This window comes from Perna viridis, chromosome 7 (genome assembly GCF_037379345.1).
Source record: "Perna viridis isolate PV_CMFRI_1.1 ecotype Kerala chromosome 7, ASM3737934v1, whole genome shotgun sequence".
In the NCBI taxonomy this organism is placed as follows: domain Eukaryota; kingdom Metazoa; phylum Mollusca; class Bivalvia; order Mytilida; family Mytilidae; genus Perna; species Perna viridis.
The window spans coordinates 35052334-35113281 of NC_142451.1; the positions used below are offsets into that span (position 1 = coordinate 35052334).

Below are 60948 nucleotides of genomic sequence, written 5' to 3' on the forward strand. Positions count from 1 at the left end.
TATCCTGCATAGAACACATGTGGGGATTTTTGATTCGTCGAAAAACATGGCCGCCGTCTGTCGATACTCAATAGAGAACGTAGGGGTCAGACAGTACTTTTTCACACATATCTCCAAAACCGTTAGGTTTAGCTTAATTCTGACATTGTGTAAAAGTATTCAGCCTGATGAGATCTATCTCTGGTCAAAATATGGTTATAATCCATTAAGCCATGTTAGAGTTATTGTCCCTTTTCAACGATTTTATGGCTATTTTTAATGTTATTTCTTTCAAAAATCTAAACATGATTTAAAATTTCTTTTTTTTTTCAAAATAATTTCTCCTGCATGATTAAATTGTGTTCACAGTTTGTTCAAGATTGATTTAACTAGACTTGAAATATTGCACTTTCTTTTTGCAGTCCACTCCACAATGATACAAGAAGAAACTGAAGAGTACATTTTGTATATGTGATTCATCTGTGGAAAGCCTTCATATTTTTATGTTTCAAATGTTATTGCTTCAAATGACCAGACAGTGACTATGCTGAGGTGATTCATGGTGAAGAAACACCACTGAAAAAAACTATTTATTTGATAAATGGTTACTGTTCTTATAACTATATATATTTTGAAGACATTTTTCTTTTCTTGTAGCGATCGGAACTACTCGGCCATTTCCGCTACACTAAAAATAAGCTTGGATGAGAATTTCGTCTTGAAAAATTCGCCAAAATAATTGCAGTCATACGCGAATCAAAGTAGTTCTATCCACCAGGTGGCGCTAAAAAAAGTTGTTAGATAGCTCTAGAAATAAAAGGACAACTCTTCAGAAAATTTCGGCCCGAAGTAAGGAGCTAAGAAAAAAAGCAATGGTAAATAATTCAACCAGTTTCACTATAATTTTTAAATTGGATCGGTCAAATTCCGGACAGATCCTTCCGCATAGTGCCTCAATTTTTTTTTTCTTTTGTGGAACTAGAAAGGCTGAGGTGTTCTGATTGTGCTTGTAGACCAAAAGTTTACCCACAGAAAATATCAATGATACAGAATACATGATGAATGAGACCATAACAAACAACAGACCATGACAATATCGGTCCATGGCGGAATCGGACCAATATATTACATTTTTATGCTTGCTCATACTTTAAGGATACACGATTAAAAAAGGATTTTTGGTTTGAAATTATAAAATGAAAATAGATTTTTGTGAGTGATTTTCTACTTGAAGTGTATGTATGGGTAATATAAAGTTTCTGTTTTCTAGTAGCATATTCTGTTTCTTTTAACACTAACTGAATGAAGGGTATTTTAACATCCTTGACTTTAAAGAAAAATAAATTGGCCCTTTTAATGAAAGAATATTTAATACTTTCTGATCAGGGACTCCCTCTAATATACACTCCCTATTTCCTCAATCCTCAATCATTTCAGACATATAGTTGAACAAGTGGAATACTATACTTTTAATATTGAATTTCACTCTTGTTTAATTTACTTTAATATTGCTGGATTACTATTTGTAGTATTACATGTCATAAGATCACGCACGTGTACATTTATGGTCCGATTTTGCAATTGTCCCTTTTCGTTTTGGGCCGAATCATCCTGTCATCACCGATCATCATTACAATTATGAAACTTAAAAGGTCGTAGATCTTAAATGAAATTGAGGGTACCATTAGCGCTTGGATTAGTAATTATTTTAATCCATGATTTCATGTTAAAAGCTATGACCTGTGAAATATTATATAGATTGCACGATATAGAATCTACAACGATAACGAGTTGATTATGGAATTTCTCACATCAAGTGATATAAATTTTATAGTTTGATTGCGAGGCTTGCCAAGCTATTCAAACTATAAAGTTTATTTCACGACAATTTAAAATGTACGAAAATAGGCTATGTTCAGAACCGTTTTGCTAACAAGAACACGAAGATATTAATTAAATGTATGCATGGATGTGTAGTAGGTGCTCTCCGCTGAAACATATCAAAAATAAAAATATGTAGCATATCTTTGTTTTTGCTCATCTGGACCCAAAATCACCCTCTTGTAAGGACTTTTCTTCTTCTTAATGTTTTTCATACAAACTTTGTCCAGACCATAACTTTTTTGTCTTTTGACCTAGACTTCTAATATTTGGTATGTTGGTATACCCTTTCAGGGTAGATTGTCGCATACCAGAGTGGGAGACTTTTGATCTTGACCTTTAACCTCAAGGTCAAATAACATACAAATTTTGGCAAAATACGATACATAATTTTGTCTGTACTATTATTTTTTGGTCTTTCTACTTAGATATCTGATCTTTGGCATTTAAGTATATCACACCAAGGCAAGGATTAATGTTATACGTTGGTGACATTTGACCTTGACCTTTGGCCCCAAGGACAAATAACAAAAAAGTTTTGGCAAAATACCATAAAAACTTTGTCTTTGGTCATATTGTTTTTTGTCTTTTTACCAAAATATCTGATTTTTGGTATGTAAGTAAATCACATTAAGGTATAGTGTAATGTTCAAGTTAGGATAACTTTTGACCTTGACCTTTGACTCCAAGGTCAAATGACATACAAAATTTTGGCCAAATACCATACAAAATTTTGTCTGGGCTAAAATTGTTTTGTTTTTTCACTAAGACATCTGATATTTGGTATGGGATTATAAAACCTGAAGGTCAGGCATTACATACTAGAATGGTGGAATGGGGTACCCCTGGCATGTTACAAGTTTGGGTTGTCAGGCTATAATACGGAAAACCTGACCGCAAACCATAGTGGTGCACCGTGTTGGGAAAGATGTCACGTTCCTCGCACGTTAAAGAACCCTGCCGTGGTATTCGATAGGAGTAGGAACCTTTGCGCTCCGCCGCAGGTGGCTAAATTGCCCGACCTTACCAATCCCCCTTTTTCTAGTGGCAATCAAAATTTGTCGACCCAATTATCCATGTGTCCCATCCTTTTTTTCATTTCATCATCATTTCATGTTCATTTTATCATCCATTTCATGGTCATCGTCTGAATATAGCTGAAATATTGCTAAACCCCAACAAACAAACAAACAAACCATAACCTGTCAATCTCATGGTCAAATAAGATACACATTTTGACAAAATACCCCGGAAAGTTATGCTTGTGCCATAACTTTTTGCCTTTTTACTAAGATATCTGACAATTGGTATGTGGGCATTTGACGCTAAGGTTGAGTGTCATTTACCAAGGTGTGTTACTTTTGAACATGACCTTTGACCTTATGGTCAAATGACATACACAATTTTGGCTGAAGTTAAAGACTGATTTCATACAATATTTCACCTCACAGTATATCGTAAATGTAAAAAATCAATTGCCCTTTATCACCTGATTGTGCGTAACTCCAGTAGCAGTACTAATCTTTTACATCTGTTATGGAATATGTGTTCTCTTAATTTCAAAGCAGAAGAACTCTGAGTTTAAATAATTATACCCCACGCAATGCAGTTTCGCAGGGTATAATGTGTTTGACCCGTCCGTCTGACCGTCAGTAAATCAGTCCAACTTAAGTTTTCCAGACACTTGCAGATATTGAAATATGTTTTTGATTAATAAGTTCACCATGATAAGTTAAAAGTCAAGTTTACTTTTCGATAATTTTTAACGAAATTACGGGCTTTGTACTTATCAAAATTCACAGAAATAACCGTTTTTCTGACTTTTTTTGTCTGAATATTTTTACATATGGACATGATTTTTATTATAAATTAACCGTGATAAGTTACAATACAAATTTGTATGGTTTCCCTTCGATGATTTTACCGAATTATGGGCCTTGAACTTAGCAAAATTTACAGAAATAATCGTTTAAGGAATTTTTTCCTAAACGCTTGCAGACAATGACATGATAAGTTCACAATGATAAGTTACAGATCAAGTTTACATTTTGTTCCAATACGATGATATTTAATTTAGATTAATTAAAATTAAGTCTGGCGTTTTCAACTAATATTCTGAGTAATAGAATTTAGTTAGAAGAGGTTGGTTTTCTCATCGTATAGTTAAGCTCATCTGGGACGAAGGTCAGTGTGAGCTATTGCCATCACTTTGTGTTCGTTGTAGTTGTCTGTTGTCATTGATGACTTTTTCAAAAATCTTCTTTAAATTTTATTTTGTTGCAATCTTTTCTGATGCCATTAAAAATAATTTTCAATTTTTTTTTTTTAATTTTATTTTTGTTGCAATCTTTTCTATACCTGATTTAACACTCTAATTCCTAGGTCCTTCTAAATGTATTTCTCTTATAAATCTACCTACATGTTTATGTCTGTGTTCCAACATAGTTGAATATATGGAAAAATATATAAAGGAATACGCCAAAGAAGACAAAAAAACTTAATTTTTTGTAAAAACCTCACGATTTAGTACTTTTGGTATCATACCTCATTAAATATAAAAGGCAGGATTATATAACTGAAGTCTTATACAGATGCATCAAGGATATTGAATCAGCATCCAAACGAAGTCTGCAACCTATATTTTACATTTCATAGACTGTATTAAAATTTACTTCTGATCTCATGTATGGGCAATAATAAGTAGGAAGATCATGTAAACTTGTTGACTATAAATTAAAGTAGTTCGCATTTCACAATTATGCAATTTATTCTTAAATGCCACGACAAAATGAAATGTATAATTTTAGGTTACCCATGTTTGGTTCTCAGGCCAGTAAACAAACATTTGTTATTTTTAGCTTCCTTGCCAAAAGCTTATGCCATCACTTGGCGTCCCTCGTCATCGACAAATTTTCGAAATTCTCCTCCTCTAGATAATTGTGCACAAAATGACTGTTGGGATTTGTGATCCGTGAAAAAAAAACATAGCCGCCGTTACTAAAAATAGAACATAGGTGTCTAAAGGCATTTTTAAAAAATAACTAAAAAAACCGTTGCCTTTAGCGAAATTCTGGCAGGGGATAATATTGTCCAGGATTAAGAGAAAACCTATGTGAAATTATGCAAGCGATATTTACAACTGATGTAGGAGTTATGACCCCTATAACAGTTTTTTTGGCATTACTCGTATGTACAACTTTGAAAATATTCTCCTCAAAAACAATTGTCCTGTATGGTATTCCACACAAAATAAATGTTGGGATTCTTGGTCCATGACAAAAACATAAGCCCTGTTACTAAAAATAGAACATAGGGGGTCAGAAGGCAATTTTTTGCAAACAACTCAGAGGTCGTTGTCCTTTTTTGGAGGGTTATATAGTTCAGCATTATAAGATTGACCAATATTTCACTCTTCACGTTGACGTACTCCCAAACAGTTAGATTGGGGAAACGCTTTCGGACCCACGTGGGCTCTGGGAGTAGGCCAGAGCGTCAACAGAGCAGCCCAGCCGCTAGTAGGACATACTCTGACTGAGTTCTTCGGTCGGGTATTCCGAAGGCTGCGCTCCGCTACCTCCAACTACTAACAGACATTTACTAACAGAATCCCCGTAAGGGGCGGTCTTGCGAGATCCGTAAGGATAGTCAAGACCGTAAAAACCCCAATCATCATTGACCAATACCGACATTTTCAAACGATTCGTCTACTAATGTAGGAGTTATAGCTCCTGAAACAATTCTTAATTTTTCCACATGTACATGTGCAATTTCGAAAATCTTCTTATCTAAAACCATTTAAGATCAGTTAATGGAAATAAAGCATATTAATTCTTTAGTGTATTGTGCTCGAAATGACTTGTGTTTTTTAATCCATTAAAAATGTATATGGCTGCCTATAATTAAAATGGAACATAGGGGTCAGAAGAGTTTTTTTAAAAAAACTGCTGCCTTCAGCAAAATTCTGGTTCAGGTCATAAAATGCTATTAAAAGCATTTCCTGCATCTGACTATGCAGTTAATTTTAACTTAGCTTTGCCATTTTTTCTGATAAGCAAATGGTAAACCAGGTGAACGATTCAGGCTCTTTTAAGCCTCTAGTTATCCATTTATAATGTTTCTATAATATATGATAAATGTTGATTTTCCTATTGTTCTTATCTTAATTTCTGGCACAAAATTCCATGTTGAGTAAGTCACAGTATTGTGACATTATATTTAAACAACAAAAGTATAAAACATTTTGATATATCCCGTAAACAAAAACCTACATGTTCATGTTTACAAGAGTAATCATGGAAACCAAGATTCTAGCAGAAATCAAAAGAATGTAATCCTGGGACCTTTTGATAAGAAAATCTGCATTTCAGTAAAACAGTAGTTAAAAAATGGAAATGGGATATAATGTCAAGAGTTGATCAACAAAACAAGAAATATTATTCTTGGGTCTGATGGAATTCTCTCAAAATACAGAAATTAATAAAAACAATTAAGTATCAGTCATATGACATCTGTCCTCATTAACACTCATCATGTCAAAACTTGATGTGTTATTTGACCATGAGGTCAAAGATCAAGTTCAAATGTCAACCAATCTAGTACGAGGCGCCTCGCCTTGAGAAAACATAACCCCATACCAAATATAAGATGTCTAAGTAAAAAGACAAAAGAAAATTATGGCCCGGCCAAAATTTTGTATGTCATTTGACCTTGGAGTCCAAGGCCAAGGTCAAAAGTCATCCAATCTAGAACATTTCACTCTAACTTGATGTGATTTACTTAAATGTCAAACAGGTCAGATATCTAAAGTAATGGCACAGACAAAATTTTGTATCGTATTTTGCCAAAAGTTGTATGTTATTTGACCTTGGGTTTAAAGGTCAAGGTCAAAGGTCACACACTCTGAGACGCGACACTCCACCCCGAGAGGATATACCAACATACCAAATATTAGAAGTCTAGGTCAAAAGACAAAAAAGTTGCGATCTGGACAAAGTTTGTATGAAAAGCGTTAAGAAGAAGAAAAGTCTTTATGGGGGTAATTTAAGGTCCAAATGAGCAGAAAACAAAGATATGCTACATATTTTTATTTTTGATATGTTTCAGTGGAGAGCATCTACTACACATCCATGCATACATTTAATTAATATCTTCTTGCTCTTGTTAGCAAAAAGGGTCTGAAGATAGCCTATTTTCGTATATTTCAAATTGTCAAAAATTAAGAATTTTGGTTGCTATGGTAACCAGATCTTAACCAATCAGATTGCTTTGTACTTTATTTTAAATTGTTTTCCATAAGACACACTTTATTAATATAATTATTTAGTTTGGTAAATTTCCATCATTACATATTAAAAAAATACATTCAAATTGTGATGTTTTTGTGATTATTAGGCCCTAAATTAGTGGTTGCTAAGGAGTGGTTGTTGCTATGGTTACGGTGAAAACATTTTTCATCTTTTCATTTTATTTATTGTTTTTCTTATATATCCAACTGATTTAAAGTCAATTTGGATAAAATATCTGACATCAATAAATTACTTTCAGTGAAAATTGCATGATTCTTAGGCGGACTGCTACTTTAATATGTGAAGAGGGAAGTGAAAAATTCTGTTGGAAATGGTCACAGTGAACAGTAGGGTGACAAAAATAAGTAAATTTTGTATAGCAATCTTATCTCCAATTTTCACGACTTTATGTAGTTGATTATTTTTCAGTGGAATTTGTATGTTTTGAAATAAAATATATATTAATTTCTCTTTTAAATTTGGAAGCTCCTACCCTGGTTTAAAAATTATGTTGTTTTTGTTCCAAGATGGGTTGCATGAAGCAAATATTAGATGGAGTCTGTTAGAGGACGCCCATATCCAAAATTATAGAGTCTATACATGACATGCCATTTTGCAGGATTTTTTTTTTTAAATAATTCAGAAACTTGCACATATGTATGTAGATTGGCCTTAATAGAAGCAACTTTTTATTTATTTTACATGTGGCACTATTTCATCTTATTTGTGTTAAAAAAACCGAGGCATCGATTATGGTAACATTCAGAAGTATTCAAAACGCAAGAAAATGGTAAGGAATTTAATCAGCCTGATAATTTTGTTTATTTAAAATTCCCCCCTTTTTTCACAGAAAAAGATTATAGTTGTTACAAAACACTCAAAAGTTTGGATGACGACCAATTTTATGCTGATAGGGGAGAGGCTGGCAAGCTAGCAGATTTTGGAAATAAATATAATGATCTATACCTTCTGGAAAATGATTAAATATTCTGACCTCAGTCCAGATACTCTATACAGTTAATTTTATCCAAAAAATTCCCTCATAACATTGCATAAATTACTTATTGGAAAGCCATTCACAATGTGGAACTACCTTATTACGAAGATCGGAAATGCTTGTTCTTCAATTCTTGATTATGACATATTTTACCCCAGCTGTCGTAGCCAATATTTAACTACAAAATAACGTAGTTTTCGAAAAACAATATTCGCTGTCAAAATCAGTTCATCAGAGTCTGTTTGCAGGAGTAACTCCCTTTGCGCATAAAACACCATCTAGAGTACCATTGTGACGTATAAAATAACACAGAAAACATGACACTATATAACATATAAAGTAAATTACTCCCCCTAAAATAGTTCATGTTTTTGGGGTGTCCTCTAATGATGTCTTTCATCAACTATGTTACCTCTTACCATCCAGCCATCAAATATATTTCTAATATTACACAGGACAGTCGTTTCTTGACATTTATTATAAAGTCAAGATGACAACATTTCTACATCTGACTTTTACAAACTCACATATGCCCATTGATACTCAAATTATCGGTCCTGTCATCTTCAGTCATGCAAAACACCATTCCCAAGTGACAACTTCTAAGACTTTGTCGTATTTACAACCCCTGTTAAAACAATGATTAAACAGAATCTCTACGAATTTTGAATTTAATATCATATTCCAGATTCAGCTCCTTTTAAGAACAAACTTTTGCTTGGTATTTAAAGACAGCGAATATTGAGTAACAATTTAAAGCATACATCAAAGATTCAATAAAATGTGAAATGTTGTGTTGACAAAACGGTTGCAGAAAGCAGAAAAACGAGATCTAGTGAGACGGCACAAACCACTGAGAAGTAAATTGGCTAAGGTAGGCGTTTCGCTGGTAAAAGCGATAACGGAAGTTCCTCTGTGCATTACTGATTGAACAGGTAGCCCAATCCTCACATATGTTATGCCACATGTAAATCAGTCAACCCTGTAACAGAGGACGATGAATTCCAATTGGTACCAGTAATGAACCGACCTCTCTGGTAATAGATAAAGCCTTATGTAAATCAACCTTCCCGTGGAACCACAGAAAGGTATAATACAAATATAGTCCAACACAGAATTATATGATCCTGCTCATCTCTCATCTTGTCAGATTATGCCCGCTCATCAATAAAACAATTTCATTTTATTCACTTACGTAACAATCAAATACAATATACCAAAATTGTCATGCTAAATATAATTCACATTCTGAATATGCAAAAACAGATTTGAAAACAGATTTGCTGCTTTTCATGTTCTGTCTTCTGAGAAATGTAACAAAAAAACGTTACTGGTCATATCACATTCTATACATATCACTAAGAACAAACGTGCACAGTTTTCTATACAAAGACCATGTCGGGTATTAAATGAACATCATAACTGCAAATATTATTTCAATTCTGATTACACTGTAAGAGTCAAATCTGCACAACAACGTTTGGCTTTATAAGTTTGGAACTTTGGCGTTTTGAATGAAACATCCAACCTCACAAAAACGGAAAAGTTGTACCCTGCGATTCTATGTTTCAGGGATTTAAAAGAAAGAAAAGATTATACGTCATCTTGCTAGTCTGTGAATATTGAATAACAAACCCTGCATCATTAAGATAATTTTCCACCTTGTGATTCTGTGAATATCGGCGTTCTGGTGGCAAATCCTGCATCAGAAAATGATGTTGCGCTTTTTTGATTCTGTAAATAATGCTGCTTTGAATGTCCCATCGTGCATCATATAAAACACGCACTTCTAATTAAATGATTAGAGGTAAAATAACTATCACAATGCACAATAAATCTGTGCTTCCTTACTGAAACTATCTGTATGTCCAATAATGTTACGCTCGTAGGCATCAATCCTTCTGGCGACTAAATCTGTGCTGCAATATCCGTAGTTATAGTTAAAAAATATTCAAAACACAACAGAAAAGTATCAGTAGAAGTTGAAGTGGATGGAAGGAGTTTTAAAACCGTTCGCCATTCGTGAACGCTGATAATGAAGTAACATGTGAATGACGTAATATTATAAAGGCTTGTGGAACTCCTGAAAAAAAACCATAATAAACACAAAATTAAACTCTCAAAATGAAGAGTCAAGCAGTTAACATATCGAGATTGATAAAGAAAACTGACGACTTTTTACAGACCACAAAATGGCCCTTTTTCCATCTCAGGCTTGAATCGACGTATACTGAATCTGGTTGAGGGATCAGTCGATATTATACGTTCTCCTTACTTCTCTCCTTCTGAGCATTCTTTGTTATTCATTTTGAAAATGTTGAATTGCATGCATTTAATTTTTGTTTTAAAACCGTTCGCCAGATGCAGATAATGACGTAACAGGTGAATGACGTAAATATTATAAAGGTTTTTTGAACAACCGGCCACAACTCCAGAATCAGCGTTTCATTAATTGAACAGAATAAGCATATCTGACTTCTGAACAAGAATATAGCTATTTCTATCTAGAAGAGAGTAAAACATAAAATAAAGAAAAGTTTTACTTTAAAAACAGAAGAACTTAATTTTTTCTTCATCAATATTGCAAACGACATGGGTAAGCAAAACATAATCATTGATGAAAATCAACCAAGTTTACAAGCTATAAAGATTAACAACCAAGTGAAGATTTAAATTTTCACATATTATAGTGATAGTAATAGTTAGATATTTTAATTGCTTACCTCCAAAAATAATGAAATAAGCACAGCCGCATGTTTGATCGTTATCGATAGATCTTAAAAAACAATTGTTTTACCGCAAAAAATAGAAGTCGTTCAAATGAAACAGGTTTTTACGAGAAAAAAACAGACTAGACAAACAGAAATCAAGGAAACCAAGATTCGATCAGTAGTGTGAAAATGACAATTCTGCCCCACATGCAGAAATCCTGCATAAAATCCCCAACCCCGACGGCCAAATGCAAACGGACGGCATTCCTATTGAGCATAGGGTAAATACGAGAAATATGACTTTCGTACACAGTGGATTCGTTGACATTCCCACAGATGGGGATGACTTCATCAGCGAAAACGCCTTCCAGGAGAAGGTGCAGGACCAGAATCAGGAAGCACTCAAATGGAAGGACTTACCCACCGGGGCGATCTATAAGATCTTGGAGGTGGTAGAAGTGGATGGGAAATTCGGTAAAAGCAAAATCTCACCCTGAAGAATCGAGACGGAGAGACCACCAGGGTATTGGCCTGCCCCACTCTCAACAAAGAGAAGGGTCCCTTGCAAGGAGCTTTCGTTCGGAGCACTGGATTCAAGGTGAGCAAGAAATCTCAGCAGCAGTACCTCTCCTATGATCTGGTGAGGAAGTAATAAAAAAATAATCGAGGGCTATGGGTATAGGGTTCGAAATTTCCCAATCCAAATTACTGGATTGGGAAATTTTTTTTTTGTCACTTGGAACTTTGATCTGGAGGATTCTGGAATAAGCGTGGGGAGCAAGGCGTAGCCGAGCGAGGCGCGCGTTGGAAGAATCCTCCCTACGGCGCATGCGCAGTAAGGTATTCACTAAAAGTGGTGGCCGTGGAAGATTTTCGCAGCTGCTGCTTTTCGTCGTAGTAGAAGCTAAGACATTTCACAACCCCTGCAAATTCAGATTTATCGATATCATCATCCTCCAGGCCTTTGCTCACTGCATCTTCGATCTTGGATTGGTAGGATCTGACGATGCGCACGGTATCTTCATGCTTTTTACGCTTTTGGCGGATGCGCTTGGCTAGCACCGCCAACCCCGCCATTGTAATGGAATTCACGACGGCTAGTGAGCTCAACGGAATGCATGCTACGGCACCTATCCCCGTTGCGGCGGTGCTGAGTGTGCCGGTTGTGCAAATGACATTGAGCACGGCAAATGAACCCAGAGCAAAAGACACCACTTTGTCCACTCGTTTATAGATCCTCGACAGTCGGGCGTATTTATGCATTTCGAATTTGAGCTCTTGCTCGATAGATTCGATCCTAGCTTCCCTGTAGGCTTTCTTCCCAAAGTCTACGGAGTCCATTTATTTATAGGAGCATGCCTAAGATGGGGATGCTTTTGAAGGGGCTATTGGGACCTAAGATCAACCCCTTACCATCGTAGAACCGACGTCCGCTCTTCAAGTATAAGCCATCGCCGTAAGTATTGGACAAAGTACCTGGGCTGAGATACAGACCACGACCATGAGGTTTCACGCAGCATACTTTCCCACCCTTCTTGAGAAATAATCCAGATCCCACGGCCTTTTGGATGGCTGCGCTTCCCAAACCGCTCAATGCGCCCACGCCCAAAGTGGGCAGCACGGTTTTGGCCAGCATGGGCAGCGCGGCAGAGGCGAGACCTGCCAGCATGGGGAGGAATCCACCTTCTTTCTGCACGTTATGCCTCACCTGCTTCGGACTCATCTCCAAGACCATTCCACCCTTACCGCTCTGCAAGAGCTTGGCGATGCGCTGGATCTGACGGCGGGTGAGGAGCATCTTATGCTCGCCGGATAGGTTGGCATGCGACAATCGGACGCTCACGGGGCAACCGTTCTTCGCCGCACGCTGGATCTTCTCTGCCTGACCTTTCGTCAAGTTCAGACCATACTCATGATAATCCATTTATTTATACCTCACGCAGATGGAAGCGGATGGTGAGATTATCCCCTCGCAGATCGATGGGGCGAGCGTCTTGATCGGTCAGATACGTCTGCATGCGATCGATGGTCCTCAGGGTAACGGGTAAGTAGACAAGATTCTTGGGAGTCTGGATGATCTTCATGCCAGGATCGACTGCGGGAAAGAAGCTATAGATGGTGGACTGCTGCGTGCCGTTGACGTAGCTTCCGTGGATGATATCGCTATTCACCAGGATGCTATTGATGCTGATGATATTGACGATATTCTCACCCTCCGCGTAGCCGTTAGTGCTACGGTCGTAGGTATACGTCCGGCGCTCGAATCCAAGCACCGTATTTAGGCTATTAGGCACGTTGAAATCCACTTGATAATTTCTGGCGAGAGTAAGGGTTGCTCTCAGCGTCGCGCGAGAAGGACCTTAGCCTTATGCTTATTGAGCCGCAGTTGCCGCTGGATCTCATCGTTGATATCGTCGATGCCGTAGGAGCCGGTGCTCAGCTCGACGGGAAACCAGCTAGCCCCGTCATCGGGAGAGTAGCGGAGGGAATTATTACCTGCATGAATATTGGGGATGGAGTAGTAGGTCTCCAGATTCACGAGGGCCATCTCGTAAGATTTCTCCTCGAGCAGCTGGAGGGGTGGGTTGAAGCGAGTCAAGATCTGACTATCGTTCCCAGAGACGATGAAGGAGAACCCGTGCTTGGGCTCGGTATTGGTGGCGATTTTCCGCAAAAGTGAAACGTCCATTTATCTAAGCCTCCTCAGAAGACGACGCTCATCTTCTGGCCGTCGGATTCGAATTGGAAGATTCGATCGGAGATGACCAGGGCGAATTGAGGATTGATGCCGCCATTGCTCAGCAGACTTTCCATGCTATAGAATTTCTTGCGGAATTCGGCAGCCTCCATATAGACCCTGGCGACCCTGCATTGGGTGAAGCCAGCATTGACGTCCACGGCGGGATAGCGCTCCGCATTGAGGGTCACGTGAATATTTCGCAATCGGCAGTGGTCGAAGACGGCGGCATTATGCAGCTGGTCGTTGTCCCTTTCGGTTTGAAAGGCGACGATGATCCATCGCGGTTTTTCTCACCCGCTTTTCGCGGCTAGGCGCCAATGAAATTGCGAGGTCTGGGGCACGGCTATGGAGTCGCACTGCCTCATGCGAAATCCGCAATCGATTTTGGTCTTGCTCTGGATGGTCTTATAAAGCCGCAGCTTCTTTTCGTCGGACGGGATGACGTGGGGGACGAACCAGGAGACCTTGCTCAAGACTACTTTGGCCACGTCGTTGACGGCAGCGGCTCGGAGGATGGCATTGGCATCCGAATCGCGCACCAGGGAGAGCTCGTGCTTGAATCCGTAGACGATCTTATCGTAGTCCTCGGCAAAGCCAAAGACGTGCTTGAGAGGGATGGAGAAGGAAAAGGACCCCTTATTGGCTGGCTTGGTGATGATATACCCGCGACGTGCTGCGAATCCAACGTTATCTGCCTCAGCATCGGCCGTGGAGTCTTTGAACCATAGCTGGTTGAGGCCTTGCGATTTGGAGAAGTCGTCGGGATACGTCAGCATCCCTAGCATGGTGGTGGCGATGCCGGAGTCGTTGAGATGCTCGATCTGCTGACCGGAGAGTCGGTAGCTGATGCTGCGAAAGAGATACATGGCACCATTATGAACGAGCGATACCAGATCGCCATCGCCATACGCAGCGCCATCATTCTTCTGAAGTCGGCCTTCGATCAAGAGATAGCTTTCGGCGGGATGGAGGAAGAGATCCTGAGTCTCGATATTGATGCGTATCTCTGCACCGGCATTATTCAGCTGCGCCCCGGCTTGAGGTTCGTATTCGTGAACCTGATATTTCTGGAGACTTTCATCGAAAGTCAGTCCTTCGGTGATAGAGAGCATATCGGCCATGATATATTTATCTATAGCGCTGGACGAAGTCGTGGATGGTGGCGATGCCCCCGCCCGAGATGAGATTATTGAGACGGGTCTGCTGCTGTGGGGTCCTCTTGGTGGGTGGTGCTTTAGGCTTCTTTTTGCGGGTCACTCGGTTGACGAGGTGGTCCACCGCCTTGCTCGCACCTTTCTCCACGCCTTTCAAAGCTGCATTGGAGGCGGCGCTAACGGCCTTGCTACCCAACGTCTTGGCGGCGGAGGAGGTAAGCACCCGTCCGGCAAGATTGGCGATGGTATCGAAAAGGCCTCTTCCGCCGACGGCATACTTCGGACGATATCCGTGATTCACTACTAAAGGAATCGTAAATTTATTTAGAGGAGCTTCCGATGCAGCTTCTCGTACTCACCCCTGCTGATATGACCGGACTTCCTCATGGCGTCGAGGATGGCCACGATTTTGTTGCGCACCCCATTATTTCCGGCCTGGTAGGCGGCGGCGCAAAGATCGAGACGATCCAGCAATTGGTCGAAGCACGTGGGGAGGAAGACGGTCGATACCCCGCTCCCATACTTATCTTGCTTATAGATGTACGAGACGATCTCCTTTCATTTCCGACTCTTGCTTGCCTTGGGGGTCTGCGAGAGCGCAGAGTTGCCTTGATACATGGCATTGGATGCTCGTAGGATATCACCATAGGTATGCAGGTCATCAACCTCGAAATCTTTGGGATGCTTCATGACCATAAGTTCCCATAGGCCGGGGGTACCCTTATAGCGCTCGTCATCGACGAGGATATCGTCTCCATCGAAGGTGACGGGCAGACTCCCGATCATGATGGCGCCGTCTTCCACTCGCAATCCAAAGGTATGGTCGGCCTTGGGAGTCATACTGAGCTGAAGATAATGGGTGGCTCGCGGACCGAGGTTGGTTCTCAATGCTTGCTCGGTAGCAAGCGGATCGTCGTCGCCCTCGGGGGCAGGGAGAGGAGGGGGAAGGGCAGGCACCAGGGCGGGCAGAGCGAGTGGGATATCTTCGATCTTTTTGGTGATCTGGGAGGCGGTCTCCTCTTGCGTCTCGACCACGGGCTTGAATATCTTGGAGAGATCGCGACTGAGTCCGATCTTATCTAGGCAACGCTGCATATCGCTGGCCTGGATGCTACGCTTGGTCTCCTGCAAGTCCCTGGCAAGCGCCTCACGCTGCTTGGGGTCGGTGATCTTGATGAACGTTATTTTATTTATAGCATCCTCAACGCCCCTTAGCGATGAATCGAACGCTACAAGGCGATGGATCGAACGCCCCTAAGCGATGGAAAGAACGCCCCTAAGCGATGGATCGATCGCCCCATAGCGTTCAAGCCATCTCCCATGCTTTTTGCCTCCTGCCTCAGCGGGATGCAAAAACCGTAGATTCCCGAAGATCCTACGCACTCTCCATGCATTTGGAGGAGCAGAAAGGCTTCACGCCTTTGAGGAGATCGTACTCCCCCACCATCCTCACTTTTACGCCCGACCAGAGGGTGGCAAATTTGGGTACGTATATAGTCTCCTCGTGATGCAAAGCCTTACCGCGGGCGATCGAGACTCCGCACCGGCAGCATGCCTCAGGGAAAAGCTTCGAATGCCTCTTGCACTTATCACTGTCCGATATGGAGGGATACGTGCACTGATGGCCGCGGATGGTCTTGATGCAGCACTGGGGTCTGGGCGGCGGCATAGATTTGCGGTTGGAGTGGGAATTATAGGTCCTTCCTTCGAAATCCTGATGATCGATGCGGCGAATGAGCGTGAGTCCGCACTTATTGCAGAAGCCATCCTCAAGGCTATGGCGGCAGCGGCACTCGCACTTTCCAAATTCGCCCAGATGCTGGCGGATACAGGGGTGGCAAATATTGCTGAGAAGTTTGCACTCACACTCTTTCCGGTATCGGCCAAAATACCTATCCAGCCATCGGGGAGGCTTGGAGAGTATATCCAAGAGGTATCCCCTTAACTTAGCGATCGATGGAGATCGACCTTTCTCTAGCTCGAACTGATTCTCCAGGAAAAATTCCTTCAAGTGATCCATTCTTTATCTTAGACTCGATAGAAATCGTCTAGATTGCATCGATATTTCCCATTCGTCTTGGGGCTCGTGAGATCGATGGTCATGAATCTGTAAGGCTTGGACCAGCAGTGGTCGCATAAGGCATCGAATTGGGCTGGGGTGAGATCGCCGCAATGATCTCGGCGGATATGGTCGCGATTCTTGGCATCCTGCTCGAAGAGGCATATGAAGTTGGCATTCTCCCGGATCGATTGCCGCGGGAGCTTGAAGTAATTTTGGCAGAGGTAGAAGCAGTCGACGTTATTATGCCGACCGCGCACGTAGTAATCCTCGCACTTGCTCTGCTTGCTCAGCATCAAATCGTTGAAGACCATGAGATTTTTGCGGGCGGGATCGAGCTCGTTGCTCGCTTCCTCGAAGAAGAAAGCTTCGATGCCGCTAGGCTTGGACGGCGGCTTCATCATTTGCACCACGTCGACCAGAGAGTGGGGATAGCTATCCTTGATGGAGAGAAGGTCGCGGATATCGTCTTTCGAAAATCCTTTCCCCAGCGCCTGCCGCAGCAGCTGATAGATGGGCTGGTGGAGTGATTTTCCGAAGACGTAGAGTCGATCGTAGTCAAGCCATCCATCGCGCAGGAGGAGATTATTCAGCAGAGTCGTCTTGCCGCAGTCTGACTTCCCGATGATCAGACCTCGGATGGATCGCTGCGGGAGGAGAAAGTGGTTATGCCGACGACTCGCGGCGGGCTCATCGTAGGTAAGGTCTTCAACGTCCATTTATCTATATAAAATTGGAATGTATTGCTTGAAGTGCCAGAAGAAGACGGAGACGAATAATCGCGCCGTGATCACGAGTGATGACGGACGGCGGCGGCGGAAGGTGGGGACCTGTGCCGAGTGCGGTGCGCGAAAGTCGGAATTCATCAAGACGGAGAGGGGCGCCGGACTCATGAATAAGATGATCAATCGAATGCCCGTCGAGATGCATCTGCCGGGGCATAATTTCACCGGTCCGGGAACCAGACTCAGCCAGCGACTCAATGCCGACGGCACCCCCAAACCTTGGTCCAGACCCATCAATCGAGTCGATGAGGCCACCTATCGCCACGATCTTTGCTACGCCAAGCACAAGGATACGGCCGCACGCAATTCTATCTGCGATAAGACGATGCTAGCCTCCCTCGATGCCATCCCCAATCCCACTGCACGCGAGCGTCTCGAGCGTGGTATCGTCAGACCCATCATCGGCACCAAAGCACGATTTGGGCTGGGTGTGGGGGGAAAAAAGTCCGATGGACGGATAAGCTAGCCAAAGAGCTGCACAAGCCAGTCCGGCGCAAATTTCAGAAGCGTCACGTGATGGTAGGTGGGGTGGATGAGATCTGGGCTGCCGATCTCGTAGATATGAGCGCCTTCTCCCGCGATAACCGAGGCTTCAAATACCTTCTGAGCATCATCGACGTCTTCTCCAAGTACGGCTGGTTGGTGCCGCTCAAGGGTAAGAAAGGCGCCACGGTGCGAGATGCCTTCCGGACCGTCTTCAAGGATCGCACGCCCGAGAAGCTATGGACCGATAAGGGCACGGAATTGTATAATCGCGAGGTGAAGGATCTGCTCCGGAAGCACGACGTCGATCTCTACTCCACCGAGAACGAAGAGAAATCGAGCGTGGTGGAGCGCTGGAATCGTACCATGAAGGAGAATATGTTCAAATACTTTTCGGCCAATTCCGCGCGCTCCTATCTCCCCGTCCTGGACGATCTCGTCCGCCAGTATAATACCACCAAGCATCGATCCATCAAGATGACCCCCATCGCCACCAGCCAGAAAGAGCACGAGTCTAAGGTCTTCTGGAATCTCTACGGAGACCTTCCACCCATGCAGCCTCAGCGATTCGACGTCGGCGATCAGGTCCGGATCACCAAGAAGAAGGGCATCTTCGAGAAGGGATATACTCCGCGATGGACGGAGGAGATCTTTACCATCGCCCAGGCCCTAGCGACACAGCCGCCCTCCTATCGCCTCAAAGACTATAAGGGTGAGGAAATCGAGGGATCCTTTTACGAGCCTGAGCTCCAGCGCGCCGACCAGGATATCTTCCGCATTGAGAAAATCCTGAGCCGACGCATCCGGAATGGGAAGAAAGAAATCCGCGTCAAGTGGAGAGGATATTCCAAAACCTTCAATTCCTGGGTCAAGGAGTCCGACTGGCAATGATCCCCCCAGGCTTTCCGGTCTCGATCAAGGGAGACCAGAAAGTCTTGATTTATGCATGCTTCAGCTCGACGAAGAACCTTAATGCGTGTAGATCCTCCTGCAGGCGATCGTAAAGGGCTTTGGTGATGGGCTCATTATCGGTCTTGGGGAGAGGGAGATTTAGCAGGTGATATTTTTGCATATCTAGGTCCTTAGTCCTTAGCCGCCATTGGTCGAGACGCACTCTGACTTATCGCCTTTGCCATCTTCCACGGTCATTAGCTTTTTGGTAAGGTCTTTGATGGATGCGTCATACTCCCTTTGCATCCGCTTGATGATCATCTGCATCTGCTTCATTTCCGAATCTAGCTCTTCGAGGTCTTTCATACCGTCTTTCATCTGCTGATTGACCCATCGCTTCGTCACAGCGTCCGAGCTGCCCTGGGGCAATCCCAAGCTGGTGATGCGATGCTCATTCATATCGAGATACTGGAGCATCCACCAGACGGGCATGCGCTTTCTCGAGTCAGATCCAAACTTATCCATTTATCTATAGTCTGAAGATCACCTCCTCAAGCGTCCGACCTTCCGATAGGAGCTTCAGGACGTGCAGGCAAAAGTGCCCGCATACCACGTCGCCGCACCGCTGGAGCTCATCGGTATTATATCGAATTTCCGGCCGCAGATAGTTGACCATCTCGTCGGGTGGGGGCATGCCGTAGGGGTCGAAGTAGACTTTGAATCCTCCACGCTTATGCCAGCACGTCCAATGCGTGCCAGGGCCATTGCGATCGTCGTGATTCAGGATGCCGCATTCGGCGGGATGGGGGTTGGATGGTAGGGCATCGCGCATGAATACTCCTCTGAATCGATGGATGCCTAGGGCTTTGGTGGCTTCCTCGAGCTCTACGTTGGAGAGGGGCTTATGGGGGAGGAGGAGGCCGTGCACGCGTATGCTGCTCATTTATCTAGGTACGGGCTAAGTGCGGGATGAGCATCCGCACCCGTCAGAGCCTGCTAAGTGCAGAGGGGAGGGGTCTTACCTCAATTGCTGCCGTGAGTGATCCGATAGTGTCCGTGGGCAAGGGTGCTGATGCCGTCGGGGAGGATGTGACGCTTATCGTCCTTGGCGGAGAGAGCGATCTTGTTGATCTGCTACGTGTAGATCTGGTGGAGATGGCTCCGGATGATATTCATCGGGCGATGGTTCTCCTGCTGGGTGTCAAGGCAGCGCTTGTAGTCATCGAAGGCGATGCTGCGCTTGATGACGCTCTTGGTGACTCCCTTCGCCTTACCGTCGTCCATCTTGAAGGCGTATAGTTTTGCGCGGAGCCCCACGAATTTGGTCATGGTCTTGCCGCCGCACTCGTCCTTGAATTTTCCGATGATCTTCTTATTCATGCCAGTAGGGATGCCGGAGGGATGCTCGGCCGGATAGTTGGACGTATCGAATTTTTCCTGGACGTGTGGCGCGATGTCTTTGTAGAAGTCGGCGGTCTGGATTTCGTAGGCCAAGCTGTCGGTGTCGGTGAAGAGCAGCCGGGCCTTATCGCCGTACGTTGTCCTCACGAATCCGTAGTGGAAGTCGTACATCAGGAGCTTCGAGATATCCAAGATGCACGCTCCTAGGGCTTATCGAACTTGAGCTTGGTCTTCTTCATATGGACGGCTGCTAGATTCTCGGTGAAGACGACTCGGCGATCGAAGTTTTGCTTGGCCACGAGCTTCAGGGCCTGCTTCTCGGTGGTGACTAGCCTGACGTCGACGCGTTTTCGGATATTCTCCATCGTCTTGCCGAAGACCGAATTATTCATCAGCTTGAAAAATTCTTTCTCGGAGTCGGTCTTCGCTGCGGCTCGAAGCTTCGTATTCAGCTCGATATACGAATTGAGCCAGGGGGATTGCCTGAACCCTATGATGCGATGGACTTTGACGAGCTTCATGCCCATCGATAAGTAGAGCTTAAGATTTCGATAGTGGAGGGTATATTTTTCACGCTTGCCCAGATGAGGCACGAGCTTGCGCACCTTGTCAATTTCCACGTTTTCCGGCGCGAGAGGGTAGTCATTGTGGGCGTCGTGAAGATCTTGCGGATATTCCAGATCGCATTCCACCATGGCTCCTTCTCGATTTCCTCCGGCTCCATCCACTCGAAGTCTCCCGTGGGAAGGGGCTGTGCCATCGCCCAACCGTAGAGATTGTTGGCGTCGAGGTAAGTGAGAAATTTGGTGGGTTGGGAGCTATCGTAGTCGGCCATGTAGGGATTATTAGCCTTGCCGTGGCGATGGGAGATCATGGCGACGCCCCATCTGGTTGCCCTCTCGAACATCAGGAGCATGTCTGGATCGGAGAGCAGCTCCAATCTGACGCCGGTGGTTTTGAGGGCGGCATCGTAGGCTAGCCCTGGGGATGTGAAGTAGTGGGCAGGATCAAGCCCATAGTGAGTCTGACAGATATCCCTGAAATCCTCGAAGATATCCTCCAGTATGGCCACGTCGGATTCTAGGTAGAGATTGTGATAATCTCGCAGGGTTTTGCACTCGAAGGCCTCCCATACTCTCTGAGCTTGCGCATAGTCCTCATCGCTGATATGCTCACCGGTGAACGTGCTGAAGAAAGCTTCCTTGGATGGGAGCTGGGTCTCCTCAAGCTTGGCAGGCCCATCGGAGTAATCGTAGGGATAGACCCCCTTCCTAATCATCAGCTCATACCTGTCGCCAAAGCATTCCCTAACCGCCTTGAATTTATCGGGTGTGAGATTCTTCGCTAAATTTTCGAGGGAGCTGAGCATGAATCTGCACGAGTCGATGAATCTAATTTCCAGACCATCTTCTAGTTGCTTCGAGAAGCTGAAATATTTTTCATCCGTATTGGGGATGCAGGTGATCTTCCTTCCCTTGAATTCCTTCACGAAAAGATGGGCATCGTACCCACTCAGGTTGTGCAAGAGGATGGGCACGTGCTTCGGAAGCTGAAAATCTAGATTGCACTGGTTGTGTGCCGCGCCCCGATACTTCTCGGTGAGATGGTCGTGGTCCCACCATCGACTTCTTCTCCTTGCATATCTTGCTGATCGTCTGAACTTCCTCTTCGATGCACTGCACGAATTTCTTAGCCGCATCTTCCCCGCAGTAGACGACCGATTCCTTGTAGTCGCCGTGGGCATACTTCACGCGATAGCAGAAACCTGATGGTCGGTGCTGCTGATACTGCTTCGTGTAGGACTTGGTCGGATCGGGCTGGCAGGTATCGATCTTCTCCGTGAAGCATTCAAAGTCCGCATAGATCGCGAATGGGACTCTCATCTGCTTCTTGTGGTTGTGAAAGGCTATGGCGGATCCTTCCTCCGGCATCTCGATCCTGATTGCATCCTTCTGGCTGCAATATTCCATATGATCGTCCAAGAGATCCTGCCTGGTGAAGTGGGAGAGGCATCTTCGGCAAAAGTACGCTTGTCCATCGTGGTTCGTGACCTGCGCTGTCAGAAGGCGTGATAGGCTCTTGATCAAGCAATAATGCTACTTGCCTTCACGGGTCAGGAAGAGGAGATCTACGTGGGTGGGGCCTGTATTTTTCGATATCTTGAGGGGGTAAACCTGGAGATCCTCTTCTTCATCTTCACCCTTCTTTACGCCATTGAAGCCAAAGACGTTGACGTTGATGGTAGGATTCTGCCTTTCAAATTTATCGATCGCCTTGAGCGAAACCAGGAAGTCGATGCCTTCAAATTTTGGCTCATCCCCCCACTTCACGTACTGACTGGGGCGATTGGCATGTTTCTGATCCACGTCCTCATGATGAAGCGCGGAGAGGATAGCCCACTTGAAGCACTCCTGATCCTCGTTCTGCACGTTGATGATCGCCTTCTTTTTCGCGAGTGCTGATGGGGTCGGTATGAAGGAAGCCCCCTTGAGAGGCTTGAATTGGTTGAGGTGGATCTCAAGCTTCTCAGCGTGTCCGAAAGTCCATCCGCTCCCCTCCCGCATGTATTTAGCCATATTTTTCTTGATCTTCTCCATCATGAACGCAATCTCCAGATCGAGGTCTGCGGATTCGAAGAGGGTAGTAAGGCCCGATCTGAAGTAGGGGGTGATGTAGGTATTTTCTCAGGTCGCGGGGTTGGTCTTTACCAGCTCTGCTAGAAGCACTAAGTGGACCTTCAATCCCTTCTTTTCGGTGAGAGCATCAGAGATGGTGGTGGAGATTGTGCTGCGACTTACCTTGAGAAACGTAGCTACGTCATGCGATTTCAAGGGTTCGATGACGACTGTGCCAAATACACCATTCAGTGCCTGACGCCTATCGGTGATCTTGATCTCCTCTTCGACTGGGGCGCTTCTGATGCTCTCTTCCACCTGCTGGAGTAGATCCTCTCTCTTGAGCCGGGAGTACCTGGTGAGCCCGCGATTCTTGGCGAGTGCTTTCAGCTGCTTCTGGCTGAAGACTTCCCTACGGGTAAATTTACGGGCGGTTTTCTCCTCGATGAGCTTCACCAAGGCCTCCTTATTCTTCCTACTGAATCCCCTCAGACCCTCATCCTTAGCTATTTGACGGAGGGTCTTCATGGTCTCTTTGACCACCATCTTCCCCTCGACTGGGATGACCTCTTCCTCCTGCTGGCGTAGTTGCTTGCTATGCCTCCAGCAGCGACCACCCATCCCGGGCTTGCTCTTGCAGAACTGCCCCTTCTTCCTTTTCAGTGGATAATCGCAGGTGGTCTTCTGCTCCCCATCTGGTTGATGCTCAAATCGCGGCTTGGCGGACTGCGCACCACAATTTTGACAAATATGGGTATGCTCATCCATCTGCGCCATGCTATGGTTATCGCAGCACTGCTGCTGCTTTTGGGGGATTGGGGTTGGAATGGTATCCTCCAAATCTTCTTGATTCTTCAGAAATAAATCCTGTAAGCGATCCATATTTTCACTATTGGATGCCATCCCTTTATTTATTTCAATCTGTGACACACTTTTCTTTAAGGTGTCCTTATCCACATCCCCACTATCCTCTGGGGCGACCTGACTTATGCTCTGTGCGAAAGACATAATTCTTGTGTTTACCCTATGCTCAATAGGGATGCCGTCCGTTTGCATTTGGCCGTCGGGGTTGGGGATTTTATGCAGGATTTCTGCATGTGGGGCAGAATTGTCATTTTCACACTACTTCGATCGAAAATCTAAAGCATATATTCCAAGGATAAAGACTAGACAGGGACAGTAGACACACACACAATAAAGAAAATTCATGAAATAACCAAATTAATACGCAACCGAGCTCCATCAAAAGCTGAGAGCACGGACCTATTAGTGCCTGTAGCGTTCTTTATCTCAGTTTTTTGGATAGATCAGATGTACAAAATCATAAATAAAACTAGCATTGTTTAAAGATAATACGTAATATATGTAGCGAAAACTGAGAGCTATAAAGTCGGTCACATAGAAGTGAAGGGAAAGGTCAGCAAAATCTAGCAATCAGTCTACAAATTCTGGATTGGTTTGGTTATGACCTAATGAAAGCCAATCCTAAATCTAGACAAATATAAAGCTCCCACCATTCATACAGATGTAAGAGAACTTTTAATCATTAAATTGTGTTGAAAGGTGAAGTATATAGTATCCAGTAGAGACGTAGTCAAACTAGAAATATATTAAGCTCTCATAAAGAATACCCCGGCCCCGTGCAGGTGCGGGTGTTAAAAGAATAGGCCTGCAGCAGCGCTAAGCTTGTCGTAAAAGGCGACTAAATAATGCTCAGAACCCTAGCCGGGGGCTAGGGCGCTCTGCCCACAGAGCAACTGGGATGTGTGCCCCAGGTGGTGGAATGGGGTACCCCTGGCGGGTTACAAGCTGGGGTTGTCAGGCTATAATACGGAAAACCTGACCGCAAATCATAGTGGTGCACCGTGTTGGGAAAGATGCCACGTTCCTTGCACGTTAAAGAACCCTACTGTGGTATTCTCCCGGAGTAGGAACCATAGGGCTCCGCCACAGGAGGCTAAATTGCCCGACCCTACCCACCTCTCCCTATTTCTAGTGGCAATCAAAATTTGTCGACCCTATTGTCCTTGTGTCCCATCCCTTTTTCATTTCATCATCATTTCATGTTCATTTTAACATCAATTTCATGTTCATCCTTTGAATATAGGAGAAATATTGCTACTCGGACGTTAAACCCCAACAAGCAAACAAGCAAGCGTTTCAAATGAAATCAAATGTAAAACCTTTAAGTTTTAATTATCTCTCTTTGGATCTACACATATTTTAGTTATTCATGGTAACCATATTGAACATTACTCATTTCTTGGTACAATTTAACAATAAGACAAAATTATTCATATTTGGTCATGAACAATGATACTGAGGTAGATATTTTATTCTAAGCTGTCTATAGGCTGAACAAATCATTATAAAATGGTACTCACTTTCTATGCATTGCATACATGATTATACTAAAACAATAACATATTCTTTCTTCTCTTGGTTGGTTTATATAGCTTTATAAGGTGGAACTTAGGGCGATTGATATACTACCAAGCTAGGAATTCATTTTTTTTCCTTACCAGAGGTTGATAAATCTGTAATAACAAATAAACTTTAGTGCATTATCATCTTACTATAAATTACAAAAATGAGAACTCAGTATAAAATACTATAACAATCTATGCATACATTCAATTTGTAATATGAAATATTTCTTCAATACTTACTAGTACAGCTATGTCAATTAAATCTATAACTCCACGCTTCCTTTTAACTTAGAAGTTACATTTTCAACACGGTGTAATTATGCAGTAGAAATATAAAAAATAACATTGCACATATAGTTTCATTATGGATTTATCTCCGTTATTTATATACGTATATGGACATGAGTACATGGCACATGAAACTAGATATGTACATGAGGGACTATTTGCAAATAGTACGTGTAAATTGTATATGTGCGATAATGTCATTTTTATACTTCTGCACAACTGCATATAGTTGCTCCTAATTGTTTAACAATGTTTGATTCCTTACAATAAACATTTGAAAATACTGATACCACACTATCCAAAGAAGAGATAGTCGAAAACCATAAATCTGTGCTATCTTCCTTTGGTCTCTCTCTGCCAAAGATGATGCTTGTGATCTACCGTCTGTACTGGATTCCTAAACTTCCGATAATCCATACAAATAATGCTACATGGCTGGATTTGCAAAGTGTACCACCAAACCTCTTTCAAAACTTTAAACTTTATAATCACAGCTGTCAAAGATGGTTTCCAGTCCTAACACAACACTTGTTACTCCCATTAATGACATTAACTCATTGTGGATCCTGAAAAAAAAAATTCCGAAGATCTTCTGGAAAACCCCAATTCAAGATTATTATCAGAATGCAATAGCATTTAAACCTATGATTTTTCAACTCTTTATACTTCTTTTTCCTTAACTCAGTTAAAATCCGGACTCAAAAACATTATACATCGTTGTTACTCAAAAAAAAAAGAAACGCCTAGAAAAAATATATAGTTCTTGATAAAGATTCCTCACACTTGTTTCCCAAAAAAAATTCCAAATCATATTCCAAATATACCGAAGAATTTTTTATCGGTATCATATTTGTCCAGTGTGGTGGACGCGTTTTTTCAACAAGCGGTCTTCATTCCAATGGGAACAAATTGTGCCCCTCGTCTTGCTGACGTATTCCTTCACTCTAATGAGGCTGACTATATAGCTGAACGGATCCAAAAGAAGGAACATCGTTTAGTTAGATCCTTTAATCTCAGTTTCCGCTATATTGATGACGTATTATCGACAATCCTAGTTTAGGGGTTTGATTCCAAACATCTACACCATGGCAATGAAATAATGATAATGAAAACAACAGACACTATGCAGTCAGCCTCATATTTTAACCTACATTTTACCAAATGATACGACAAACGCGATGAATTTATGCCAGAGTTAGTAACTACGCACGTTTTTGTATTGAGCTAGACTTCTTAGTTAGGCTTCTGGAACAGGGTTATGTTGTTACAAGATTGAAATCATCACAACATAAGTTTTATAGTGGTCATCATGAACTCGTGGATCGTTACGGTGTATCCATCTGCACCATCAAAATTGATTTGTTCAACGTGTGATAGATATTCTTTCATCTTTCGTCTACCCCGGATTTGACTTTTTATGTAGTTTTATGTAGTTGCGGCTGTTTCTAGAAAAGCCGACGACGCTTACCCTTCCGCTGAACCTGGTCCATACTTTTTAGTGCATTTTTGGTCGGAGTCGCCCATTTACTTTTGTTACTTTGTATGTACTATTTTGGTTATTTTATGTTCTTTGTTGTGTATGTCTGTTTTCCATGTCTGGATTACATTCTTTTGATTACCACTATAACCTTGGTTCCCTTGTTTACTCTTTTATATATATGTTTGTTGTTGATGAATTTAATTTTAAAATACTTTTACAAACGAGTGTGTACTAAACTAAATATAATAAAAATACATGTTTTGATTGCGGCTTCGAAATCGATATTTTTTATTGTTTATCAAACTGTTGATTTTTTATGACATTTATACGGTCAGCAATTGTGTAAATGAATACCAAGTCAATTCCCCTATCCCTTTTATATTTTGTCATTTGTTTACAGTTATGAGTAGATTATATTTGCGCATTAATAGTGTGTTTAAAGTGAGTAATCTGATTGGATGTTATCTGGTGACCAGACTGACGTAGCACACACACACCGACATTCGATTGGATCCTTTGATTGATTCACTGTGCATGTCGTTGACGTATAACTAATTACTTTTGGATGGTTCTATTCATCGTGAAGTACGATGTCTGATTCCATGACTGTGCAGCTCACTTCACGCAACAATGCATCGATTACACTATTTTTTACAGATTGTCAAATAGTAAACATATGTACATGAAGCAAACAATGAACTATTGAAAATAGAAAAATAAACATTCGGATCGTTGAATTAGCATGACTTCAAAACAGAGAAATAACAAATGTCTCTGTTTCAAAAGTAAGGATGAAAGAAAAAGATGAAAGGATGTGGCATATTCATCATATTCAGTAGTTAATGTTGGACTATCAAAAAGAGGCTCCCAGGAGCCTGGATTGTTCACCTGGTTAATATTTTTCCTTTCAAGGGCAAAACAATTAACAAGAAATTTTCGAAAAATTTTGACTCACGAAGACTTTGGTAGGACTTATTACAAGGATCATTTCAGCAATTGAAAAATTCGTTTTTTCTATAATAGTTTTCAAGATATTGGCTGACAACTTAAAAAAACGTCATTTTTCACCTTTTAATGGCAATAACTCTTACAAGGAGTCGTCGGACAATTTTGATCCCCCGAAGACTTTTAACATCTTAAAATAAGGATCATTTCAGTAATTGAAAGAATTAGCTCAGAATAACGGTTTTTGATGTATATGACCTCTTTGTTCTATTTTAGTAACAGTTGCCATGTTTATCCACGGACAAAAAATCCCTTGGTCAGTTCTATGCAAAATAGCCTAAGGACCATTCATACCAAAGTTGGTTTCAATTGGTGTGGTCGTGTCAGAGGAGAAGATTTTTAAATAGAAATAACAATAAAGATAGCAAAAAAGCGTGAAAAAGAGCATAGTTACATCATCCTCACAATGTCCATGGGACACAAGTTGACACAGAAACCATGACATTACACGTACATAACGGGCATTGGTACATGTTCCTAAATTCCAAACCACTTAAAATTTTGTACGTGGTACCAAATTAACAAATAATTCTAGTAAACAATTTTGTCAAGCGATGGCATGTGAAAGCAACTGTCAGGTTTATGCAATGTATCATATATTAAGATTAAAATGTAACTTTTTTTGTACATGCATTATTAGTGGTTTTTCAATCCTTCATCATATACCTATATCACATACCCTAAATCACACCCTATACCGCATACTGTATATCCCACCATACTGAATATAACATGCCAAAATCTGTATCAAATGCTGTACCAACCCTCGACCTTTATCAAAGTGCGGGCTATTGGCCCTTGAGTTGAAATAGTAGTCTAGTGTTGATACAGCATTTGATGCAGATTTTGGCATGTAATATTCAGTATGGATTGTAGTGAAATAATAATACAATGTACATATGTATTATATCCATGTACGCCATAACTGATTATCAATATGTTTCTCTTGAGAACATTGATAAGATGTACCAGATACATTTATTTAGAATGCAGATTATAAAGTATGATAAAGGACTTTTATGACACAAGATAGGTACAGTCAATTAGGTGAGACATTCTATGTTCTTGAAAGTGCATTGGAAAATTTCAAAACTACTGATAGATTTACTGTAAACATTGCTAGTGCAGAACATTTATCATAATTCTTTGCAAAATTTGCAGTTTACATTTTATGTCTGTGAACAGGAAATTCACATTGGAAACAACAAAAACACATATGCATGTACAGTACAGTAATTTGTTTTCTACTTTACAATGTGTCCCCGTGCAGGTCTGGGTGTTAAAAGAATAGGCCTGCAGCAGCGCTAAGCTTGTCGTAAAAGGCGACTAAATAGTGCTCAGAAACCTAGCCGGGGGCTAGGCGCTCTGCCCACAGAGCAACTGGGATGTGTGCCCCAGGTGGTGGAATGGGGTACCCCTGGCGTGTTACATGCTGGGGTTGTCAGGCTATAATACGGAAAACCTGACCGCAAACCATAGTGGTGCACCGTGTTGGGAAAGATGCCACGTTCCTCGCACGTTAACGAACCCTGCTGTGGTATTCGATAGGAGTAGGAACCTTTGAGCTCCACCACAGGAGGCTAAATTGCCCGACCTTACCCATCCCTCCTTTTTACAGTGGCAATTAAACTTTGTCGACCCTATTATTCTTGTGACCCATCCTTTCTTTTTTTCATTTCATGTTCATTTTACCCATTTCATGTTCATTGTCTGAATATAGCTGAAATATTGCTGCTCGGACGTTAAACCCCAACAAACAAAAAACTTTACAATGTGACATTTATTGCACATAAATACATGTAAATTAACATACAGAGATTATCAATCAAGAGAGTTTGAAATGGTGGGTTAGGGAGGTCCAGATATCATTATAAATCATAAGGTCACTAAACACCATATATGAAAGAAGCCCTAAAGCAATATCATTCGCAAACTTTCCATTTTTGAATTTTGAATTATAACAGAAATATTGCAAAATATTTGCAAAATTTTAATCAACCAGTATTGACCACTGTGGGAATATTGACGTGGTGGCGTAAAAACCTATCAAAACCTGGGACGGGTACAGATATATAAGCACCAACTTTTATTTTGTCGGATTTTGCATGAAAATGTATGTACACGTAACAATTTTTCACAACATGGGGAAGCTTCTGTACTTTCATATCATGTAGTTACAACGCATGTATATTTTCATGAATTTGCATTGTAACATGTTGACTTTATCAGATTAAAGACAATGTTATGATTCTCGCTAAGGTAGTGAGAAGATATCAAAAGAAAAAAGGACCATTTTTGTGCTGGGACACTATTTAAGCATGAAACAAAGTTCATGATTTTCAAGTGGTACATGTATGTGTAGCATGAACAGCTGTAAATGTATATGTCAACAACTATATTTATATCTATTCTTATTTTATTTGGGAAAAAATATAAGAGTTAAAATGTACTTGTGTTGTTATCTTACACATATTTGTGAAACAATCATGCAGAATACTCATACATTATTGAAGGCAGACAGATATAAAACACTTAGTTTAAGTGCAATAGTGATTCGTCATAAAAAGTGGTACCCATGTAGTATGGGTTCACTAGTAACTTTTTTTCTTTTGGAGAGGAAAAAAGATGGATTTATACATAAAGTGCATTTTATATACAGACATCATATTTCCGGTATTCACCACATCTCTACATCATTGACTTTCCAACGTAATTGGAATCTTAAATAAGACCTTTAAACTGCATAGTAGTTTTTACAATAAGAGATTGTATCCTTGTTTGAATTGATAAATTCCTAGAAAAATGTAATCATTTATTGTAAAAAAACATGCACAGTTTCGACAAGTTCAACCCAGTGCCTAATCTGTACAACAATTACAAGGACAATGTTGTAAATTCTGTTGGAATATTAACTATATCCACATTGTTGTTTGTTAGAAAATCTCTGCCAAAGCGACAACAAACAAGTTTTTGGTCATTTCTCACTTTATATTAGTCTCTTGTTAAAACTCCCCAGTCTGCTGTATTCATTTCTACTTCATGCTGCTGCATGACCATCTCCAAACCAAAAAAAAAGTGTGGATCAATTCTTACTTTGAACATTCATCTAATATTGACACAATAAAGTACAATAAAATATTCTGACCCCTCCTCTCTTCCCTAGTTTCATGCTTGCATTGTTAAGAGTGTATTGGTAGAGATGTGAAATTCACCATCTGTCCACATCTTTCCCACGGAAGTCGTTTATTGTCAGGTTGAAAGTTTTTTTAAGAGCTTACTGGTTATATCGACCTAGCTAACTAGTTATATCCAACTACATACTGATTATTTTCATTAACTAACTTATTAAATCGACTAAGCTAACTGGTTATATCCAACTTATAACTAGATATATTCACTTCACTAACTGGTAATATCGACTTAGCTGGTTATATTCAACTTATAACTGGTTATATTCAACTTATAACTGGATATATTCACTTAACTAACTGATTATATCCAACTACTAACTGGTTGTATCCAACTAATAACAGGTTATATCGACTTAGTAAACTGGTTATACATTGTATTTAACTACTAACTTCTTACATCCACTTAGCTTATATCATTAGTTCTTCCAACATCGTCCGTAGTGTAATAGCAAAAACGAAAAAGATAAAATCATAGAGAATACGTCGTTATGCCACGGATTGTCACTGATAACGTCGTAATACCACGGGTAGTTACCGATAACGTCATTATACCACGGGTAGTATTTATATTTACTACTGATAACGTCGTTATACCGCGGGTAGTCACTGATAACGTCGTAATACCACGGGTTGTCACTGATAACGTCGTTATACTACGGATAGTCACTGATAACATAGTAATACCACGGGCAGTTACTGATTACGTCGTTATACCATATGTAGTTTATCCTACAATGTTAGTTGATGATATATTTTGTTAAATAAAGTTATTTTTCGTTATATATTCTAACTTTTATACTAGCTATTTGTATTTAACTATATTAGTTTACTTTGAAATTTTTCAGATGTTATACAATACAAGAAAACATATAAAAAGCAATATTTTTTGTTAACTAATAACCTGCTTCAGTGCCTTAAAATATATTTCTTTTCGTAATGTTGCATTGTCATCACTTGACGGTGTATACACGTATATATATCATATATGTCTTTGGTTTTTTTTATGTAAGTTGAAGCAACGGGACAAATTTACATTTGATATTAAGCATGAATTCCGATGTTATCTAGGATTATGATGACGAAATGAAAGTGAGGCTTGATTGACAGTACAGAATCGTGGGTAGAAGGCATCTTCAAATCAGCGTCGTCCAATGACTTGTTATATGCTGTATTAAAATCGTCACGTAAAGATAGATCGTCCATTCGGCTGTTACATTGGATTTGAACGGTAAGCTACAACGGACTGGTAAGCTTTTATATTTTCATTTTTTCTTATTTTCGAAATTTGATTTTGTTTTATTCGATACACTAGCTTCCGTATTTTAATATAATAGACTAACACTTTTAGAAAGTTTATTTCCTAAAATCATTCAATTGTTATTGTGTTCCTTTTTAATAATAATCAATGTAAACTGTATCATACTGTGAAAATAACGTAGCTCAGTGACTTAATCTGCATTCATGATTTAAGAGCTGTAGTATTACAAATTATCAATCACGTGATTAATCAAAGAAATATGCAATGATAACAGCAAATTTATAATGTGCTTTTTAATTTAAAAAAAAATGGTATCCTGTTTATAGTCACAATGATTGTTTTTATAACAACTAAATGAAAAAAAGTGACATCCCATTTTATAGCTAGTATGATATCATTTTACTTGTAGACAGTCAATGTTATATCAGTAGACTTACGATTTAATACAAACATTAGGGGATTTTTTTTATTTCGTAGAAAAAAATTTTATCAAGATATTTTTTTAAGTTAGATATATTACTAAATCATCAATGTACTCAAATCAACAGATATGTTTTGTTTAATTGAATACAATATATAATAAACAATTAAAAGGATCAAATCTCTTCCATGTTTTTTTTTATTATTTTAATGTTAAAAAAAGTTTTAAGAAAATTGTAAAACGAACTATCATATACTATTGCATCAAATATTTCAATTGAGTATTCAAATTCTGTCTCTATTTATTCCAGAGAAACGAAGCGAATTATTTAATTGTTTTACCTTGTAACTTACAATTCACGAAAGTAAAGCGAATATAATTATTTAGCTCTCTAGTTTGCTTGTGTACAAGTGTCTGTACGTATATGTTTTAAATTGAATGTGAGATCCGTGTAAATTAAATTTGGTACAATGTGTTCCTGTTCAAAGTGCCACAATAAAACCTTGTGTACGATGAGTGGCTGTTAAATGTCAGAAATACAGAAACACAGACAGGTTCTGTTGAAGTACCAAAACAAAATGGTAATTTAACTAATAAGTTCTACAACACTGAAATCTAGAAAAGTAAACATCGGTTTGCGTCATTCTCGATTCGCATTTGAAAATAGTTAGGAGACAATACAATTTTTAAAACAAATATATGTTTAAGCATTACATTGCTTTATTTATTTGTTTGGTATTCAAACTCTTGTAGTTTGAACGTTCATAAAACTTCTGTTACTTATAGGTATAGGTATATACCAAAGGTAACAATCATAGAGTTTCAAATATGCTACATTAATACTTCGGATTCCTGAATATACGATGTCGATCGATGGTCTGCAGACTTTACTGTATCCCAAATTATTTTAATAAGATCTTAAAAGAATTGAAGTTGAAATGGGAAAAAATGAAGAAATGAAACGTATAATTTTTTATTTTATTTTTTTAACTCATGCAATAAATTATTTGTTGGTTACATGTATATCTAGATTATTGCATTTAACTCGCATATACAGTAAGCATTTTTTTTAAACTCGCCATATAGCCTGCCATACGGTATATGATAATTGATGAACAATTATTTTTCTGGACGATAAATATTTGTTGACTACTAAATTCTATTATACTCGTCATACTATTATGTTACAGATTTCAAAATCCGTGCAGCAATAAAAGTTATCTTTATAAAAAAAAATACGATTGATTGTCAATAATTTTTTGAACAGTTTGTTAATCCTTAAACTTTTTTTTTAAGTGCCTTACTACAGCAATTGTTTTATAGAAAGAAAAGTATATGATAAAGAACACTATAACAAACTTTCAGTGACAAGTTTCATACGACAATTTGTTTGTTTCGTGTACATTTTATATTTCAAGATAAAGACGTATATGGTTGCGAAGACCAGTGCTTTAAAAGTGTTTGAGATGGTGTTGTAGAGATGCTGCTGATTTCCTCTCTGTTTTTTTGGGTTGCACGTATATTTTTGGTGAAAGTATTTATATTTTGGGTTATGTTGACTACGTTTTTTTCCCTCGTCTTTGTCTAATAACAGACGAGTTTTGAATGATGCTTCAACTGTTATATCAAAACAAAACAAGAACACTATTCATTCATTAGTGATACAAAAATAGCTGTTAGCTATATTTCTATTCAATATTAACGTAATATATTCAAGCTATATTACTGAGAAAAGTTGTATTATACATACGTAATATAATAATTACTAATGTGAGGACTTTAACTCGGTTAATATTTCATATATGGACCTGAAAAAGGTTTTTGTTTTAACGCAAGGGGGAGATCTGTGTCCTCTGTATTTTATTCCGGAGTCGAGTTTACCTGCTGTTAATTATTATCATGTAAACATATTTAATCATATTCATTCCTAATTCATTTCAAAGATTACAAACATTGTCTTTAGTCAGTGCTTATTGAGACACACCAAAATAATCAATAAGGATACACACCACTGCTTTAATCCGTGTGAGAGTTTATTGTACATTTTTGTCGCCAGGAAAAAACATGAATCGAATAAATAATTATATGCTCTAATTTGGATCCATGGAAACCAAATAAGGGAGTTCCTGTGTCAATTATAAAACTTCGGAGTTTAAGTAAGCGCAATAAGTACTATTATTATTATACATGTGTAGTATTTATTCAGTGGCCGACCACAAAATAGCTTTAGTAAATTTCGTCTTCTTCTTCTTCTTCTTCTTCTTCTTCTTCTTATTCTTATTATTATTATTATTATTATTGTTGTTGTTGTTGATGATGCTATGGATTCTGTTATTTGCAATGTTTATCATGGAAATTCTTTTTCTAGACGTCAAGTGAGGCTTGACTAAACAAAGCAGTTCAAAAATATTAAATCATAAATTGGAAAGGGAAATATCAAATAGTACATGAACTGGCAAAATCAAGGATTATTCAGAAAATTGAAATTTGCAATGGTGTTCTTGCCTTGGTACATTCATTTCAGGTGAAATGATGTGTTAAACCAGATTGTAAGGAAACGCCAGAGTATTTTCAATCGTTAATATAAAACTCGAAAGCTTTCTTGCAAGGGCATTATATTAGACAAGTACAAAATATTTTAGAAATTCGCACTAACTAACTTCTACTCTGAATATTTTTATCAGCATCAGTTTACTGTTTAACAAACTTCCGCAGATAATCAGGAATTCTAACTCCACTTTCATTTTTAGAAATGGGATTCAGGGACATATGATCTAATGCCCGAGTTTTTACTATATTGGTACGAGACTTGGGCAAGCATTACATGCCATATTGTAAATGAACAGTGCTTCAATAAATGAACAACCTTGTTAAGTCCCCTAATTGCAGCTGTGGTCATGTTTGTTTGCTCTTTTGTCCTAAATATACTCTATTACGAAATGAAATAATATTTTCTGTGGCTCATAATGTACCGATTACTGTAAACGTGTTGTATGGCTGAATGCTGAACAAAATGTAAAAGTTAAAGGTCTATTAACGCCTGACTTTCATATACTGCATATCTTCAATTATTTTGTAATTACATTTATTCTATTCAGCACAGTATTTGATTTCTAAGCATCTTTCAACTTTACTCTGAAGGACACGGAACTTTGTATAAGCTATTTAGGCTCTTTCTGGGTACTTCCATTATTTTTGTATGTAAACGTGCTAACTGTATTTGCTTGTGATTGTAGCATTAAATGAATATGTAAAAACGAAAGGTTTTGTCACTATCCAAACCTCCGGCTTCCTTAGTTGCCATGAGAGTTGCGGTATAAGTTTGTGCTTCGCACCTAAAATCAGAAATTGGTAAAACAAAAAAGGAGTGTTCGACTTATTGACGTGTATAGTAAAAAAAAGTTACGGAAAAATCTGCGATTAGCTTTTAATAGTTTATTAGAGCGGATATAGCACATTTTCTTGTATCCTCAATAAAACGGATGGCAATATCCCGATGTCGTTTTTGAAAATCTACATAATTAGTCCAGGCTCTAGCAAATGTGTGATATAAAACCTATATACAGGAGAAACTTGTATAATGCTACATAAGTAAGAAAATAAATCCAAAAGTTAATAATGTGATAGTCTAAATTGTCTTGCTTATCCAAACTCTTATTGGGGTGACCACTATAGCCCAGGTCGAAAAGTGTATCTGAAAACGATGCAGAAGAAACCCCCTCTTTAATTCCAAGCTCGGGGAGGGGTATATTAACGGGATTCATTCAGCAGATCTAGAATTATTGTTGGATTAAACATTATCGAAATATATGTATGGGTAATTAAAAGAGAAAAATAGCTTCATGAATGTCCCATGTAGCTGTTGAGCACGTGATGGGTACATGAATTGCGATTGCTTTATTTATCATATAATTCCTTTTATTCTGACGGCTGCTGCATATCAATGTATTGACTATGCAACTGCACGGAAATACCAACATAGTAACAAAATATATTATTTTGGGATACATACGACAGTGAATGGTCTATTCATTGGCAATATTTATAGAGTGTTAAACATTTAGTACTACAAGTTTGAATCACAAACAGACAGACACCACATAATTATCAATAATTTCAACATACAACTTATCCGGCATTACCAGTGTGCATCAAATAGCTCATACTGCAGACTATAAGGCCAACCCTATCTTGGAAAAGCCATGATTCGATATGTATTTAATAATCGAATCTAGCAAATATTTTCCGAGACTGGTTTGGCTCTCCATCGCACATATACAAGTATATCCAAATGAAGCTTCCATTATGCTGTATTTCAGCTCCTGGAAATTCGGGTACAAACCGGATATTGATGCTTTTCTCTTGCCATAAGTATAAAGAACCAAGGTGACAATACACCATAAACTGATTCTGAAGAATACAAATTTAATGTGAAAGTTTCCAAAACTATTGTAAAAAGTTCGAGTGGGGGCATTTGTTGTTCAGTACAGAAGATTCTGATACACATTATAATATCTGAGGGTATGTCATTGTAATGCGATAGACTAAACTGTATTTGTTATTATGTTTGTAAATTGTTTGTGTGGTCCTTTGTTGAGTTGTGTTTAAATATTTTTATCTACATTTGAAATCTGAACATATTCGATTGAACATAATTACTGATTACTGGATCTTTTTTTGCTTAAAGAAATATAACTTTTTTTCAACCAAAACATTTTAGTTTGTGGATTTCATTTATGGTAATGCTTTGTGTAAGAAATTGGACTGATCCGTTGTGTATTTTCCGAAATTATGTGATTCGTAATGATGCTTCCAGGCAGCGATTCGAATTATATGCCATAAACTCCTTTTTTAATAATTCTGAAACGTTATATCATGTCATGTACATTGTCATGCTCAGTTTAAAAAAAATTGAATTAACAGGTCTCCTTGAATCCGGTAGTCGCATGCAGGCAAATTACTGAAACGCGATACGTTTTTCATTATTTAGGAAAAATTCGGTATTAAACTGACATTAATGAAAGTTGTTTAGTCCTTATTTTTAGTGTAAACCAGATCTAATGCAGAGTGTGTACTGCAATGATTCTGAACCATTTTTATTTCATTGAATGAACATGTTACTTTGTATGTATGATTTTAGCTACTTCATTTTCTTTGTTGTGTATGTCTGTTTTTAATGTTTGGTGTTTGAATTACATTCTTTTCTTTTGATTACCGCTATAACCTTGTTGCATTAATTATTCTTTCATAAATTGGGCAATTCATATTTTTTAGCTTATTTACTATTACTAGAAATGTTATATCTTAGGCACTTTAGTTATTTAGAAAAGTAATGTGGAAGTTATTTGCATAAATATTTTCTTATATTTGAAATAATAATATTATTATATAATATCAGCTTTATATTATGTTTTAAAAATGGTGATTATTTTGAAATTATATATATTGATAATAAAATATTTATCAAATTGACCTAACCAGAATACTAGTGTTGGAAACTTTTTTCCAGTAAATATTTTTTTTCTGACAAATGGCTAACCTAGTAATAAGTTCGTATTTGTTATTTAATTTCATTTGTTCAAAGTTGCAACGTTGCGACGATTGATTTGATTAGACATGAAACAAGAATTACATGTGGCTTGTGATATAAATGTTGAACCTAAACATAGTCAGTAGAAAAAAAGTAAATTTAAACATTTAGCATGATACGGTAAATTCGTTTTAGCAATGTTTGAACTATTCTTTATTAATTTAGAACAATTGAACAGTTCAATTACGAAGACCAAGTTATACATTTTATTAAAACGTTTTCGTAATCCAAGGAAGATAACGTATGCATTTTACAGTCTGAAAGTTTTTGAATACTAGTAATTTTAGAACTTTAAAGTATGTTATTGTTAATTTGGTTTGACTCAAAACTAGAACTAAAGTGACAATGAAATGCATATGGCGACATTGTTTACTCAAAATCCAGTGCCTTTTACCACGAGACCAGCTTTGGCTCCACATAGCCATCGCCGGACGAATGATACATCTCCGTTTGATTTATCCAGAATTGAAATTTCAGTTCTTAATCATACTACCGTGATGCGAGGATGTTAAACTTACGCAGAGATACATTCCATTTCCTTTTGAAATCTTAAGAATCATCAAATCCCAAGATAAGATGATAAAAAGACAACAATTAACTACCGCACTGTCATCGGCTGCTCTGGATTCGTAAGCATGAACTGGTCTGCAATTATGCAAGCTATTTTCTTCGGTTTGATACATGTTTTTATTTTTTGTTTACACATTCAAGCCATGGATTTTGATGTATTTTCTCTTGGCTTATATTTAGTCGATATTTTGTAACTTAGTACATAATGTGTGGTAGTAAACAATATTTCATTTTAGGGGCGTTGAACTGTAAGATAGATTATGAAATTTATATATTTTTGAAAATAATAGGAGAGCGTTTTAACTTTATTGGTATGAAACAAGAATCTATATCTGCATTTTTTCTGCTAAATGGATTAGTACAGTGCAGCATTATATCTAAATATTGAGGAAGTTCAAGATTAAGATAAATTATATATAAAAAAGTATCAAAAATTGAAATAGGGAGCCAAATCTATTAACGATGAGTTCGACCAAGTCTTAATCCTTGGAATAATCCTTTGATTTTCATTCGAATCTTGGTTCCCTGGATTACTAATTCTACTAAAGTATTCAGTTGGTTGACTCTGGTTTATCGTCCTATCGCAGATATTTCTAAAACGATCGTTCAATCTAACTGACCCTGCTTTGTACTATGTATTGACACGCTGAGCAGGTTCTTTATTGTGCTAACTCACAGATGCAACAGCACACTGGTACGTGAACACCCCATTCCACTTGGGCATTTTTCTGACGACGAGACAAACTGTCGCCACTCTAACCCCTTAATTCTGCGTGCTATCCTCGTCATAAATTCGTAAGGTTCTATTTTTAGTATATTTTAAGGAGGCATAACTTACCACCAATTGTAGCCACTCAGTTTTCCACAACTTTTCACTATAATTTCTACTAAAATGAACTTTGACATAATTTATTTTTACAATTGCAACAGCTATGCAGTTTTGTCAGCGTAAATTCCTTTGCCTCTAAATGAATTCATTACAAAGTATTCACAAAAAAAGAAGTGACAAAAATCATAGAAATTTTTACTTTTTCATTTCGATAGGGAAAAAAAGCGAAATGTCGAGTCTTTTTTCCACTATATTATTTTGCTTACTTATCTCTACTATCACAACAATTTTTAAACAATTATACATCCCATCTAGTTGCCGAGATAGTTTAAATACTATTAAATTTTGAAAATCGCTGCATAAGTGTAAAACTGTTTCTTGTCATTTTTTGAGACCTTATAAGACACATAATACTTTAAAATTTATTAAAATATGTTAACAAAGGAAACAAGATACTGCTATGAAAAAAAATTTCGTGAAAAGCACACTTTTTCGGTGACATATTTATTCACTTTTTTTTAAATAGTTTTAGTAGTCTCTCTGAACACTAGCACCACACAAATTTTCAAGTTGATGGCAGCTTCGTTTCTGAAATATTTCAATGTTCGAGATTACGACATATTCAAGTTTCCAATGAAATATTGGCATTTGTAACCAATAGAAAAAGTTGTAAAATCAAATATACAAACAAGGGAAAATATTTTGTCAAGATAACACCGACATACCAAGTCTGCTGCACCCTTTATTAATTGGGATATATCTTCCCACCAAGATTCAGCTCATTCCAATAAGTAATGCTCTAAAGTCATTGAAAAAAAAATACATGTGCATGCCAGCGTTAGATAAGTTCACTTTGGTAAGTTCGAAGAATTTGCTGCATATCACAATGATCTATCAAATTATTTTCATCTATTTTGTTTGCTTTGCACACCAATTCATTTTTCCATACTATTTTAGAAGTCATCGAACTCGATCACAGTACCAATTTCAAATTTGTGCAAACCTGTGTTTCCAATATATAGCCATGTCATTTATTATTACCTTTTTGCGTTCAATAGAATGGCCTATATGACACTGTAAACCTATTATTGTGTTTTCACGTCAAAGTTTATATGTACTTCTTTAACTCAGACCAATTCATTACAATACCTAGAAATAGGAATTCTCTTTTTAGGCAAAATATGAAGTGTCTCGATGCACAGGAACTGCATATTTTCAATGATGCCATACTGATCATCTTCAGAATAATCTAACATAACATACTACTAACAGGTGGAGAGGGAAAACGAACTCAAAACATTGAAAACTTTCTAAACAAATTATTCAATAATCAGTCATTGCTTTCACCACTTATCCAAATTCCTACAATGTGATTGTGTGCCTGATCTCTAATCACTATAGAGTCAATCAATGTTTTTTTTTAAAGATGACAACAGAGAGACTTATTGCCTTCTAAATGAATTGTAGATGAGTTTGTACTTTAAGTCTTATGTTAAGAATTGTTATGGAATTGTTTGGTTAGTATGATAAGTTTTAAAGTTTTAAACTAATAATCTTAAGTTCTCTTTTTCAATAAATTTGCAGATTTTACGCAATTGTTTTCATAAAATATGTTCGAATTCTTCAATTTGTACATGTAATAGTAACTTTACAAATGTTTTCATTATAGTATCATTTGCTCCGAAGTGTTATACTACTTTTATTTGTTCAAAAAAGCAAGTTCGGAGCACAATTTCCATATCACAAAATTGTGTGAATTTTGTCCTTTTTTGTAGTCAACAACTTTCCGAGGCTGTTGTAAATAAAAGGGAACAGTGTTTAAGTCTGCGGCTTGATATCAAATGCTATGCTTTAGCACTTAAGAGATTTTGATGTGTATCTTTTCAAAACGGGTTGTGGTGGGTGGATGAGTAGAAACAAGTTATCTTTTTGTATGAGTCACATTTGACCTTATACGCCCATTCTTATAATTGTTTTTGCAGTTACAATGTTTATTTGCAAAAATCATCCTTTGTTCAGTGTGTGTCTGGTATGATAGACTACTAAGACAATGCGTAATGTTTCTTGTATTGCTAATAAACATTTCAAGATAGCCATAAATGTCATTGCCGTTCTGCTACAATACTCATTTTAATTCTGAAATTATATGTATACCTGCCCTGCTACAAACGTGGTTTTTGATACAAATTTTATGTAGATACTCTATCCAAATCGGAAGACAAGTATCACAAGTTTGCAAGGAAATATAACTTTTGTATAAAGTTATAGCATTAGTCTATTATGGTAAGCAAATTAAGGACTTGTTCTGCCATGCCTCTACTTCTAAGATTCATTATCACCCACAATGACAAATTTAGTAATCCCAGTGGTAAAAAAATGAGGTAATTCCAGTGGTTAAAAATGTGGTAATCCCAGTGGTAAAAAAATGAAAAAAAAAATATACCAATATCTTAGTTTTAAATAATAAAGCTGTCATATGCAGAAATACAGCTTCTTAGGTCAATTTGGTACCCCAGGCAGATACAAATGAACCTCATTTTGACAGGAAAGGGAGTATTTCTCTAAAACAAATATATTACAAGAAGAAAAGTTTACGGATATAAATATCATTATAAGATTTACCTACTTTAGATACTTTTAGAGATTTATATGAAAAAAATAATACCGTTATTGTTCTTGGTACATCAATGTATGGCCAATTGAAACTTTAACAAAGTCCACTGAAAGAGTAGCGAATGACTTTTAAGACATTTCTATGTTGAAATCTTTCACAAAAGTATATGAAAGGTCTTTTCACTATTTATTTGTAATCTTTAAGTATTCAAATTAAATATTACTAGTGAGACTGGCCCCTTAAGTCCAGTGGAAGTGTCTCCGTTGTTCAAAAATGAGTTTTTGTTTAGCTAGGTAGGGGTTACAAATTGTTCAATAATTGAATAATATTATGTGTATTCCTGATAAACCATGACCAATTTAATATTAAAATGTAAAATATAATGTGTAAGCAAGAAAAATATTTCCCAATATTGTGATAGTGATTTCTTTTCTTGTGTGTGTGTGTGCTAAAATTGACGTTGCAATCCTAAATGCAGTCTAAACGATTTAACATATTCCATTCTGGTTTAACATCCTCTCAAAAGCGGAATCTTGAAAAAAAGTTGCATTCTGATTTTAAGGAATAAGCTTCAAGGCCCTTTTACACTGAAAAGAATAAAGCTAACGAATTGAAAAACTAGGATCACCTGCCAGATGAATAGTTGATGTTTTGAATGATCAAAAAACGTTATAAAATGTCGGGATGGAGTTGGATAGTCTATATCCGGTTTCAGTCACACTAAAATTCACTGGTAACACGTCTTTTTTCTCACTTTGTTAAATACGGTAAGAAAAAATGATAGCGTGGTTAATGATCACTGAACGTTCTCTGTAGTATTTAGTAACATTTTTAGTAATTCGTTGGCGTTCGTGGAGAATTTTTATGATTTATTCTTTTACATTCAAAGCTGTAATAGTTTCTTCATCTGTATGTTTATTATGGATTTTACATATAAAACTTTGAACTAATAATGGATATCTGAGAACTACTCTTTGTGTATTATTGTTTTTTTAAACAATACCGTTGCTAGTGAACTCATAAACGATTTTTGCAGTGATGTAAATAATTTTGCAGAGTCGGAAATGGTTTTTGTTTACTTTATTTTATTCTCAACAATGTCGTCGCATGGCTACATCTTATGAAAAAATGTGATAAGTGAAATGAAATAACAAAATTTCCGAACTGATAAACTATAGCTAATAGTCAAAATGGTAAGTCCGTAAAACAAATTGCAATAGCAAGGCAAAACTCGGAAAATGGGACATAATCTCAATGGTAATGACTTGATATAGTGCTTCCCGATTTAATGGTGGATTAAACCAGTGCATATAACTAAACGGCTTAAATTACGATTAAATGTTTCCAATATAGTGCAATAAACACACACAGAGTAGTCTTAAAGGTTTGTGTGTGCGTGTTTGCGTATGTTGGGAGGGGGTATCATCATTATTGATCATTATAGCATTTGTTTGTGTGTGTGCGTGTGTTGGGAGGGGTATCATCAATATTGATCATTACAGCTTTTATAGCAGGTATCAAATAATGCAAATTGAAAACTACAAATGCTTCCAGTGTATAATTTTACATCTGAAATTTTGTAAGTCACTGAACATAGTTGTTGAGTATAAAACATTCTTGAGTTGCTTTATATTTTGTGTATCATAATTCCTGCTCGAATTTCTTTTTCCTAAAGCATCGGCGGCATCATTAGTCTATGTTCAAAGTGTTTTTAAAAGAATTAACGTAAACAAATTCTCCATACTCCGATACACACAGTTGGCTAAAAAATGCTTTAATAATGCAAGTTTCTTTGTCAACCAAATTATTTCATTAGGATTTTTCTTGAGAACTACATTTAGTGATATGATTTACTATATCAGGGAATGCGAAAGACGTTCTTGGTCAATGTTCCTGTGCAATTTATAAATATTGAATATGTTGACTTCAAATCTAATCTAAGATATCCCATAAAATTCTTGTTTGCTAATAATATACTGACACAAGCCGTCGGCAATCTTTGTCTTGACGTGCCAGCTACAGTTTCAATATCCCGTTATTATTTTATCACTACACATTTTCATCAAAGCTTTAAATAATTTTCTTTATCTAAGAGCCTAAACGCTTACAGTAAAAAAATAGTGAAAGTGTTTGAACATTATCAAATTAGAAAATAAATACTCTCTAAAGATTAAGTACTCTTATTGAGGTTCAACTGAGCAAGCAGTATATTTTCAAAGTAGTAGCAATTTTCAATAGAACAAATGCTTAATTGAACATTCAAAAGAAATATCAAGCATTGAAATATCGTTTGGCTAGATCCTTCAATCTCAGAGTTTCCGCTATATAGATGACGTATTATCTTTAAACAATCCTAATTTCGGGGATTTGATACATCGCATCTACCCAAAAGAACTTGAGATAAAGGATACTACAGACACCATGGAGTCAGCCTCATATCTTGACCTACACTTAGAAATCGATGGTATAGGAAAACTATTGTCCAAACTTTACGACAAACGTGATAACTTTTCATTCAGAATTGTCAACTTTCCTTTCATCTGTGACAACATCCTTTCGGCTCCTGCGTATGGAGTGTTCATATCACAACTCATACGTTATGCCAGAGCTTGTCAAAACTACGCAGACTTTTTGTATCGCGCTAGAACTCTAACAAGTTGGCTTCTGGAACAGTATTGTGTTGCTACAAGATTGAAGTCATCACTACAGAAGTTTTATGGTCTTCATCATGAACTCGTGGATCGTGATGGTGTATCCATCAGCACCATGAAAACTGATTTATTCAACGGTTCATAGTTTTCCTTTCCTCGTTTGTCTACCCCGGACTTGACTTTTTATGAGCAACTCGGCGGGTGTTTGTAGAAAAGCAGAGGACGCTTACCCTACCGGTGCACCTGGTCCATGCTCCCAGTTTTTAGTGGAGTCCGAGTTGCTCATTTACTTTTGTTACTTTGTATGTATGATTTTAGTTACTTTATGTTCTTTTTGTGTATGTCTGTGTCTTTGTCCCTGCATTACATTCTTTTGATTACCGCTATAACTTTGGTTCCCTTGATTACTCTTTCAAGAAAAGGATTTATTTATTACCTTGAATATTTCATACTTAATATCGTATCCTTTGTTCTTTAACTTTTCAAACATCTTCTCCTCTGAAACTACTGGACAGATTGTAATAAAACTTTGCATGAATATGCCTCACGGTATCTTTAACAATTCTTGTGTTGGGATTTTTGACATGGCCAAAACATGACCAACGTTATTAAAAATAAACCGAAGAAGTCAAATTGCAGAATTTTGCAAATAACTCAAAAACAGTCAGGTTCAGCTAAAATCTAGTTGGGGTAAAATTGTTTAGAATGATGGATTGGAATTTTTAGAAAGAGCCATGGACGGATGAAATGGATTTTTTCCCCGAATTTTATATTTTCTACTTATATTTTCCTCTGAGACTACAAGTAGGATAGATTGTAACAAAAAAATAGTATAACACTTCTTTTTTAAAGCTTTTTTTAAAATTTAATTGATATAAACATTGCTTCAGTAAGTGCATCATTACTGTTTATATGTTGTCTATAATTCTTAACTGCTTTGCCACATTGAAAGGAATTTCAAATATAATGTATTTAGTTTCTACCAGCAAAAGTTGAAATGTTTGATTTTCATCCATTCTTTCCCTGTCACGTAGTATTTAAGATGTCTTTTGGGATATTGACTTGAAATTCGGTATATAATTACGTCTGGATAAATTACAATAAACTTTGTCTTGGTTGAACAGTTTTATTTTGCTGAGTTATTGCCCTTGGATTTTTGTTACTTCTATTGAGATACTGACTTGATATTTGATGTGTGAACCAAATATTTAGGAAATCTTTAACATTTATGATCTGTTGGAAAAAATGGCCACCATTACTAAAAATTGATGTTTTGTGGAAATAAGTAGATAAAAATGGGTATAACCAAATTGTCTTGGGGTACCATTGATCACCTTGGTGGGACGAACATATGCCGACATTTCTATGAAGATCTGTTGATTGATGTTATTTCCCTTGAAGAGTAAAAAATGACAATGATAATCTCTATTTTATAATATGAAAACCGGGTGGATAACTAAGTTGCTTTCTGTTGATTAAGTGATTCTTGTGACAGTAGTACAGTAAGATCGAGAGTCCAGCTTTAAAAAGTAAAAAGGTCTGTTTTAGAACCTGTAGTTTCTTTCCAGAAAACATTAGCCTCTCCGCAAGCTAAATACATGCCAAAAAATACTGGAATAAATTTATTTTGGGCAGATCCAATAGCAGTAATCCTTGAAATGAGTTTTTTTTTTCAAGAAAATACAACTTCTTTTTAACAGAAACTGAAATTTAATAGGCATTCGTTATATGTGCCTCCGATATTGTTTTGTTAGTTAGTTACTCTCACAATGCCCATTTTAAGGGAGGGATAATTTTTTTCTTTTCTAAAACAAATCTTTATGCATAATTTTAGTATTTTACTGCTTAAGCTTTTTTTTTATTTCTTTAATACCGAGCAAGCGCTGCAGTCAGAATTTTTAAACATCAATTAACAGTGAGCTCTAAAAAAGACCCCAGGGGAAAATGGTGTATGTTGACCCGAGGTCTATTGATGATACCGCCTTGCAATGAATCTTTTAATTAAGAAACTAAAAATCCAGTAGTTGTTTAAAAATTCCAATGGGGAGTATTACTACCCGATTTAACTCATTTCAAGGATTACTGCTATTGGATATGCCCAAAATGAATTTATTTCTGTATTGTTTTGCCGGTATTTAGCTTGCAGAGAGGCTAATGTTTTCTGGAAAGAAACTATTTGTTAAACTGGTTAAATCGGGTAATAATACCTCTCACTGGATTTTTTCTAGATAGACACTTTCACTTTTTTAGGTTAAAAAGACTCCAAAGCATTAATTTTCATGAAAATTCTGCTTTTTTTTCTCAAATTAATGAAGAAAAATGATAATCATTAAGAAAATAACAAAAACACAAAAAGGCAAAAAAGTGCATTATATCAAATGACATCCGAGTTTTGACATAAAATGATGACTGGTCCTATGATCATCATTATTAAAACAGGTCGCATGGATAAGTTGTCAAAGGAATAAGGTGCTCCAGGAACTTGGGTTTTGAGACTAAGTTTTATATGTATTTATTGTTTGGCTTCTGGTTAAATTTGTTTTGTAATTCCGTTTACTTGGAATTATCCAGATCCTGGATACAGATATGGACGGCCATTTGATTTCGATATAACAAGCCAAAAACGTTACAATATTACAACACGAACTTATGCAGTTCACTGAATAATACAGCGTAGACAGGCAAAAACAACAGGATTTTTAAAGATGTTCATCGAAATGTAAGAAAAGATTTACTCATGCGAATAACAGTAACCCTATCTGATAACAATTTTGTTTCTGATGAAAGAAATAAATAAACCTTGTCAAATGTTATTAATATCATACCACGAATTACGTACAGCAACATTAATGAACAATAGCATATACGGCAAAATGGCTATATAAAGTTATTGTATATAGAGTTATTGCGATTAACTGTTTGTTGTGGAGATGACTACTTTATGAGAAAGCTTTTAAGATTATCGTGTGTGGTAAAACATCTTGAATTTCTGTCTGTTGTTAATTGAAGATTATATTTGTTTGTACATGTATTTTGTATTTTATCTTTTCATTTTGTTTTGTGTGTTTTTGCTTCTTTTAAGTAAAAGGTATATGCATCGTTTTCATGGTGAGGGAGGTAATATAACAATGGTTCACAATGTGATCAAAATAATTCGCAACCCACAGAAGATTTGAAACCTTTTGAAATTTTCCACAACATCCCTTCAGCACCTGAGTATGGAATTTTCATAACACAACTCATACGTTATGCCAGAGCCTGCCGTTACTTTGTAGACTTTTCGGATCGCGCTATACTTCTTACAATTAGGCTTCTGGAATAGTGTTATGTTGCTACAAGATTGAAATCATCACTACAGAAGTTTTATAGTCGTCATCATGAACTCGAGGATTGTTACGGTGTATCCATCTGTATCTCGAAAACTGATTTGTTTAACGTGTCATAATTTTCTTTTTCTCTTCTGTTTACCCCGGACTTGTTTTTTATGAGCAACTCGGCGCGTGTTTCAAAAAAGCAGAGGACGCTTACCCTACCAGTGCACTTGGTTTATGTTCCCTTGATTACTCTTCCATAACAAATGAAGTCTTTTGTACATACATAAAAAGTATTAAGTACCATTCTGTGTAAGAATCAGACAATGGCTGGCACATCACAATTCTAAGTTTGGTATTTTTTGTCTCAAATATATTCAATAAATCTAGAAAATAACTGACTATTTGAATTTATCTTGAAGCTTCTGTGACTTAGATTTTTTTACTGCTTATTCAAATGAAAAATGCGGGGAAATTTTCCCGCCATTTATTCATAGTGCATTTCAACTTAATTTGACTTATCAATATCTTAAAAAAAGCAAACTTTACAAACACTTTAATGGTTGCTTCTGGAGGTCAAGAGGTGTAACTACTTGGATAATTCAAAAAAATTCTCTGCGTTTTTTTTATTCATGTTCCACACCTTATACACATTTTGGCCCCGTGCAGGTCTGGGTGTCAAAAGAATAGGCCTGCAGCAGCGCTAAGCTTGTCGTAAAAGGCGACTAAATAGTGCTCAGAAACCTAGCCGGGGGCTAGGCGCTCTGCCCACAGAGCAACTGGGATGTGTGCCCCAGGTGGTGGAATGGGGTACCCCTGGCATGTTTCATGCTGGGATTGTCAGGCTATAATACGGAAAACCTGACCGCAAACCATAGTGGTGCACCGTGTTGGGAAAGATGCCACGTTCCTCGCATGTTAAAGAACCCTGCTGTGGTATTCGATAGGAGTAGGAACCTTTGCGCTCCGCCACAGGTGGCAATCAAAATTTGTCGACCCTGTTGTCCTTGTGACCCATCCTTTTTTTTATCATTTCATGTTCATTTTATCATCCATTTCATGTTCATTGTCTGAATATAGCTGAAATATTGCTGCTCGGACGTTAAACCCCAACAAACAAACAAACAAACAAACAAACATATACACATTTTGCCTGATTCTTAGACGGAAAAGTACTTTATAGTAGTTAACTTAAATAATGGTTATCTATTATTCAAAAATATTCTTCCATGGTTGTGAAATTGTTATAAGTTGAAAATAAATGTTTTCTACTTCATAGGAGAGGAAGAAAATAGATCCGTGCTAAACAATGTGGTGTAAACACTCAAAAAGTAGTACTGGTATTCTGAACTATGAAGTTTAAGAAAAGATATTGACATAATTTTTTAAAATTCAATTTGGTAGCCATGTCATTTTTTTTTTTTTTTTATTATTTCAGACATGGAATTTGGGAAATTAAAGGCATTCATATTTTGTAAACTGTAATTAGATAAATTAGATTCATTATATTTTATTATAGCGATCAAAACCCACCTTAATCGCCACTACAGAATCACTCACACAAAATAGTTTGTCGTGAAATGTCTTTAAAATCCTTAGGTTTTAAAATGTCAAATTAACTCGAGGTATATAAATTAAGAGACAAAAATGACGATTAACATATTTATACATCCATACCGCGACTTTGCAAATTCAACCAAATTTAACGTTCATCCATTAGTCAAAAATGTACGCGCTTATTTACAGCATTTAATTAACGTTTCTGTATGGTATGATCTAATGAAAAAAAAGATAATTGTGCTAAGAAATCCGAAAAAATAGTAAAGTGAAAGGTAGCCACATTTTAAAGGGAAAAATGGAAATATGCACAAATAAAATGCAAATAAAACGTGTTAACAAAGAAGGGTGGTCTAAATACAAAATTACTAATTTTATAAAGCTGCAAATGTATGCACGTGCTTCAAGGGGTAACCTCTCATCAGAGCATTAAAATCAAATGCACAGGAAGAATTGAATAAATAAATAATGTATACAAGAAGTTCTCAAATGCCGAAAAAAATCAAATAGAAAGCCAAATTCGGCACCAAGAAGTTCTGCTGTCTGCAGTACAAGGGAATGAAATCTTTGTGTTTTATGAATTTCAAAATGTCTATTACTGCAACTTTCGATAAATAATATATAAAATGATTGGTGGTCAGACAAGTCTGACTACTGGGTGAACACTCCCCTGAACCTTTAGTCCACCAGTAGTGGCATTGATCCTGTGATTATTAATTACAAAAAAAACAATCATATGATATTGCAAATTTTGATATGCTATACACGTGTCATCAACAGAATTAAAGTCTAACAGTTGTTTTTCTTTACTCCTGTTGTGTTATACATCCCTGACGTTGGACGTAAAGCCAAAAATTTTAACTTCCCTTATTTTGCTATACTTTACCTTTTTAAATGTGGCTACGTTTAACTTATTCCTTATTCGTAAGTTAATTAAGTTAATGAATGAAATAAAACAACCGAACCACAAGTCTTTCGATGTGTACAAAATACCTAGTATGGACCATTTAACTATGTACGATTGAAACATTTCCTTGATACTTTTTTTTATTGTTGGAATCTTAATATTAATAGAATTAAAGTAATTGTTTTTGTACCTTAAGTTACGATGAAAATTAGCCTTGTACTTTTTCTTACACAAATAACTAAATGTTTATCTGAATTAATGCTGAAAAATGGAAGGCAGAATTATACCTCTTTTTCTTAGTCTGGTAATGACATTTATTTTTCTTTCATCTATACTTTAAATGTGTTTGGCCTTATCACCATCTTGTTGCATTTTACAGACTCTTGCAAATCATTCTTCCAGAAACCAGAAGATTTATTATTCTCCCGACCCAATCGTTATTTGATCGATTTGATTTTACATGATATCAACTATCCTTAACAATGACAGTGTAAGGAATTCATAACCTCTCATTTCATTAATTTCATCTCATTTCACAGACTGCATGCATGGCAGTTTAGCTCAAAAGGTTTTCGAAGACAATTAAGATCTTGGGAATCTGAACCTAGTGAATTATAACCAAACTTTATCATTGATAGCCTACATTTGGTCTCATTGACACTCAATGCAAATAATCAGTCTGATAAATAGTAACAGTCATGGTATATTTTATCAATTAACAGACAATCGGAAAACCAATGGGTGCAAATTGCTCACTTCTTCTGGCCGATTTCATCCAGGGTTTAAAGGCAACAATAAAAGAAGTAAGCCCAGTCTATAAAGTATTTAAATTTCATCGTGTTCTCGGTGCATGGCGTTCTTTCAGTGAACAATCCTCAATTTTGTAATTATAGTCATCAAAGAGTTTAAAATTATAGACACAAACCATCCTTGCATACATTTCGAATACAAATATGTTCCATTCAACTCCATGGCTTCATTCTATCACTATCCTGGATACCTCCGCTTCTGACTTTTTTCATTATTCTACAAGCGGTGGTATTTTAAGCTACTAAACCAGTCAACGTTATGCATCACGAAGAAGAAAAATGCGTATATACATTTTTTTATACATTTATTTCTGAAGACCACTTGTTATCTAACTAAATGGTAATTTACATAACTGTAATGCAGACTTCCTAGATTTTAACGTTAAGCCCTCCGGATGTTGTCATAATTTTTTTTAGAAAACTCTGGTTTTCTAGAGACACCAACTTAATTGCTCACATGATGTCAAATCCGTATAAAAGCGAAGGCGAAGTAACACACTACTCTTATGGTGGAGATGGCAAACTTCTGAAGTAAAGACTTTTGCCTTGTTGCAACATACTTTTGTTCCAATAACTTAATTTTAAAATTTAAATCACAATACAGTATTCTCTGAATACAAAATATTTTTAATACGTTAGTTTCGATATTGTTTCATTATAGTTAAAGTTTGCTTTATATGGAAAATAATTTATAACCACATCCCGAATCAAAAGCAGCCTTAATGTTTGGAAATATATCATTAATAAAATGCATTCAGTAGAAATCCTTCCCAGTATTTCTAGAAATCTTCTATGCTGGTTAATCATTATACCAAACCTCGTAACTAAAATGATTAAATCTTAAGCTTGTGTTTTATTATCTTTTCTTTGTTTGACTTTCATGTAGCTTAAGTCATTTTTTCTATTCTTTTTTTTTTTGGTTAAATATCATATAAAATTATTTTACATTTCTAGAAGATTTTTGTAGCTGATTTCATGCTTCAATCATCTAATGCATCACGCCGTTAAATAAATTTACTTGACATGATAATGCACCATGGCATACAAATGTATATTAATGTCATTTCATTAAGTTAGTGATACACTGTTATGAACTTAATACTAGCATACAGGATAAATCATTTCAATATTAATCATATCAATTGAAAATATGAAAAATATATCAAGAAGAGAGAAAAGGCCTTAGCGTGTTTTTGTTTGTTTTTTGTTGTCGTTGTTGTTGTTGTTTTTTTTTTTTTTTTTTTTTTTTTTTTTTTTTTTTGTTTAGCTTTGGAAGCTTGTACAAGTAGGCTTGTTCTCGTTTCGCCTTTGCTGTCAAATTTGGTACATAAAGATATTTCCATTTCGCCCTGTTTGTTTATATGTTTTTTTTTCATTTATTTCATTTCTTTTTTTTTTTTTTTTATGAAATGTAGTTGAATTTCAGTTTTTTATTTTTCCATTAAGGATCTTTTTTTTATTATTTTTTTTGTCTTCTGATTTAAATATTCTCCCTCCTTTGATGGAAACTATGAATAATAACTGTAAAGAACAAAATTCAAAATAAAATGATACATGTATGATATGACTGAGCACTTTGATAATAAACTATTTGTTAACATACAACAAAGATGGAACTTGATACAGGGAAGATAATGTAAACATATAGAAGGGTCTGAAAAATTCCCAACGATGCAAGAACTGTACAATTTGGCAACACCGCCTGCACGAAGTCCAGGCCCATAGAGCACTCGACCAGATAGGCTATAAATCTATAAAAATATAGATTTCGTTGCCCGGGTCATTCCTTCTCGTACGATTAATCTAGGGTTGTAACTTAGTACACGATGATAACTGCCCCGTACTACCATACATCGTGTACAAAAATTTACAGACAAAAATATAAAATCAAATATTTTATAAGTATCGTTTTAACATGATTTTTTATCGTAACTTGAAAAGTATAAAAGTATTTTAAATTTATGGCTTAAAAAGAAAAAAAATTGATTGGATAATTATTTTGCCTTAATCATTGTAACTAAACCTCATTAGTTCACAGTTTTGTTTTTAAAACAGTAAATTATTAAAAGTAAACAATTTCGCCTTAGTACTTTTTCACATTTTTTTCCTGTTTTTCACCTCTAATTCGAAACGAGATCATCCGTACAAATATATTCATTTTCATTACTTATGAATTTAATAAAATTGATCAAACATTTCTATTTAAATTTAAACATTTATTTTTTATTTTTTTTTTGCCAACCACAACTCATTGTTTGATTTAATGTGGTGACTTATTGTTTTTCTTCGATTTTTCGTTAGTATTAAGACGCAAAATTAAAATAACGAGTTATTGTTATTATTAAATTTATTTTCATTATACTTGTTCTGAACGTAATGATGACCTGGCGATTTTTCGGGAACAGACTATTCGAATGAAACAAAATTTGGCTCCAAATCGTGCATGCACTTTCAAGAATTGAAAATGATCGCATAAGCATACCCCCCCCCCAAAAAAAAAAAAAAAAAAAAAAGTGGAAAAAATACATAAAGATATTGCAAGTATTCAATTGCATGGAAATTTTGTATTTTGTGTGAAAATTATATGCCCAATTTTGAGGTTCGGAGACATATGGATAATTACTGTTGACCGAAAAGTTCAAAATGGAGGAAATTTGATTTGTAGGTGAAAGTAATGTTAAAAATTGTTGAGATTTTGGAGTAATGTGCCTACTGCAGGTGACTTGTCCCATGTTTTGCAAAAGGTAAACTGCTAATTGAAAATGCTTACCACTCAAAATAAAGTCCCGGTTTGAAAACAGTGTAAAATACATCATTAATGAAACTTGATATCTAGACATGTTCTTTTAGTCTACAGCACATTCGTCAAATATTTGTTCTTTAATCGAAATTTGCAAAATTTGACTTTTTATGTTCATTTAATTTCTACACCTTGAGATTCTGCCAATAATAAAAATAAAATAAAAACTCCTGATAATATCAGCCTCACCGGAAGTAATTTGAGAACAGTGACAGGAATTTAATTATATTTGCAGAAGTATTCGATCATTATCACATGTGCATTGCGCAAAAAAACAGGACTTTGGAAACAATCCGTGATGGAGGAAAAAAAGCAACACAAAACAGAATACATATTTTTCTTTCTTCGCTCTAAGATTTCCTGACTTTACACGATATAGGGTTCGATTAATTTCTGTAAAGAAACTGGAATTTATTACGATTTTAAAAAGATTGGCTACAATGCATCTCTTTTTCTTAAGACCAATATTACAAAATGGTTTAAGCCACTTTATACTAAAACGATTTGTGATCCTTTGCTAGCAACAGTTTTATGTCATTCTTGCATTGTCGTCTAAAGAATTTGGGACTCAAGAAAACATTTTTATGATAATGTTAAAAAAGCAAGTATCTTGCATCGCCTGCTTAGAATTTTAATGAATGGCTTCTGGGTTTCCTGATGCAAATCATCAATTTTGTCATAAGCTTAGCAACTCCTCTTAAACCGCTGAGTGAATATGATGAATCTGCACTTACGACTTATAAATATTGAAAACTAGCCAAACCAAGTTATTTCCTGTAACCTGTTCCAATATATATATATATATATAATATTTGAACAGGTTTAGTATAAATAAAATGTATAACGTACTACATTAAAAAAGGAAATATATGACAATTACTTTCAGATTTATGATTAATGTTAAGGAAACTGTATATTAAATTTCAAATTAAACATAGTCTCGAAAATGACAAAGAGTCATCACTCACCTCTTCTTGACATGAAAAAGTATTTTTAGTACACATTTCCTGACAAGTTTACATCATGAGTAATTAACAACAAAATACAATAGATTCATACGAAAAGGTTGTTATTTATACTCTTTTTACTGCGAAATCCAAAGTCCTAAAGTGAAATAAACTTAATTTCAATCAAGAATAGTAAGCAACGACATTTTGCAAATTTTAAGACTTTTTAAAAGATTGAAAATCTATAAATATACAAATCAAAGATGTCTCAATTTTTAATCTTGTCCATACGTAATAAGAGGGAAAATAATGAAGCAATATTCAGTTTTAATCACACTGTGCAGTTTAAATATGAAATTACTCCTAAATATTGAATAATGTTCACACATAACTAAGTTAATTGGAATTCAGGGGTCAGACTTGGAATACAAATTTAGGATTTTTATACATTGTGTATGTAGGTCGTATTTGTTTCCTGCTTCTGGAGCAGGGTTATGTTGCTACAAGATTGAAGACATCACTACAAAAGTTTGATGGTCGTCATCATAAACTCTTGGATCGTTATGGTTTATCCATCTGCGCCATGAAAACTAATTTGGTCAACGTGTCATAGTTTTCCTTTCCTCTTTCGTCTACCCCGGACTTGACTTTTTATCTTTTTATGAGCAACTCGCTGGGTGTTTTTAGAAAAGCAGAGGACGCTTAGCCTGTCGGTACACCTGCTCTATGCTACCTGTTTTTTTATTAGTGGAGTCCGAGTTGCTCATTTGCTTTGTTACTTTGTATGTATGATTTTCATTACTTTATGTTCTTTGTTGTGTATGTCTGTTTTCCATGTCTAGTCTTTGTCCCTGGATTACATTCTTTTAATCACCGCTATAGCCTTGGTTCCCCTTGATTACTTTTTCACGTTCAGGCCATGTACTGTGATTTCGACGTACTTGAACTGTCCCGATGCTGACACTTTGGTATTTTGATTTTGCCTATATGTTCCTAGAAGATTGAACCTTATTAAATTTTGGTTAAGTTACAAAAAGTTAATTTTAGAGAAAAGAATTGTTGATCCCTTAATTGAATGGCCACTGCCTGATGAAAAAAACATATGAAAGATACATTAAAATGTAAAGAAAATACATTCTATTTATGATGAGACAAAAAATATGTTCTTGCCTGTCTTTTTTTATGACGCACTACTTAAGACTATACGTTCATCTGCTTTATTCAGAAGCTTGTTTCAATTTGACAACAATGGTAATTCAGGTAAGTGTAACTCGAATGAAATCCCCATCTTTATTCCATACAAAAAGGGCAAAGGCAAGACATAAAACTAAGGCAGAAATAACTGTCAAATGAGTAAATTCGCAGATAATTAATGAGAAAGCCATACGTATTAAATCTATTAAAACTTGATGCATGCCCTAAGTGCATTACATAGCGCATATGTAGGTTAGTCGTCCATTACTTCGTAAGAAAAAATGCCGCTTTTTTTTACTAGGAATCCTGTCTCCAGCACAGAACAGTGCACATTTTCTAACAAAGTTCCAAATTAGTCTTTTGTAATTTTTTTTTTTCGTTTCTGCTTTTTAGATATTATCAGTAACGACAAGCTAGGTCTATTTACCTTGATGTTTGATATTTAAAACTATATCGATGACAATTGAACTCATGTTTCACGGCATAAAAGATAAGTTTCTGAAACATGATTTTGATTTATTTATGGAAATGTTCATGTTCAGGGGAAATGATTCTTCTTTTTCTGAATATCAGCCAGTCTTTGTTCCAAAAATAATAATTTGTATATTATTTTCAACACAATGATAAAGGTTGTTCACTTTTATTTTCAGGAATGGGTGTCAAGAAAATTATGATATGCGGATGCGCTGTTTTATTTACCCTGCTAGACGTTGTACTGACAGAGGAAAACAAATTAGGTCAGTTCAGGTCGAATCAAGGTAGCCAAGGAAAGCACCTTAAAATGCACTTTTAACTGACTTTTTAACGAATATACTGCTTATTTTGACTTCTTGTAAAGAGCACATTTTATTCATTAGAAAAAATGAACTGCATTAACTGTATTCAAATACTTAAATAATAAATATGGATAAAGACCATTTCATTTTCAAAAATAGGTTTGTGTAGTTGATTTGTTTTAAACATATTTTATTCAGTAAAATGAATTGGATCGCATAGCAGGCTTAAAGCTTATATATGTCCCGTGTGTGGTTGTGAAAATACATTCCCACCATCATATTCTAACCTATTGTTTAAATGTCATTATAAGTTATTTGTTATGGTCTAGATTTTATTGACAAGATGTCATTTACTGATTTAAACAAAAAAAATCTTATTGTATCTGAACGGAATAAAGCTATGTAACAATGAATATAAAATCAAAGAAAATCCTTGCAGTGTACTTGATTTAACTGTAAATAAAATCGATAAAAACAAGGAAAACAATATTCCAGCACTCCTTTTTTCTAAACTCTTGATAGGATACCAGAGTATACAGTGAAATTCATGTATTTTGTGAAAAAAAAATAATTATAATAATTATACGACAGTTGCAAAATTAAAATTACATGTAACGAGAAGTTTCTATATATCGAGAAGGAAAATCGTTGCAAATTCTGTTGGTCTGTGATTAAACATTAACTGTGTACTTTTACCGTTTTATTTACTTTATTTACATTGAATTAAATGAATCCCTCATATGTGTATTTTAATTGTACATATGTTCACTATTTGTTGCCGATATCTGATATATCCCTTATTTGTTTTTTTTTGTTTTTTTTTTTTTTTTTAATTGTTTTGTTTTGTTTTTCTTGTTAATATATTAAAAGTGATTAGTGATTATTAAAACCTATGTCGTTTACATGATAGCACACCCAATGTCTATTTGGCAAACCCTATATTAAACATCTGGACCTATTTCGCACACCCCTTCACTGAACACAACTTCTGATGTAATGAACATGAAATGTCAAAATCTGTATCACATACCTTATCAACCCCCAACCTACGGTGTATAACACTGTGATATAATGAACATGACCCGTCAAATTCAGTATCGCATGCCCTATTAACCCTCAACCTACGGTATATATCACAGTGATATTGCATAAACAACAGATTTTGGCATGTAGTGTTCAGTATCCATCATGTATATATATGAATAGTTTAGACCTACAACGCAATCTTGGTAGGAAAAAAACTTGAAGTATAGCTCAAAAAATACAATATAATGGGCATTTCATGTCAAATTCTGTTTCATGTGTTGTATTCACCAGAGACCCCTATAGCACTCCTAACAAGATAACTGCTGTCGTTGCTTTTAGACATAACTAATTTTTCACCAGTAGTCACCTCAGTACACGACTTAATGTGGTTAAAGAGACGATTTTGATTTCCAAATTTTTAACTTTCCTTATAGGTGCATTAATATTCCAGATTCTCCCCTGCATACGGTGTTTACATCTCACAGTTAATAAGATATGCTAGAGCCTGCACCAAAAATGTAGATTTCAAAAATGTAATCGCGATCTTCTTCATCTGACTTTTTAAAGAAGGATGGAAGAAAATTAGCTTGATCCGATCTCTTGAAAAGTTTCTTTTCTGTCGGTAGCTATAGCATGATCTTATCGCAGATTAATTCTAAAAATGGAACAATTAAGAATAGACGTGTATTTCACTACAACAGTCGTTGAATTTAATACTGAGTTACTGTTTTGATCCATTCTGACTTTTGTATGCAAGACACAAACTAACATTGGAACATCTATTGTCAATAGTGAAGCGGGAGATTTGGCTAAAATATCGTTAAACTTACAATATTTATGGACAACAAAGTGGCTAATTAATTTTTTTCCCGTTTATTCTTGAATTCGCCAGTTCCTATAGCATTTTAAAATATTTCCCTACGATTTATGATAATGAGTTGGGTAATTTTGTAACTACTATTTTTTATAGTAGGCCGCATGTACCCAAATAATCCAAAACTCCTCCACAACCGCTGAAATTAATGAAACGTTCGCATATCCTTCATTACGTGGCGCCATTTGTACCTCCTATTTACATTTTCCATCTGAAGGACTTTTTCCTGATGCAAAACATGATTAGTCGACCAGTGATGGTCATCTACTAATCCGAAACTCCTCTACAACTGCTGAATTGACTTGAGTTAATGTTTCTTACACAGTTTATCCCATGTTTCCATTGTGTCCCTCATGTTTTTTTTCCATTAGCAGGATTTTTGGGGGGTTTTCTTATTTGGGCGGGGATCGGGGGTATCACCTAGTGAGCTATGTGCTCACAGTTTTTCTAGTATTTACTTCAAATATTGATTGTCTTGAAAACATCTGATTGTTACTTTAGGGTTAGTTGTTGTTAAACGTATTAAACGAACCATATGTACATGATTTACGTACTTTAATATCAAACGATAGCATCTTGTTAAAAACATTTAGTATGTGTTTGTTTTAGATTTTGGTTTAGATGATGAACATTCTATACAGAAAAGAATGGATGCATCACAAGATGCAGTAGATTCATATGACTTTACAAACCAGGATTTATATGAACTTATAAAAAGAGGAAGTCTTTTGCGATTCGGGAAAAGGGGTAGTTTGTTAAGGTTTGGAAAACGAGGATCTCTTTTCCGCTTCGGAAAACGTGGATCATTATTTCGTTTTGGAAAACGCGTGAGAGATGATCTGGAACCCGTTGCCTGGATGAATGGGAAAGACGAATTATTTGATGATGAATTAAAAAGGAGTTCATTATTCCGTTTCGGTAAAAAGTCCGCATTATTTCGTTTTGGAAGAAGCGCAGGAAAAGGTCCACATACCCCATGGCGGTTTGGTCGTGAAGATGAGGAAGAACTCGAAAGGCTGACATCCGCCTAAAATGTAGCTCAATATAGAAAATAAAGTTAAGGAATGTAGGTTTTGAAAACCTTTGATTTTTTACGCCAAAAACTTTCGGTCGACGTTTAGCTTGTTATGGGAACTGGATTACTTGTGTCAGACCGGTTTTAGCATACATTTAAAAAAATTCGCACTGTACTTTAACAACTATTCTATATTATCTGATAGAAAATAACACATTGTATTTGTCCGATAAACCTTTGCAACGTATTGGACAGTGTTAAGTTAGATATACTGTTTTGGGCAATGTGTTTAACAGCCATAGAAATAAGAAAGAACAAAAACAAAACAAAAACAAAAAACATTATACTCAATCCTCCAATAATAGGATTTATTTTACATAAGTACGCTCCAGTCCTTTTTTTTTAAATTAAGAAATCGTTTTGAT

At 36.9% G+C, this 60948-nt stretch overlaps 2 protein-coding genes across 2 annotated transcripts; both read left to right on the plus strand.

Moving 5' to 3' along the window:
• The first annotated feature begins 18551 nt into the window (after positions 1 to 18551).
• Positions 18552 to 18965, plus strand: LOC148612446 (uncharacterized). The gene has a single exon (XM_088595376.1). It carries the CDS (start codon positions 18552 to 18554, stop codon positions 18963 to 18965), a length of 414 nt encoding a protein of 137 aa, XP_088451502.1.
• A 10195-nt stretch (positions 18966 to 29160) lies between these two features.
• On the plus strand, positions 29161 to 60577 carry LOC148612447 (uncharacterized). Its single transcript, XM_088590527.1, has 4 exons — positions 29161 to 29230; positions 32443 to 32602; positions 57483 to 57569; positions 60118 to 60577. The coding sequence occupies exons 3-4, from the start codon at positions 57485 to 57487 to the stop codon at positions 60537 to 60539; spliced, it is 507 nt and encodes a 168-aa protein (XP_088446653.1). The 5' UTR covers positions 29161 to 29230; positions 32443 to 32602; positions 57483 to 57484; the 3' UTR covers positions 60540 to 60577.
• Positions 60578 to 60948: the final 371 nt, after the last annotated feature.

What these genes read in the sequence shown, in the direction of transcription:
- LOC148612446 (XM_088595376.1), top strand. Translation starts at nt 18,552, where the DNA reads ATGACCCCCATCGCCACCAGCCAGAAAGAGCACGAGTCTAAGGTCTTC.
- LOC148612447 (XM_088590527.1), top strand. Translation starts at nt 57,485, where the DNA reads ATGGGTGTCAAGAAAATTATGATATGCGGATGCGCTGTTTTATTTACC. An exon ending in GACAGAGGAAAACAAATTAG is followed by an intron (nt 57,570 to 60,117) that starts GTCAGTTCAGGT and finishes TGTTTGTTTTAG; the next exon opens with ATTTTGGTTTAGATGATGAA.